Here is a 71,460-nt window from a genome sequence, read left to right on the forward strand (position 1 = left end):
TGTCAGGGCTGCTGTGACTGTCATCTCTGCTGTCCTTCCTACCTCTGTGCTGAGCCTCCTCCCAGGGCAGGAGCACTTTCCAAGATCACATGGTCCAGGGGTGGGGTCCCTGCTCAGGAGTCCTCTGTCCCCTCCCTTCTCATTCCTGCCTCTTTTGTCCCTCTTCCTCTTTCCCTTTTGTCTATATTCAGTTCCCAATACAAAGCTTTGTGTAGCAAGGCTGATGGACCCCTGTCCCCTGGGAGGACAACCAACCTTTCCCAGTGCTGACCTATGCTGTGTTCTGGCCTTGGGTCTGTCACACCAGGGGGATTATTTCCCTTGTGACAGAGAAACCCAGCTGGGCCTTGGGTTTCTGCTGGGATGTTGCCCAGCAGGAAGGTGACAGAGGTGGTTCTGGGGGATAGAAAGGGGCTCACTGGGGGATGACTGGGGAGGGAACAGCCCTCTGTCTCCAGTGTCACCAGCCTGGCCGCTGACCCAGGCACAGAAACCAAGGCCCAGGGGTCTCAGGAGGAGCTACAGCTCCTGGGTGTGGAGGGAGGTGTCTGGTGTGTCCTAGGAAGAGAGAGCTGTGGTGGAGGGAGGTGTGTGGCTCTGAGCTCTGCTGTCCTTGGGGAAGGCTTCAAGGAAACCCTCCCTCTCCCTGTCTTTTGGATGAGCTGTGGCTCAGGTCCTTTCCCTGTTCTACCTGACCTGGAAGCCTCTGTCTGGCTGCCGGCCCGGTGGTCACCCCGCCTTCCCCATGGGTGGTGCCAGGAGGGAATGGGGAGCTGCACAGAAACCCCTGGCAGAGCGGGGTCCTCAGAGACCCCAGGAAGGAAGAGGTGGGACACAGCAGGAACGCGGGAGAGACAAGAAGAGTCTGTTGGAGCAAGGAACGGAAACCAGGCTCCACCTTCACCTCCTTAGCAAGGCCAAGTTCATGTCCAGGGGAATTACAGCTGACCTTCAAACACACAGGTTTGAACTCTGTAGGTCCACTTATATGCAGATGTTTTTGTTTTTTTGTTTGTTTGAGTTTTGTTTTTTGTTTTTTGGTTTGGGTTTTGTTTGTTTGTTGCTTTTTTATCCCCCGAGACAGAGTCTCACTCTGTTGCCCAGGCTAGAGTGCAGTGGCGCGATCTCAGCTCACTACAACCTCCACCTCCTGGGTTCAAGCGATTCTCCTGCCTCAGCCTCCCCAGTAGCTGGGACTATAGGCACCCGCCACCACGCCTGGTTAATTTTTATATTTTTAGTAGAGGCAGGGTTTCCCCATGTTGGCCAGGCTGTTCTCAAACTCCTGACTTCAAATGATCCACCCACCTCGGCCTCCCAAAGTGCTGGGATTACAGGCATGAGCTGCTGCGCCCAGCCACATGCAGATGTTTTAAGATAAAAGTTGCACTGAGTGTGTCCCCTCCTCTTGCCTCCCCTCCACCTCTTCTGCCTCTGCCATCTCTGAGACAGCAAGACCACCCTCTCCTTTCCTCCTCCTCAGCCTGCTTAACCTGGAGACAAAAAAGGATAAAAGCCTTTACGATGATCCACTTTCACTTAATAGTAAATATGTTTTATCTTCCTTATGATTTTTGTAGTAGTATTTTATTTTCCCCAGCTTATGTTATTGTAAGAGTACAGTATATAATATATATAAGCATGCAAAATACATTGATTTACCGTTTATGTTATCAATAAGGCTTCTGGTCAAGAGTAGGGTTTTAGTAGTTAAATTGTTGGGAAGCCAAAAGCTATACAAAGATTTTCTATGGGGTACTCGGCACCCCTAGCCCCCGCCTTATTCAAGAATCAACTGCAATTTCCTGAGTGTTCTCTGTGTGCGATGTGCACCCCTGGAGGGCAAGAGATCTGTGGTCAAAGTCAGGGGCTGTTCCAGGGATGCTGAGCAGGGTCCACATGGTGTGACCTCCAAGCTACAGGATCATGTCACCCCAGGTCCTGCTCATGGAGAGTCCCAGGCTGCCCAACTCCATGCAGTGCAGGATGAGCTCAGGGAGAGGACAGGAGTTGTCCAGAAAACTGCAGGTCAAGATTTGGAGAACTGTCCACCAGGGGGATAGGCTGCCTCAGAAGGAGCCACCTGTCCCCAAGGTTTCAAAGGTAGGGCCCAGGGAGGTGTCTCTGGGGGCTTCAGAGAGAGGACGCCAGCCTGGGAGGTGGTCCCCAGAGTGCCCTGTGTTCCCCCATCACAGCAATGGGGGAGCTGCCTCCAGGTCATTTGTGTCCCTGTCTGTCATCTGCTCCAGGCCTCCTGGCAGGACCCAGGAGCTGGGGCATTTCCCACCTGGATACTCAGGCAGGGGGTTCCTGGCTCCTCTGTTATGGGAGGGGAGGCCCCATGACCCTCAGCTTCTCTGAGATGGAAACAAAGGCAGATCCTGGGTTATCCTGTCCCCTCCTGCAGGGGAAGTTCCCCTAGGTCCCCAGGGCTCCTTGGGCTGGTTAGAGGTCTCCAAAGACCACAGCCAGGAGTCCCCATCTCCAGGGAACCTCGGGGGTGGGATGTCATCACCCAACTTCCTTGTGATCAGGTTGGGCTCCGTCCTCCCCTGGTGGTCACTCCATCTGGGATGGAGTATCCAGAGTCTGCAGCAGGTCAGGTGTCTTTGTGAGAAGAGGAAGGACATAGGCTGCTGGCCCAGGCACCCTGGGAGTCGTGACATGACTCACAAGCCAGAGACGGGGAAGAGGTGTCACTGTTCCGGGACGAGTCAGATTCTGACCCCTCTCTCTTAGAAGGCCCTGTCCTCCCTCTTGAAGCTCTGAGGGTTTAGGCCCTGTCCCTGGGGCAGCCTCAGGTACTTGTTGGCCTCCTCTCGTGCTGGCACCAGTGCCTCTGTGTCCACAGAAAACAGACCCTGACTCTGGGGGTCACACAGGGGTGATGTGCTTCTGTTGTGTGACCACCCACGCATTTAACCAGTATTTGTTGAGCATCTGTTGTATGTCAGACACTGGACTGGGCCCTGGGATTCCACAAAGAGCAGGACAGACGTGGCCCCTGTGTTCACAGAGTTTCCCTGTAACAGGGAGACAGGTGCTCAGTGAACATCATGGGACTGAAGAGCTAATGATAATGAGAGAAGGTCTTGAATGGGCTCTGGGGATCACAGGGAGCTGCCCTGGGAGATGCCCTTTCAGCTGAGCCCCAGGGAGGAGGGGATGTGGGGGCAGGAGCTGCCCGCAGAAGTTGTGACTTGGTGGGCAGCCGCTGAACTGCAAGGAGGAGCTGACAGAGTGCGTCTGGGGAGCTTGGAGGGCGAGGAGGAGGTAGGTCGAGGTGATCCTGGTGAGGGTAGACCCTGAGGGGCTGTGGTCCAGCTGAGGGACGTCAGCGGACCCTGGGGAGGCTCCAGGCCGGGAGGGACTCTGCCGCCCTCTGGGGGACAATGAGGAAAGTGTAGACGGAAAAGTCAGGATAGGTTTAACTCAGCATCATTAAGCATTGATCACGTTTGCTCCATGCTTTAAATTCTAGATATCTCTCACGCAAGCTCTTCTCTAGTCTACCCCAAAAAAATCATCAAAATCAGATTTGTGGGCTTATGTCAGGCCAAGTTCTGTGAGCACTTAGGGGGATCCCGCACAGTATTCACACCTGAGGGCCGGCTGGAGCATGTGTGGGTAGGAGGGAGGATTCGTGTCCGTTTAACCTCACAAGAGCCAGGGTGTCCAGGTGGATAAGGCTCCACTTGACCCCAAAAGTCCTCAGAACAAGAGAGCAGAGCCTGATGAAATCAGAATCTAGGGGTGGGGCTGGGGCTCTGTGCCTCCTCCTCCTCCCTCCCTCTCTCTCTCTGGGGAGTTCCCCCTCCTCTCCCTCAGCAGAATTCTTGGGCCTCCTCATATGAAGAAACGTGGTGGGTGCTTACAGACCCACCCAGAGATTTTTTAGCAGAGACATCAGGTTTCAGTGTCAGGGGCACCTGTCATCCCTCAGGCCTCCCCACACCTCTCCTCAGAGACAGATATAAATATATCTATATATACCTTCAGTGTGTCAGTATCTATGAATAAGTAGAGTTTCTTGCAAGTAGCATATGCTTGGATCATGTTTTTTATCTGTTTCATATTTTTCAATCTGTTTCACCAATCCATATCATTTAAGTGGAGCATTTAATCCATTTACATTCAAGGTTCATATTGACATGTGAGGTTTTCTTTCTGTCATAATGATAATTGTCAGCTAGTTACTTTGTAGCTTGTTTCTTTTTTTAATTTATGGACCTTTCATTTCTGTTTAGAACTCCTTCGAGCATTTCTTAAATTCTCTCAGGATTTGCTTCTGGGAAATCTTTATTTCTCCATTTTGAAGCTTATTCTTGCAGGATAAAAAAAATCAAAGTTGATGTTTATTGTTGTTTTTTTCTTTAAGTACTTTGAAAATAGATTCTCAATCCCTTCTGGCTTGTAGGGATTCTGCAGAGAAGTCTACCGCTAGTCTGATGGAGTTTCCTTTATAGGTGATTAAACACTTTTCTCTTGCTGATTTTAGGATTTTTTTCCTTCGTGTTGACCTTAGACAGCCTGATAACTATAGTTGTGGTGAGGTCCTTCTTGCAATGTATCTGCCCGGTGTTATTTAAGCCTTTTCTATCTGAATGCCTAGATGTCTTGCTAGACTAGCTAAGTTTTCCTCGATAATTTCCTCAAATAGGTTGACCAAACTTTATAGTTTTTCTTCTCCCTCAGAAATACCTATAATTCCTAGGTTTGGATGTTTTACTTAGCCCCATGCCTCTCAAAGGTTTTGTTCCTTTTTAAATTTTTTTTCTTTATTTTTGTCTGACTGGATTAATTCTAAAGACCTGTCTTCAAGTTCTGAGATTCTTTATTCTGCTTGGTCTGGTCTGTTGTTAAAGCTTTCAACTGCATTTTGTAATTCCTTCAATTTTTTTTTATTTTCAGAAGTTCCATTTGTTTGTTTGTTTAATATCTATCTTTTTGGTAAATTTCTCATTCATATCCTGAATTGATTTTCTGATTTCTTTGCATTCGTTTTCATATTTATCTTGAATCTAATTGAGCTTCTAGAAAATCAAATTTTGAATCCTTTATCTGGTATCTTAAAGATTTTATTTTCATTAGAATCTATTGCTGGATAGTTAGTGTGATCTTTTTGGGGTGTTATCCTAGTTTTTCATGCTTCCAGAATTGTTACACTGGTTCCTTCTCATTTGTAGAAACAGTCACTTCTTTTTATTTTTGAATTTACTTTTGATGGAAAATTTTCTTGAAATTGCGATTATATTGCATGTTGAGTAGGGCCATTTGGCTTTCCTTCTGGGTGCTTTCAATGGCAGACACTCTATATGAATTCTTTGGTTATAGATAGCCTTAGTGTGGTGGCTTTTTCAAATGCCAGTGACTGTAGCAGTGTGTCAGGCATGTGAGCAAACTCATGGTCTCCTGCAGAACTAGAGTAGCAGAGATCTCAAGAACCTTATCTTGTTCCCAAGTTCCATGCACTTGATTGTCAAATTTTGCATCGGGTTTAGAAGATCAGCCTCCAAACCATTAGGTGTCATTTGGAGGTAAAGAGCCAGCTGCAGGCCAGGCTCAGTGGGTCACGCCTGTAATCCCAACACTTTGGGAGGCCAAGGTGAGCAGATCACCTGAGGTCAGGTTCGAGGCCAGCCTGGCCAACATGGTGAAACCCCATCTCTACTAAAAATACAAAAATTAGCCAGATGTGGTGGTCCGTGCCTGTAATCCCAGCTACTCGGGAGGCTGAAACAGGAGAATTTCTTGAACCCAGGGGACAGAGGTTGCAATGAGCTGAGATCACACCATTGCACTCCAGCCTGGGCAACAAAAGTGAAACTCCATCTCACAAAAAAAAGAGAGAGAGAGAGAGCCAACTGAAGTACTGCAGTGACAGCAGTGGGGTTTATGCTTTGTTTACCAGAAGAAGCTTTTTAGTGCTTTAGACAGTGAGCTGGTCCGTCTAACCCAAGTGACCTGGGCTCCATACTCAGCCCCAGAAGTGAAGGGTGAAGCTGGGTGGAGCCAAAGCAGGCAAGCCTACCCTCAGGCCTCCCAATGGCCTGAGAACCAATGGACCCAGGACCCATTACTTCTAGGGTAAGGAAGGTACAAACACCAGATCCAACCATGGTCTGGGGAACAGCTGTCAAATGCCTAAAAATATACCTGGGAGAGGAGCAGACAAACTATCACTGCCCCAGGTTCTCTGAACAGAAACAGAGGGGCAACCCAAAGTCCAAATCCAGGTGACCAGGTGCACCAAATGCCCAGAGATATGACCAGGCAAGAAGTGAAGGAACCAGTCCTGCACCAAATGTTTTGCATGGGAAGCAGAAGGGGGTTGCTCGTGCTCCCAATCCAGGAGAATGCATTTGAGATCTGCCTTCTTCTCACTCCTTGGTTATCAAGACTAAGCAACCAGGATTCTGGATTTGGGGAAAGACAAGTTTATTTGTGGAGGCCAGTGATGACAATCCCATTAGGGCCTAGGTGAAGAGGGCAGGAAGGCTCAGGACACTGGGGGCTGAGTGAAAACCACACCCATGATCTGCATCACCCATGGATGCTCCTTCATTGCTTACCTTTCTGTTGATATCAGATGGCCCCATTTTCTGTGCCTTCACAGAAGGACACAGGCTAGGAGCTGTGCATGGCCTTCATCCCCGGGGCCATGTGAGGACAGCAGGTGGGAAAGATCATCGGTCCTCCTGGGTCCTGCAGGACCACAACATTCATCACCCATACTGACCTCATAGATGGGAATGGCTGCCCTGGGGCTGGGCCAACGGGGCCTGGGCAGGGGAGAAAGGACGTCAGGGGACAGGGAGGAGGGGTCATTGAGACCCAGCCTGGAAGGTTCTCGTCTCTGACCATCCAGGACTTACTTCCCTGCATCTACCTTTGGTCATTTTCCCTCAGCAATGACCAGCTCTGCCTCCTGAGCTCAGCCTCCCAACCTGGACACAGCACCCCAGTCCCTGGCCCAGCTGCATCCACCCCACACCCTGACAACCCAGGACCCATTACTTCTAGGGTAAGGAGGGTCCAGGAGACAGAAACTGAGGAAAGGCCTGAAGAAGTCTCATCTGTCCTGGCCAGAGGGGAAAAACCATCAGATGCTGAACCAGGAGAATGTTGACCCAGGAAAGGGACCAAGGACCCAAGAAAGAAGTCAGACCACCAGGGTTTGCCTGAGAGGAAGGATCAAGGCCCCAGAGGGAAAGCAGGGCTGGCTGCATGCGCAGGACACTGGTGGAGCATATGTGTCTTAGATTCTCCCTGAACTCAGTGTCCCTGCCACGGCCAGACTCTCTACTCAGGCCAGGACATGCTGAAATAGGACAATGGCCTTGTCCTCTCTCCCCACCATTTGGCAAGAGACATAAAGGACATTCTAAGACATGCCTTCCTGGCAGGTCCAGGTTCTCTGTCTCACACCACAGGGACTGCAGTTACTGCATCAGCCATGGTAGGTGCTGATCTCACCCATCCTGTCCAGGCCCTTCCACTCTCCACTTTGTGACCATGTCCAGGACCACCCCTCAGATCCTGAGCCTGCAAATACCCCCTTGCTGGGTGGGTGGATTCAGTAAACAGTGAGCTCCTATCCAGCCCCCAGAGCCACCTCTGTCACCTTCCTGCTGGGCATCATCCCACCTTCCCAAGCACTAAAGAGCATGGGGAGACCTGGCCAGCTGGGTTTCTGCATCACAAAGAAAATAATTCCCCAGGTTTGGATTCCCAGGGCGCTGTGTGTGGAGCTGACAGACCTGAGGCCAGGAGATAGAAGAGGTCAGCCCTGGGGAGGGCGGGTCATCCACCCAGGGGACAGGGGTGCACCAGCCTTGCTACTGAAAGGGCCTCCCCAGGACAGCGCCATCAGCCCCACCTGAGAGCTTTGCTAAACAGCAGTCAGAGGAGGCCATGGCAGTGGCTGAGCTCCTGCTCCAGGCCCCAACAGACCAGACCAACAGCACAATGCAGTCCTTCCCCAATGTCACAGGTCAGCAGCCCCATTTCCCAAACAGGCCAGTTTCAATCCCATGACAATGACCTCTCTGCTCTCATCCTTCCCAAAATAGGATGCTGATTCTCCCCTATCATGGATTTCTCCCTTGTCCCTGGAGCCTTTCCTGCTCCCTATGATCTGGGCACTCCTGACACACACCTCCTCTCTGGTGACACATCAGGGTCCCTCACTGTCAAGCAGTCCAGAAAGGACAGAACCTTGGACAGCGCCCATCCCAGCTTCACCCTTCCTCCCTCACAGGGTTCAGGGCAAAGAATAAATGGCAGAGGCCAGTGAGTCCAGAGATGGTGACAGTCAGTGACCCACGGGCAGATGCCTGGAGCAGGAGCTGTAGGGGCCACAGGGAGAAGGTGATACAGGAAAGGAAACCCAGAAATGGGCAGGAAAGGAGGACACAGGCTCTGTGGGGCTGCAGCCCAGGGTGGGACTATGAGTGTGAAGCCATCTCAGCAAGTAAGGCCACGTCCCATGAATGAGAGTGGGAGCACGTGGCTTCCTGCTCTGTATATGGGGTGGGGGATTCCATGCCCCATAGAACCAGATGGCCGGGGTTCAGCTGGAGAAGGAGCAGGACAGGGGATCCCCAGGATAGGAGGACCCCAGTGTCCCCACCCAGGCAGGTGACTGATGAATGGGCATGCAGGGCCCTCCTGGACTGGGCTCTCCCTTTGTCCCTCAGGATTCCCTGAAGGAACATCTGGAATCCGACCACATCTACCTGGTGTGTTCTGGGGAGTCCATGTAAAGCCAGGAGCTTGTGTTGCTAGGAGGGGTCATGGCATGTGCTGGGGGCACCCAAGAGAGAAACCTGAGGGCAGGCAGGACCTGGTCTGAGGAGGCATAGGAGCCCAGATGGGGAGATAGATGTCAGGAGAGGCTGCCCCATCATGGAGGGTGATAGGAATGGGGGGTCTGTGGGAGTGGGCACGTGGGATTCCCTGGGCTCTGCCGAGTTCCCTCCCACAGTCACAACCTGGGGACACTGCCCAAGAAGGGGTGCCTTTGCCCAGCCAGATGCTGCTGGTTCTGCCCATCCCCTACCTTCTCTGCTCCAGGCACTCTGGGTCTTTCTCCAGATGCCCTGGACAGCCCTGGCCTAGACCTGTTCCCTGAGAGGTGTTGGGAGAAGCTGAGTCTCTGGGGACACTCTCATCAGAGTCTGAAAGGCACATCGGGAAACATCCCTGGTCTCCAGGACTGGGCAATGAGGAAGGGGCCCCAGCTCCTCCCTTTGAAACTGAGAGGATCGACCCTGGGTGGCCACAGTGACTTCTGCATCTGTCCCAGTCACCCTGAAACCACAACAAAACCCCAGCCCCAGACCCTGCAGGTACAATACATGTGGGGACAGTCTGTACCCAGGGGAGGCCAGTTCTCTCTTCCTAGGAGACCAGGCCTCAGGGCTGTGCCCGGGGCAGGCAGGGGAAGCACGTGCCTGTCCTTGAGAACTCAGGACCTTGAGGGTCTCTGCTTTGTGAGGCACAGCAAGGATCCTTCTGTCCAGAGATGAAAGCAGCTCCTGCCCCTCCTCTGACCTCCTCCTCCTTCCCAAATCTCAACCAACAAATAGGTGTTTCAAATCTCATCATCAAATCTTCATCCATCCACATGAGAAAGCTTAAAACGCAATGGATTGACAACAGCAAGAGTTGGAACAACTGGACACGGAGATGTTGCTTGTGGAAATTTAGATGTGTTCAGCTATCGGACAGGAGAATCTGTGTCAAATTCCAGCATGGTTCAGAAGAATCAAAAAGTGTCACAGTCCAAATGTGCAACAGTGCAGGGGATAAAACTGTGGTGCATTCAAACTGAGGGATATTTTGGAACATGAGAAAGGAAGGGATTGTTGCTGCACAGAACATGGATGATCTCACACATAGAGGTGAAAGAAAGGAGTCAATCACAGAACAGAAAATGATCACTAATTCCACCTCTATAAAGTTTCCAAGAGGAAAACTCAACTCTGCTGCTAGAGATCAGAATGGAGGTGACCTGTGCCTTGCAATGGCTGTGAGGGTCACGGGAGTGTCACTTAGTGCGGGCAATGTGCCATATCTTAATCTGGGCAGGGCTTTCATCAGCACATAGGAATGCAGACATTACTGCTGTGTTCATTTTACTTCACCGGAAAAGAAGAATAAAATCAGCTGGGTGCGGTGGCTCACGCCTGTAATCCCAGCACTTTAGAAGGCTGAGGTGGGCAGATCACTTGAGGTCAGGAGTTCGAGACCACCCTGGCCAACATGGTGAAACCCCGACTCTACTAAAAATACAAAAATTAGCTAGGCATGGTGGTGTGCACCTGTAATCCCAGCTACTCGGGAGGCTGAGGCTAGAGAATCGCTTGGACCCAGGAAGCAGAGGTTGCAGTGAGCCAAGATCGCGCCACTGCACTCCAGCTTGGGCAACAGAGCCAGACTCTGTAAAAAAAAAAAAAAAAAAAAGTATAAAATCTCTTTGGGTTAAACAAAAAAAGATCCACAAAACAAACACCAGCTCTTATCAAACTTACACAACTCTGCCAGAGAACAGGAAACACAAATACTCATTAACTCACTTTTGTGGCAGTAAAACCTTCATGTCAAAAGCAGACCAGGACACAATGAGGAAGTAAAATTGCAGGCCCTACTTGGGTGCAGAGAGGGAAAATCCACAAATAAAACATTACCAAAAGGAGCCAGGATTTACTGCATTGAGTTCATTCCCCAGGTATGCAAGGTGATTTTAACACCTGAAAATCAATCATTGCCTCTACTACATAGGCAGATTAGCTAGAAAAAAATTACAACTAGCAGAACAGAAGCAATTTGGCCTTGCCTAAAATTCCACATCATTCCATCATGATGGAGACAGTGCAGACGCCAATGACAATAAAAAGAGGGACCTCCATCACCTGGTAAACATGTCCACACAGCTCCAACAAGCACCCATCTTCCCAGTGAATCACTGTAACCTCCCCTTTAATCAGCCCCAGGCAAGGCTGCCTGCGATGGCCACACAGGCTCCAACCCATGGGCCTCAACCTCCCACAGAGGCTCTCCTTTGGCCACCCCATGGGGAGAGCATGAGGGCAGGGCAGAGCCCTCTGATGCCCACACATGGCAGGAGCTGAGGCCAGGGCCATGGGGGCTGGAGAGCAGAGCTGCTGGGATCAGAGCTTCCTGAGGACCCCCAGGCCTAAGGGAAGGCAGCTCCCTGGATGGGGGCAACCAGGCTCCAGGCTCCGACCTCAGAGCCTGCATGGGAGGAGCCGGCACTCTAGGCCTTTCCTAGGGTGGCTCTGAGGGGACCCTGACATGACAGGATCCCTGAATGCACCCGAGATGAAGGGGCCACCATGGGACCCTGTTCTCGTGGCAGACCAGGAGAGAGTGGGACACCATGCCAGGCCCCCATGGCATGGCTGCGACTGACCCAGACCACTCCCCTGCATGCATCAGCCTCGGTAAGTCACATGGCCAAGCCGAGGACCAATGTGGAAGGAGGGAAACAGCATCTCCTTTAGTGATGGAACCCAAGGTCAGTGCAAAGAGAGGCCATGAGCAGTTAGGAAGGGTGGTCCAACCTACAGCACAAACCATTGTCTATCATAAGTAGAAGCCCTGCTCCATGACCCCTGCATTTAAATAAATGTTTGTTAAATGAGTCAAATTCCCTCACCCTGAGAGCTCACCTGTGTGTAGGCCCATCACACACACAAACACACACACACACACAGGGAAAGTGCAGGATCCTGGACAGCACCAGGCAGGCTTCACAGGCAGAGCAAACAGCGTGAATGACTCATGCAGTGCCCTGGGCCCCATCAGCTCAGAGACCCTGTGAGGGCTGTGATGGGGCTAGGCAGGGGGGAGACTTAGAGAGGGTAGGGCCTCCAGGGATGGGGCTGCAGGGAGCTGGATACTGCCCTCCAGGGAGGGGGCTGCAGGGAGCTGGGTACTGCCCTCCAAGGAGGGGGCTGCAGGGAGCTGGGTACTGCCCTCCAGGGAGGCAAGAGCACTGTTCCCAACAGAAAGCACATCTTCCTGCAGCAGCTGCACAGACACAGGAGCCCTCATGCCTGCCCTGGGCCAGGGTGTGGATTCCAAATTTCATGCCCCAATGGGTGGGACTGAGGTTGACAGTGACATCCAAGGGGAATCTGTGATTCCAAACTTAAACTACTGTGCCTACAAAATAGGAAATAACCCTACTTTTTCTACTATCTAAAATTCTCTAAGCACAAGCTAGCACCCTCTAAATCAGGAAGTTCAGTCACTCCTGGGGTCCTCTCACACCCCCACTCTGACTTGCAGGTGCACAGGGTGGCTGACATCTGTCCTTGCCCCTCCCCTTGGCTCAAACTGCCGCCCCTCCTGGGGGTGACTGATGGTCAGGACAAGGGAGCCTAGAGCTGGCCCCATGACTGACAGGAAGGCAGGACTTGGCCTCCATTCTGAAGACTAGGGGTGTCAAGAGAGCTGGGCGTCCCAAAGAGCTGCACAAGATGATGGAGACAGAGGGTGACACAGGGCTCAGGGCTTCAGACGGGTCGGGAGGCTCAGCTGAGAGTTCAGGGACAGACCTGAGGAGCCTCAGTGGGAAAGAAGCACTGAAGTGGGAAGTTCTGGAATGTTCTGGACAAGGCTGAGTGCTCTAAGGAAATGCTCCCACCCCTGATGTAGCCTGCAGCACTGGACGGGCTGTGCACCTCCCTGCTGCCCATCGTCTCACAGCCCCCGCCTCTAGGGACACAACTCCTGCCCTAACGTGCATCCTTCCTGTCTCATTCCACACAAAAGGGCCTCTGGGGTCCCTCTTCTGCATTGCAAGGAGTAGAGGTAACGTTCCCACAGACCACCCAGCAACAGGGTCCTATGGAGGTGGAGTCGGGAGGATCACACGTCCCCCCATGCCCAGGGGACTGACTCTGGGGGTGATGGATTGGCCTGGAGGCCACTGGTCCCGTCTGTCCCTGAGGGGAACCTGCACCCTGGAGGCTGCCACATCCCTCCTGCTTCTTTCAGCTAAGAGCCCTTCTTGAAATCCCAGGGAGGACTCAAACCCCACTGGGAAAGGCCCAGTGTGGACAGTTCCACAGCAGCCCAGCTAAGGCCCTTGGACACAGATCCTGAGTAAGAGAAACTTTAGGGACACGGGCGCACGGCCATGTCCCCAGTGGCCACACAGAGCAGGGGCATCTGGACCCTGAGTGTGTAGCTCCCGCGACTGAACCCAGCCCCTCCTCAATGACGTGAGCCCTGGGGTGGCTCCAGGTCTCTAGTCCATGCCACCAAAATCTCCAGATTGAGGGTCCTCCCTTGAGTCCCAGATGCCTGTCCAGGAGCTGCCCCCTGAGCAAATCTAGAGTGCGGAGGGCTGGGATTGTGGCAGTAAAAACAGCCACATTTGTCTCAGGAAGGAAAGGGAGGTCATGAGCTCCAGGAAGGGCAATGGTGTCCTCTAGTGGGCACCTCCTGTTAATGAGCAAAAAGGGGCCAGGAGAGTTGAGAGATCAGGGCTGGCCTTGGACTAAGGCTCAGGTGGAGAGGACTGAGGTGCAAAGAGGGGGCTGAGGTAGGGGAGTGGTCGGGAGAGATGGGAGGAGCAGGTAAGGGGAAGCCCCAGGGAGGCCAGGGGAGGGTACAGCAGAGCTCTCCACTCCTCAGCATTGACATTTGGGGTGGTCGTGCTAGTGGGGTTCTGTAAGTTGTAGGGTGTTCAGCACCATCTGGGAACTCTACCCACTGAATGCCAGCAGGACTCCCTCCCCAAGCTCTAACAACCAACAATGTCTCCAGACTTTGCCAAATGTCCCCTGGAGAGCAAAATTGCTTCTGGCAGAATCACTGATCTACGTCAGTCTCTAAAAGTGACTCACCAGCGAAATCTTTCACCTCTTGGGAGAAGAATCACAAGTGTGAGGGGGGTAGGAACTGAGGACTTCAATATCTTTCCAAAAGAGTTTTACTTAATCAGCAGTTTGATGTCCCATGAGAAGATACATTTAGAGTGTTTAGAGTTGATGCCACATGGCTGCCTGTACCTCACAGCAGGAGCAGAGTGGGTTTTCCAAGGGCCTGTAACCACAACTGGAATGACACTCACTGGATTACATTACAAAGTGGGATGTGGGGAATTCTGTAGATTTTGGAAAGAGAAATGTATGACGTGAGCCCACAGCCTAAGGCAGTGGACAGTCCACTTTGACGCTCTCACCATCTAGGAGACATCTCAGCCATGAACATAGCCACATCTGTCATTAGAAAACATGTTTTATTAAGAGGAAAAATCTAGGCTAGAAATGTTTTATGCTCTTTTTTCTCTTTGTGTTCAAATTCATATAATTTTAGATCATTCCTTAAAGAAGAATCTATCCCCCTAAGTAAATGTTATCACTGACTGGATAGTGTTGGTGTCTCACTCCCAGCCCCTGTGTGGTGACAGTGCCCTGCTTCCCCAGCCCTGGGCCCTCTCTGATTCCTGAGAGCTTTGGGTGCTCCCTCATTAGGAGGAAGAGAGGAAGGGTGTTTTCAACATTCTCACCATTCACCCATCCACCTCTTAGACACTGGGAAGAATCAGTTGCCCACTCTTGGATTTGATCCTCGAATTACTGACCTCTATTTCTGTCCCTTATCCATTTCAACAATGTGACAGGCCTAAGAGGTGCCTTCTGCATGTGATTTTTGAGGAGAAGCTTCTCAAGATAAGTTTTCCTCACACCTCTTTGAATTACCTCCACCTGTGGCCCCATCACCATTCCCAGCAGCATTTGGACCCTTTTTCTGGTAGTCAGATGCTTTCCACCTCTTGCGGGTGTATACTGTATGCTCTCTATACAGGAATAAGCAGAGGAAATAGAAAAAGAGAAACTGCATTACTATTCAGAGGGAAGAAGACCTTTATGTGAATGAATGAGAGTCTAAAATCCTAAGAGAGCCCACATAAAATTATTACCAGTGCTAAAACTACAAAAGTTACATTAATAGTAAACTAGAATAATAAAACATGCATCACAGTTGCTGGCAAAGCTACATCAGATATTTTTTTCTTAGAAAAAGCATTCCATGTGTGTTGCAGTGATGACAGGAGTGCCCTTCAGTCAATATGCTGCCTGTAATTTTTGTTCCCTGGCAGAATGTATTGTCCTTTCTCCCTTTAAATCTTAAATGCAAAACTAAAGGCAGCTCCTGGGCCCCCTCCCCAAAGTTAGCTGTCTGTAACCAGCCCCACGAAGAGCAGAGGCCTGAGCTTCCCTGGTCAAAATAGGAGGCTAGGGAGCTTAACCTCGCTCCGTAGAGCTGTGTTCCCAGGATGTCGCTCCTGTTCCCAGGGGCACCAGCCTGGAGGGTGGTGAGCCTCACTGGTGCCCTGATGCTTACCTTGTGCCCTTACACCAGTGGTCACTGGAACCTTGAACACTTGGCTGTTGCCCAGATCTGCAGATGTCAGGAACTTCTGGAAGTCAAATTACTGCCCAATCCTCCAGGGCAGATATCTGTGAACATCCAAAACCATGCCACAGAACCCTGCCTGGGATCTACAACATGTATGGACTGTGAGTACCAGGTCCAGCCCTGAATCTGTGACCACCTGCCAAGATGCCTCTAACTGGGATCCACCAATCACTGCACATGGCAGGCAGCGAGGCTTGGAGGTGCTTTGCCACAAGGCAGCCCCAATTTGCTGGGAGTTTCTTGGCACCTGGTAGTGCTGAGGAGCCTTGGGACCCTCAGGATTACTCCCCCTAAGCATAGTGGGGACCCTTCTGCATCCCCAGCAGGTGCCCAGCTCTTCAGAGCCTCTCTCTCTGAAGCGTACCCAGACCCCTGCACCAGTGAGACCATGCTGAAGCCTCAGAGAGAGAGATAGAGCTTTGACCAGGAGCCGCTCTTCCTTGAGGGCCAGGGCAGGGAGAGCAGGAGGCAGCACCAGGAGCGGGAACACCAGTGTCTAAGCCCCTGATGAGAACAGGATGGTCTCTCCCATGTGCCCATACCGGGCCTGTGAACAGAATCCTCCTTCCGCAGTGACAATGCCTGAGAGGACGACATGTTTTCCAGCCTAATGTGCAGCCATGCCCATCTACCCCCTGCCTACTGCAGGACAGCACCAACCCAGGAGCTGGGAAGCTGGGAGAAGACATGGAATACTCATGGCTTCTCACCTTCCTCCAGTCCAGTGGGCACCATTTGTGCCTAGGACACCCACCTGCCGGCCCCAGGCTCTTAAGAGTTAGGTCACCTAGGTGCCTCTGGGAGGCCGAGGCAGGAGAATTGCTTGAACCCAGGAGGCAGAGGTTGCAGTGAGCCGAGATCACACCACTGCACTCCAGCCTGGGTGACAGAATGAGATTCTGTCTCCAAAAAAAAAAAAAAAAAAAGGAGAGAGAGAGCATCAGTGGCTACCAAGGGCTAGGGGCAGGGGAAGGTGGAGAGTTAATTATTAGTATGAAGTTTCTATGTGAGATGATGAAAATTTTCTGGAAAAAAAATATAGTGGTGAGGATGTAGAATATTGTGAATGTAATTAATGGCATTTAATTGTACACTTAACATGATTAATGTGGCATATTTTATCTTATGTATTTGACTACATCTAAGAAACACTGGGAGAGGGAAAGCCCACCATGTAAAACACACCCACCCTAATCAGGTAGTCCTCATTGTACCCATGTACAGGCCCCTCGTGACCTTCTGCACAGGAATAACCAAGGATTTAAGGACATGAGGATTCCCAGCCAACTGCAGGTGCACAACATAAATGTATCTGCAAAGAGACTGAGAGTTAAGCTGGGGGCACAAACCTCAGCACTGCCAGGACACACACCCTTCTCGTGGATTCTGACTTTATCTGACCCAGCCCACTGTCCAGATCTTGTTGTGGGATTGGGACAAGGGAGGTCATGAAGCCTGTCCCCGGGGCACTCTGTGTGAGCACACGAGACACCCCCCCCCAATTAGGTCTCCACACGTAGCTCTGACCATCAGGCATTGTGAGGAGGACTCTAGCGTGGGCTCAGGGATCACACCAGAGAATCAGCTACAGAGAGGAAGATGGGGCTGGAGGAGCTGATGGATGACACAGAGCAGGGTCCCTGCAGTCCACAGGTCCAGCTCACCCTGGCGTAGGTGCCCCCTCCCCCTGATCCAGGCATCCCTGACACAGCTCCCTCCCGGAGCCTCCTCCCTGGTGACACAGCAGGGTCCCTCACTCAAGCTGTCCAGAGAGGGCAGCACCTTGGACAGCGCCCACTCCACTTCACTCTTCCTCCCTCACAGGGCTCAGGGCTCAGGTCTCAGAACAAATGGCAGAGGCCAGTGAGCCCAGAGATGGTAACAGGGCAATGATCCAGGGGCAGCTGCCTGGAACGGGAGCAGTTGAAGCCACAGATGGGAGAAGATGGTGCAGGAAGAAAAACCCAGGAATGGGCAGGAGAAGAGAGGAGGACACAGGGCTCTCTGGGCTGCAGCCCAGGGTGGGACTAAGTGTGAAGACATCTCAGCAGGTGAGGCAGGTCCCATGAACAGGGAAGCAGCTCCCACCTCCCCTGATGCACGGACACACAGAGTGTGTGGTGCTGTGCCCCCAGTGTCGGGCTCTCCTGTTCTGGTTCCCAGGGAGTGAGAAATGAGGTTGACTTGTCCCTGCTCCTCTCTACTCCCCCAACATTCACCTTCTCCTCATGCCCCTCCCTCTCTAATATGATTTAGATCTATGTCCCCGCCCAAATCTCATGTCAAATTGTAAACCCCAATGTTGGAGGTGGGGCCTTGTGAGAAGTGATTGGATAATGCGGGTGGATTTTCTGCTTTGATGCTGTTTCTGTGATAGAGATCTCACATGATCTGGTTGTTTAAAAGCGTGTAGCGCCTCTCCCCTCTCTCTCTCTCACTCATGCTCTGCCATGTAAGACGTTCCTGTTTCCCCTTCACCGTCCAGAATGATTGAAACTTTCCTGAGGCCTCCCCAGGAGCAGAAGCCACTATGCTTCCTGTACAACTGCAGAATGATGAGTGAATTAAACCTCTTTTCTTTATAAATTACCCAGTCTCAGGTATTTCTTCATAGCAATGCGAGGACAGACTAATACAATCTTCTACTCCCAGATCCCCGCACAGCGCTCAGCCCCAGACATCACTGCCCCTGGGAGCATGCACAGTGCAGCCTCCTGCAGACAAAAACAAAGTCACAAAAGGTGACAAAAATCTGCATTTGGGGACATCTGTTTGTGAAAGAGGGAGGACAGTACACTTGGAGCCACGGAGACTAGGGGCTCACCGAGCTGAAATCTGGTAGCACTTTGGCATAACATGTGCATGACCCGTGTTCAATGTCTAGAGATCAGTGTTGAGTAAAACAGCCTGGTCTGGGGCTGCTGCTGTCCCCACTTCCCTCCCCGTCCACCAGAGGGCGGCAGAGTTCCTTCCACCCTGGAGCCTCCCCAGGGGCTGCTGACCTCCCTCAGCCGGGCCCACAGCCCGGCAGGGTCCACCCTCACACGGGTCACCACGGTCCACATCCTCCTCGCCCTCCGAGCTCCTCACACGGACTCTGTCAGCTCCTCCCTGCAGCCTGGCGGCCGCCCACCTGAAGCCTCTCCCTCTGCAGGCAGCTCCTGTCCCCCACACCCCCTCCTTCCCCAGGCTTGGCTGAAAGGGCGTCTCCCAGGGCAGCTCCCTGTGATCTCCAGGACAGCTCAGTCTCTCACAGGCTCCGAAGCCCCCTATGCTGTCACCTCACAGCCCTGTCATTACCATTAACTACTCAGTCCCACGAAGTTCACTGAGTGCCTGTCTCCCTGTTACAGGAAAACTCTGTGACAGGCCACGTCTGTCCTGCTCTCTGTGGAATCCCAGGGCCCAGCCCAGTGCCTGACATGGAACAGATGCTCCATAAATACTGGTTAAATGTGTGGGAGATCTCTAAAAAGAAGCATATCACCTCCGTGTGGCCCCCAGCAGTCAGAGTCTGTTCCATGTGGACACAGGGGCACTGGCACCAGCACGGGAGGAGGCCAGCAAGTGCCCGCAGCTGCCCCAGGAATGAGGCCTCAACCCCCAGAGCTTCAGAAGGGAGGACAGAGGCCTGCAGGGAATAGAACCTGGTCTGGCGCGACCCTGAAGCCTAATCCAGAGTTCAGGGTCAGCTCACATCACGTGGACCCTGGTCAGCATCCCTAGGGCAGCTCCAGACAAGGCCGGAGGTCTCCTCTTGCCCTCCAGGGGGTGACATTGCACACAGACATCACTCAGGAAATGGATTCCCCTGGACAGGAACCTGGCTTTGCTAAGGACGTGGAGGTGGAGCCTGGTTTCCATCCCTTGCTCCAACAGACCCTTCTGATCTCTCCCACATACATGCTCTGTTCCTTTCTGGGTCCTATGAGGACCCTGTTCTGCCAGGGGTCCCTGTGCAACTCCCAACTCCCTCCTGGTACCACCTTGGGGAAGGTGGGGTGATCACAGGTCAGCCTTGCAGAGGACAGAGACCACCCAGAACAGTCAGGGAGAACATGGACCGGCCCTGAGCCACAGCTCAGCCAACAGACACGGAGAAGGAGGGTCCCCCTGGAGCCTTCCCCAAGGACAGCAGAGCCCAGAGTCACCCACCTCCCTCCACCACAGTCCTCTCTTTCCAGGACACACAAGACACCTCCCCCTCCACATGCAGGATCTGGGGACTCCTGGGACCTCTGGGCCTGGGTCTCCATCCCTGGGTCAGTGGCAGGGTTGGTGGTACTGGAGACAGAGGGCTGGTCCCTCCACAGCCACCGCCCAGTGAGCTGTTTTCTAGCCCCCAGAGCCACCTCTGTCACCTTCCTGTTGGGCATCATCCCACCTTCCCAGAGTCCTGGAGACCATAGGGGGATCCGGGGCCCAGCTGGGTTTCTCTGTCACAAAGGAAAATAATCCCCCTGGTGTGACAGACCCAAGGACAGAACACAGCAGAGGTCAGCACTGGGGAAGACAGGTTGTCCTCCCAGGGGATGGGGGTCCATCCACCTTGCCGAAAAGATTTGTCTGGGGAACTGAAAATAGAAGGGAAAAAGGAGGAGGGACAAAAGAGGCAGAAATGAGAGGGGAGGGGACAGAGGACACCTGAATAAAGACCACACCCATGACCCACGTGATGCTGAGAAGTACTCCTGCCCTAGGAAGAGACTCAGGGCAGAGGGAGGAAGGACAGCAGACCAGACAGTCACAGCAGCCCTGACAAAAGCATTCCTGGAACTCAAGCTCTTCTCCACAGAGGAGGACAGAGCAGACAGCAGAGACCATGGAGTCTCCCTCGGCCCCTCCCCACAGATGGTGCATCCCCTGGCAGAGGCTCCTGCTCACAGGTGAGGGGAGGACAACCTGGGAGAGGGTGGGAGGAGGGAGCACAGAGACTGGCTGGGGTCTCCTGGGGAGCACAGGGCTCTGAGATGGACAGAGGGCTCCTGTTGGAGCCTGAATAGGGAAGAGAACATCAGAGAGGGACAGGAGTCACACCAGAAAAATCAAATTGAACTGGAATTGGAAAAGGGCAGGAAAACCTCAAGTGTTCTATTTTCCTAGTTAATTGTCACTGGCCACTACATTTTTAAAAATCATAATAACTGCATCAGATGACATTTTAAATTAAAACATAACCAGGGCATGAAACACTGTCTTCATCCGCCTACCGTGGACATTGGAAAATAAACCCCAGGCCGTGGAGGGCCCTGGGAACGCTCATGAACTCATCCACAGGAATCTGCAGCCTGTCCCAGGCACTGGGGTGCAACAAAGATCACACAAATCCCTGCCTTCATGAAGCTCATGCTCTCATGGGGAGGAAGACAGACACGCAAAGAGATCTAGAATGTGAGGTCAGGTGTTGACAAGAGCCCTGGAGGGAACAGAGCAGGGAAAGGTTAGAAAAGGAAGACCCAAGGTCTCTAGAGGACGTGTCAGGGGAGGGGTCTCCCAAGAATGCCCTGATGTGAGCAGGATCTGAGGGCAGTGGGGAGGGAGCCATGCAGACCCCTGGAAAAGCGGATTCCACACAGGGAAATGCCAAGGTCGGAGGTGCTAAGGAAATAGGAGTCACACTGCTGACCTTGACCTAGTAGGACACACACACACACACTCACTCCAGGGCTGGGGGATGAAGAGACCTGCTCAGGACCCAGGGTCCCATTTTTCCACCCTAATGCATAGGTCCCAATATTGACCGATGCTCTCTCCTCTCTCCTAGCCTCACTTCTAACCTTCTGGAACCCGCCCACCACTGCCCAGCTCACTACTGAATCCATGCCGTTCAGTGTTGCAGAGGGGAAGGAGGTTCTTCTACTCATCCACAATCTGCCCCAGAGTAGTATTGGCTACAACTGGTACAAAGGGGAAATGGTGGACGCCAACCATCGAATTATAGGATATGTAATATCAAATCAACTAACTACCCCAGGGCCTGCATACAGCAGTCGAGAGACAATATACCCCAATGCATCCCTGCTGATCCAGAACGTCATCCAGAATGACACAGGATTCTACACCCTACAAGTCATAAAGTCAGATCTTGTGAATGAAGAAGCAACTGGCCAGGTCCGGGTATACCGTGAGTGATTCCCCCATGACCTCTGGGTGTTGGGGGGTTAGTTCTACTTCCCACACATGGGATTATCAGGCCTGGGCTGTGCCTGTGGCCCCCTCTGCATTACACGCCGTGTTAGGGTTTGGGCATTTAGTGCAGGACACACACAGAAGAGACAAACTTCAACAGATCAGAATTCCTTTCCAGCATCCAGACCCTGCAGACACTCACTGCAGAGGAAGGACAGTCTGATGTGGGGGACTCAGCAGGGCGAGATCAGTCTCAGCCAAGCACCCCCTGCCCTCCCCGTAAATCTGACCCTGAGAAAGACCCTAGAGAACTGCATCAGGGCCTGGCCTGAGGGACACCTGGGACCTTCACAGAGAAGCTCAGCCCCAGGGCTCCTGGTTCCAGGTGACTCAGGGGAGCCTGTGCCAAGACTGTGTTGTGGCCTCCTGGGCAAGGCTAACTGGGAGCAAGGACTTAGCAGCTGTCCAAGGGTTGTGGCTCCTGGAGCTGGATTCTGGATGCAGAATCGGAGTTTCTGGCCACACCTGTTCCCTGTCCCCAGAGTCTCATTTGGACAAGGACAGAGCCTTGTCCTTTACTTGAGACTCAATGTGGGGAGGATAGATAGACAAGGTTATTAGGGTGTCAGTCCATTGCCCTGGGGACATAGGTGACTCCATGGGAAGCTCAGTGTCCCCAGGAGGAGGAACAGAGGAGAGAAGATGCTCCCGGCAGCTCCATGTCCACCAGGGATCAGGCCCAGGGCCTTCTCTATTGGAGGCAAATAAACATAAATGCAGTTCATTTGAGCAGCTCCTCTGTGCAGAGCTGAGATCAAGTAACTGTAAATATTTTGAGGTTAATTCACAAACAACCTCACAGCCAAATAGCACTTATCCTACTTATTGAAAGGAAATTGAGGGACAGGGAGACAGTCACTAACAAGGGTCACACAGGCCATAGGTGTCAGATTGAAGTCATGTGAGGTCTGTCTGTAGCCACAGCCCCCTCCTCTCCTCAACCAGGGGTGGGTGGGGCTGTTTGTTGTTAGGCATCTGCGTCTGAGACCAGTCATGGGCTTGCTTCCTTTTGTCTCGGGCATCCACAGCTCAGAAGTGGAGATTCTGGTCTGGAGAGTGAGAAGTAAATGGAGAACTAATCAGTTTTACTCTAGAACTAAATCACCTCAACAGTCAGGGTCAGTGCCGGGATTGTCCAGGCCTCTCCCTGAGGTCCACAGCCCCCTCACTGGACCTCAAATCCTGTGTTTCCCGAGAGTCAGTGTCACTCCCACGGGAGGATAAAGGAAAGGACTTGCTTTCTCTCCCCACTCACACCCTGTGCCAACAGAGGCCCAAAGTGAGACACACGCTTGCTCAGTAGCTCTCTCATGAAGGAGGGAATGAATGAAGGAATGATCCATAACCTCTATAGAGACTGGATCCTGGATGCAGAATCCTAGGAGGTTCTGACTACACCTGTTCCCTGTCCATCAGGGGCTGAGATCCATGTACCATTCCTCTGACCCCCTGTCCCGAAAGCCACCCTATCTCATGTGACTCTGGGGTTCCTTGGCCATGGGAGGGTTTTCAAGGCTCCCTAGTCCTGGTCGGGACAGCCAAGGGACTCCTGGTCCTGGGATCTCTGAGGTCACTATACCCTGCATGGCTCATTGCCATGGGCATTTCTGACTCTCTCCTGTTCCTCCATGTTCCTCGTCTTCCTCCCTCTTCATTCCAGCTGAGATGCCCATCCCTGAACATCTTCCTCCACTCTTAGGCCTTCCCCAGACACTCCCTTGAACAAGCCTGGCTGTCCTGTTTTCTTGCCACTCACACTGTGTCCTGGCCCACTTCCCAGGCAATAGGAAAGGCACAGAAATCATCTGGAGCAGCCGCCCCTGCCAGGCTCCATCACAAGCCAATGTCAACAGGTCACCAGGAGAATGAGCTTCCGCTGTGTCACCGCCCAGAGCTCTTTACCTCCATGAGGCCAACACACAGAACAGGCAGCAGGACAGGGATGAGCGACTCCTCCATCCACTCCCTACACTGACTCACCAGGGAGTCAGAGGCAGAAGGACAGGTCTGCAGTCTCCAAAGCCCACATGCTTATTTCACCCATTTCACTACCTACTCCATCTTCATCCTGGTGTGGAGCTCACATCCTCCAGTGGATCCTGGGACCTCCCCCAGGTAGAACTGGCCAGGCAGGTGCTGTCTGATGGGTTTGCTGCCCATTCCACATACACCTGTGTCCTCATGATGATGCCATTGTCATAAGGTGGAGTCCCTTGGACTGAGAAGTGAACCAGCCACTGGCATCTCACTTAGACTCTGCCCAGTTATACAAACTTAAACTCTAGTTGTGTTTTCTGAGGTTGATAGGAGAGGAAGAAAACCTTTCACATGCCTGTTTTGAGGCTTCTCCTCTTTTTGCCTAACTCTGCACAGGAACTAGGGGCAGGGAGCGCTCTCTAAATTTACTAACATCATACACATCGCTTCTCCTACTTTGGCATCATTTCTCCCTTTACGCAATTGACACACCTAAGAGTTCCTCTCTGACCGGTTCTGTCCTCTTAACAGGACTCACATCCCTCTCTCTATTCAGGGAGTCACTGATTTCAAACCACCTTCAGCATCTTCCTTTGAGCATAATGTGATCCCTCTGGAATTCAGAGCAGACCTAAACCTTAGTATAATATTAAAAGAAGTACTACTTCCAGCAATTAACCTTAGATCTTTAGGCCATTAATAAGAATTTCCACTTATGGAAAAAATTTAATGTTTCCCCCAAATGTCTTTCATTTTTTTAACTATAGTCAGAAAATAACATGAGATCTAAACTCCTGACAAATTTTTAAGCGCAAATTATAGTATTACAGATTGAGTATCCCAAATCCGAAAATCCAAAATCTGAAATGTTCCAAAATCCAACATTTTTTGACCACTGACATGATTCTCAAAAGAAATGCTCACTGAAGGCCGGGCGCAGTGGCTCACGCCTGTAATCCCAGCACTTCGGGAGGCCAAGGCAGGCGGATCGCGAAGTCAAGAGATCAAGACCATCCTGGCCAACATGGTGAAACCCCGTCTCTACTAAAAATACAAAAATTAGCTGGGCGTGGTGGCGCGCGCCTATAGTCTCAGCTACTTTGGAGGCTGAGGCAGGAGAATCGCTTGAACCCGGGAGGCGGAGGCTGCAGTGAGCCGAGATCATGCAACTGCACTCCAGCCTGGCAACAGAGCGAGATTCTATCTCAAAAAAAAGAAAAAGAAAGAAAAGAAAAAAAAAAAAGAAAGGCTCACTGGAGCACTTTGGATTCCATATTTTCAGATTTGGGGTGCTAAACTGGTAAGTATACTGCAAATATTCAAAACTCAAAAACAGTCAGAAATCCAAAACACTTTTAGTCCTAAGCCTTACGCATAAGAGATACTCAATCTGTATGAACTATAGGCACCAAGCTGAACAGCAGATCCCTAGAACCTCCTCATCCTGCATAACTGAAACTGCAGACCCATGAACAACTCTCCATTCCCCCAACTCCCGGGCCCTGACAACCACCATTCTACTCTCTGATTCCACAAGTGTGACTACTCTAGGGACCTCATGTAAGTGGAATCCTACAGTATCTGCCCTGTGAGTGGCTTATTTCATTTAGCGTAATGTCCAAAGGGAGAAAATAATTGCAAAACTTCTTCTCAAAGTTCTGTCTCATAGCTGTCAAACACACGTGGTCCTTGAGGGCCAGATTTCCAGCAGTTCATGCTCCCCCTTTTCCACCAGTCAGTTCTGCATTTGCAAATGTCCATATGTATTTATGGAGCGATCCACAGCATCCTCGCCTGCCCTCTGCGAGGGGAGAAGGGACATTAAAGACCAAAGACAGGCCGGGCACAGTGGCTTATGCCTGTAATCCCAGCACTTTGGGAGGCCGAGTTGGGCGGATCACCTGAGGTCAGAAGTTCAAGACCAGCCTGACCAATATGGTGAAACCCCATCTCTACTAAAAATACAAAATTTAGCTGGGCGTGGTGGTGGGTGCCTGTAGTCCCAGCTACTCGGGAGGCTGAGACAGCAGAATTGCTTGAACCCAGGAGGCAGAGGTTGCAGTGAGCCGAGATCGTGCCTGGCCAACACAGCAAGACTCCATCTCAAAAAACAAACAAACAAACAAACAAACAAAAAAGACCAAAGACAAAGAACATACATATGGTTCTGCTGTTAAATCCAGGCAGCTCCTGCCTGTCACCTGAAGCTCTAGATCATTCCCTGGACTCCACTCTATCTTTAGGGGGTCTCTGGCTCAAGTCAGTCATCATCAAACACCTGGGAAAAACTGCCCCACCTTGTGCCTCCACTGCCTAACGACAGAGCTGACCTCCAGGGTTGCCTCTGGTGTCCCCTGTGTTATTTCTGCTGAAACTTCCAGTCCCAGGCCAGGCTGCACAATATGTACAAGGTTTAAGGACAATGGGAAGACCCATCACTATCCATTTCTAGGATGTCCTTGCAAAGGGAAACCACAGAAAAAATATACCTAGGGAAACAAAGTAGGACTGAAGGTGGAAGGGACCCAGCACTTGAACGTTCCAGGTGAGGACCCCACGGTGGGCCAGTAGTCAGCTGGTCAGGGAGGGACCAGGAGAGGCACCAGGAGCTGTGACTCCCCCAGTCCTGTGTCTGTCCACAGCCCAGTGCTGCTGCTCAGTTCACACTTGAGAAAGTCTGTGCTTCTCCCACACTGAGCAGGCAGCCTCACAGTCTCTGAGCTCTCAGATCATCGTGCATCTGTCTGGTGACACGCACACCCATCGTGGGCTTTTAAGGGCTCAGATGGGCTGAGAGGTGGGAGGTGCCAACTCTGATTGAAAGATGCCTGTGAGACCAGTTAGAATGGCAATCATTAAAAAGTCAGGAAACAACAGGTGCTGGAGAGGATGTGGAGAAATAGGAACACTTTTACACTGTTGGTGGGACTGTAAACTAGTTCAACCATTGTGGAAGTCAGTGTGGTGATTCCTCAGGGATCTAGAACTAGAAATTCCATTTGACCCAGCCATCCCATTACTGGGTATATACCCAAAGGACTATAAATCATGCTGCTATAAAGACACATGCACACATATGTTTATTGCAGCATTATTCACAATAGCAAAGACTTGGAACCAACCCAAATGTCCAACAATGATAGACTGGATTAAGAAAATGTGGCACATATACACCATGGAATACTATGCAGCCATAAAAAATGATGAGTTCATGTCCTTTGTAGGGACATGGATGAAATTGGAAATCATAATTCTCAGTAAACTATCGCAAGAACGAAAAACCAAACACCGCATATTCTCACTCATAGGTGGGAATTGAACAATGAGAACACATGGACACAGGAAGGGGAACATCACACTTCGGGGACTGTTGTGGGGTGGGGGGAGGGGGGAGGGATAGCATTGGGAGATATACCTAATGCTAGATGACGAGTTGGTGGGTGCAGCGCACCAGCATGGCACATGTATACATATGTAACTTACCTGCACGTTGCACACATGTACCATAGAGCCTAAAGTATAATAATAATAATAATAATAATAAAAAGAAAAAAAAAAAAAGAAAGATGCCTGTGAGGAATCAAAGGTGCCACACAGGGCAATCTTCTCTCTGTTATCTGCACAGCGGAGCTGCCCAAGCCCTCCATCTCCAGCAACAACTCCAACCCCGTGGAGGACAAGGATGCTGTGGCCTTAACCTGTGAACCTGGGACTCAGGACACAACCTACCTGTGGTGGGTAAAAAATCAGAGCCTCCCGGTCAGTCCCAGGCTGGAGCTGTCCAATGACAACAGGACCCTCACTCTATTCAATGTCACAAGAAATGACAGAGCAATCTACGAATGTGAAACCCAGAACCCAGTGAGTGTCAGGCGCAGTGACCCAGTCATCCTGAATGTCCTCTGTGAGTATCTCTGCTCCTCTCTGGCCCAGGCTGCCGGCCCAAATCCACAGGGCCAGAGGCAGGATTTCTCAGTCCCTCTCAGGTTCAAGTACACAGACCTTCACCCCTGGACATCCAGACTGTCTGTGACTTTCTGCCCCAGAAAAACCTGGGCAGACCAAGTCTTGACCAAGAGTAGGAGGGGAGGGGCTGCTCCTGTCCTGGGAGGCTCGGGGTCCACACCCTGTGATGAGAGAAACAGGTGAATATCTCAGACTCAGCCTCAGTAGATACAAGAGGGGTTTGGTTGAGACTTTAGGATTGTGATTCAGCTTAGAGGGACACTGTGGTCCTTCCATAGACCAGGAACTTCCACTTCCCTCTGACAATATCACCTGTGGCTTTATTTTTTGTTTGCTCCAGATGGCCCGGATGCCCCCACCATTTCCCCTCTAAACACATCTTACAGATCAGGGGAAAATCTGAACCTCTCCTGCCACGCAGCCTCTAACCCACCTGCACAGTACTCTTGGTTTGTCAATGGGACGTTCCAGCAATCCACACAAGAGCTCTTTATCCCCAACATCACTGTGAATAATAGCGGATCCTATACGTGCCAAGCCCATAACTCAGACACTGGCCTCAATAGGACCACAGTCACGACGATCACAGTCTATGGTAAGTGGATCCACGAAGCACTGACATCACGTTTTGAGGTGGAGTCTGTCTGGTTTTCAGAGAAGAGCCAGGAAGAAATTTTCCATCCCAGCCTGTGTCCAGTGGACACAAGCAAATCCCAGATTCTCCCACTGAACCTCCCCAATGTGTCTCTACAGACTCTCTTCTCCTTGTTGTTCTGATTTCTCATGGCTGACCCCGGGTCCAGCCTGGAATGTGGGGAGGATGCTCCCTCAGCCCCAGAGCCCTGTGTAGTGGAGGAAGCTTCACAGAGCGGGAAGGAGCAAGGGTTCTCAAGGTCAAGTTGCTTCTCTCTGTCACCAATGTGTCCCTTTCTGTCACCTCTTTGTGTTCTTTTGCCTACTCCATGAGCTGCAAGGAACATTCAAGGCTTTGAAACAAGCTCATACTTTTTTCCCAAATGAGAGAAGGAAGCCCCTTGGGTGAGGGAGACACAGCTCAGACTGCTCGCTGCTCTGCTCTGGGATCCCCCGGGTGACTGGCCTTGCCTGACTCCACCTGGGGTGGGAACTGGGTGTGTGGAGAAGGAGCCCAGGTGGTCTGTCCTGAATTCGGCTAAATCAAGCTGCCAATCAACACCAAAGTCTCCCTTTGTCCCAGTCAGGTTGCAGGAAAATGGAAAGAGAGGGAGCCTCAGGGCAGACTCCTGAGCTGTGTCCTGGCTCTGATGTCACCAGCTATATGAGGCTGTGGGCACAGCACATGGGACACAGCACAGGGGACAGCAAGTGACCCACACTTGGAGAAATCAGGAGGTTCACCACAGTGGCTCTGCATGGCAGGGAACGGCAGTGTCAAAAATTGTGTATTTATACAGAAGGTAACAGTACATATCTAACATAGACTTACCATCTTAACTTTTCTACGTGTGCAGTTCAGTGGTATTAAATATATTCCCCTTGTTCTGCTACCATCACCACCATCTACCCACAGAACTCTTTTCTTCCTCCCAGAATGAAACTCTGTTCCCATCAAACTCCTGGGCAGAGCTGCCCCACCTGTGGCCCACAGTCTGATCCCTGACTTGTCACCTCTAGACGTGCTCCTAGTCTCCTGCGCTATTTCTGTTCAAACATCCATCCCCATCATCACCTATCTCTAGGATGTCCTTAAATAGCAAAGCCTCAGAGCAAACACACCTTGGCTGGGTGGTGTGGGACTGTGCAGCTGGAAGAAACTGAGCTCCTTCAAATTCCAGGTGAGGACCCCAAGGGGCCAGGCAGCCAGCCGGTCAGGAAAGGACCAGAAGTGCTGGGGGCTGTGACCCCCAGCCCTGTGTCTGTCCATAACCCAATGCTACTGCCCAATTCACACTTGAGAAAGTCTGTGCTTCTCCCACACAAAACAGCCGGCCTCATGGTCTCTGAGCCCTCAGATCATTGTGCATCTGTCTTGTGATGTACACACACCTGCCATGAGCTTTTAAGGACTCAGTTGGGCTGAGAGGTGGGAGATGCCAACTCTGATTGATAGATGCCCGTGGAGGAATCACAGGTGCCACACAGGGCAATCTTCTCTCTGTTATCTCCACAGCAGAGCCACCCAAACCCTTCATCACCAGCAACAACTCCAACCCCGTGGAGGATGAGGATGCTGTAGCCTTAACCTGTGAACCTGAGATTCAGAACACAACGTACCTGTGGTGGGTAAACAATCAGAGCCTCCCGGTCAGTCCCAGGCTGCAGCTGTCCAATGACAACAGGACCCTCACTCTACTCAGTGTCACAAGGAATGATGTAGGACCCTATAAGTGTGGAATCCAGAACGAATTAAGTGTTGACCACAGTGACCCGGTCATCCTGAATGTCCTCTGTGAGTATCTTCTGTTCCTCTGTGGCCCAGGCTGCCAGCCCAAATCCACACAGCCAAAGTCCAGGCCTCTCAGTCCCTCTCAGGCCCAAGAACAGAGACCTTTACCCCTGAACGTGCAGGCTGGCCCTACCCCCAGCAAATCCATGCAGGCCCGGTCCTGACCAAGAATAGGAGGGGAGGGTCTGCTCCTGTCCTGTAACACTCGGGATCCACAGCTGGTGATGGGAGAAACAGATGAATGTCTCAGACTCTGGCTAAGTGGATACAGTAGGGGTTTGGTTAGGACTTCAGGATTGTGACTTGGCTCAGGGGGACACTGTGGCCTTTTCACAGACCAGGAGCTTCCCCTTCGCTCTGATGACATTCACCTGTGGCTCTATTCTCTTTGCTCCAGATGGCCCAGACGACCCCACCATTTCCCCCTCATACACCTATTACCGTCCAGGGGTAAACCTCAGCCTCTCCTGCCATGCAGCCTCTAACCCACCTGCACAGTATTCTTGGCTGATTGATGGGAACATCCAGCAACACACACAAGAGCTCTTTATCTCCAACATCACTGAGAAGAATAGCGGACTCTATACCTGCCAGGCCAATAACTCAGCCAGTGGCCACAGCAGGACTACAGTCAAGACAATCAGAGTCTCTGGTAAGTGGATCCTTGGACCATTAGCAATATGTTCTGGAGTGGAATCTGTCTGGTTTTCAGAAAAGAGCCAGGAAGAAATTTTCTTTCCTAGTATGCATCCAATGGGCACAAGCAATCCCAAATTCAATCCTGAGCACTCCCAATTTGTCTCTACAGACACTCTTCCCCTTGTTTTTCTGATTTCTCATGGCTGACCTTGTGTCCACCCTGAGAAATGTGGGGAGGAGGCTTCATCATCCCCGAGCCCTATGTAGTGGAAGGGGCTTCACAGAGGGGGAAGCAAGAAGGGTCCTCAAGGTCAAGTTGCTCCTCTCTGTCACCAATATGTCCCTTTCTGACACCACTTTGTGTTCTTTTACCTAATCTATGAGCTACAAGGAACATCTGAGGCTTTGAAACAAGCTCACACTTTTTCCCCAAATGAGAGGAGGACGCCCCTTGGATGAGGGAGGAGCAGCTCAGACTCTGCTCCTGGCTCCTCTCCGGGCTCCCCCAGTGACTGGCCCTGCCCTGACTTCACCTGGGGTGGGACCTGGGCATGTGGAGAAGGTGCTCAGGTGGCCTGTCCTGAATCTGGCTATGTCAAGCTGCCAGTTGAAGCCAAGCCTTCCCAGGGTCAGGCTGCAGGGAAATAAGAAGAGAGAGAGCCTCAGGGAAGACTCCTGAGCTGTGTCCTTGAGTCTGAAGTCACCGGCTGTATGAGATTGTGGGCACAGCACATGGGATACAGCACAGAAGACAGTGAGTGGCACACACTTGGAGACACACAGAGATTCACCCATGGGGACTCCACATGGCAGGGAAGGGACAGTGCCAAAAAGTGTGTATTTATAGAGAGGGTAAGACTACCAGCCACTATATATTATATATCTAACATAAGACAACATTTTAACCTTCCTATGTGTGCAGTTTAGTAGTATTAAATATATTCCCATTGTTCTGCTACCATCATCACCATCCGCCCACAGAACTCTTTTCTTCTTCCTAAAATGAAACTCTGTTCCTATCAAACCCAGGTAGAGCTGCCCACCTGTGGCCCACAGCCTGACCCCTGAACTCACCTCTAGACTTGCTTCTGGTCTCCTGAGCTATTTCTGCTTAAACACCCATCCCCATCATCACCCATCTCCAGGATAGCCTTGAAACAAAAGGCTCAGAGAAAACACCCCACGGTTGGGTGGTGTGGGACTGTGCAGCTGAATGGGATTCAGCACCCACAAGTCCTAGGTTGGCCAGGCCATCAGCCATCAGGGAAGAACCAAAGGAGGTGCTGGGGGCTGTGACTCCCAGTCCTGGGTCTGTCCACAACCCAACGCTGCTGCCCAATTCACACTTGAGAAAGTCTGTGCTTCCCCTACACAAAGCAGCCGGCCTTACAGTCTCTGAGCCCTCAGATCATCGTGCATCTGTCTTGTGATACACACACCTGCCGTAGGCTTTTAAGGACTTGGGTGGGCTGAAGGGTGGGAGTTGCCAACTCTGATTGAAAGATGCCTGTGAGGAATCAAAAGTGCCACACAGGGCAATCTTCTCTCTGTTATCTGCACAGCGGAGCTGCCCAAGCCCTCCATCTCCAGCAACAACTCCAACCCCATAGAGGACAAGGATGCTGTAGTCTTAACCTGTGAACCTGAGGCTCAGGACACAACCTACCTGTGGTGGGTAAACAATCAGAGCCTCCCGGTCAGTCCCAGGCTGCAGCTGTCCAATGGCAACAGGACCCTCACTCTATTCAATGTCACAAGAAATGACACAGGAGCCTATGAATGTGGAATCCAGAACTCAGTGAGTGCAAACCACAGTGACCCAGTCACCCTGGATGTCTTCTGTGAGTATCTTCTGTTCCTCTGTGGCCCTGGTTTCCAACCCAAATCCACACAGCCAGAGGCCAGGACTCTCAGTTCTCCTCAGGTCCAAAGAGGCAGACTCCCACCCCTGGACACCCAAGCTGGCCATAACTTCCTGCCCCAGGAAAACTTAGGCAAGCTCAGCCTGGACCAAGAATAGGAGGGGAGGGGCTGCTCCTGTCCTGGGAGGCTCAGGGTCCACAGCCTATGATGGGAGAAACAGACGAATGTCTCAGACCCAGACTCAGTGGACATGAGGGTTATGGTTTGGACTTTTTTTTTTTTTTTTTTTTGAGACGGAGTCTTGCTCTGTCGCCCAGGCTGGACTGTAGTGGTGTGATCTCGGCTCACTGCAAGCTCCGCCTCCCAGGTTCGTGCCATTCTCCTGCCTCAGCCTCCTGAGTAACTGGGATTACAGACACGTGCCACCATGCCCAGCTAATTTTTTTTGTATTTTTAGTAGAGACGGGGTTTCACCATGTTGGTCAGGCTGGTCTCGAGCTGATCTGCCCGCCTCGGCCTCCCAAAGTGCTGGGATTACAGGCATGAGCCACCGCACCCGGCCAGTTTGGACTTTTTAACACAGGACTGGGACAGGATTCAGAGGGACACTGTGGCCCTTCTACAACCAGGAGCTTCCCCTTTCCTCTGATGACATCACCTGTGGCTTTGTTCTCTTTGTTCCAGATGGCCCGGACACCCCCATCATTTCCCCCTCAGACTCGTCTTACCATTCGGGAGAAAACCTCAGCCTCTCCTGCCACTCAGCCTCTAACCCATCCCCGCAGTATTCTTGGCGTATCAATGGGACACGGCAGCAACACACACAAGTTCTCTTTATCGCCAAAATCACGTCAAATAATAACGGGGCCTATGCCTGTTTTGTCTCTAACTTGGCTACTGGCCGCAATAATTCCATAGTCAAGAGCATCACAGTCTCTGGTAAGTGGCTCCCTGGAGCATCAGCATCATGTTCTGGGGTGGAGTCTATCTGGTTCTCACAAAAGAGCCAAGAAGACATTTTCTTTCCCATTCTGTGTTCCATGGGCACAAGGAAATCCCAAATTATATCCTGAGCCCCCTCACTCCATCTCGGCCAACTCTCTCCTCCCCGGCTTCTCTGATATCTCGTGGCTGACCTCAGGTCCAGCCTGGAATGTGGGGAGGGGGCTCCCTTAGCCCCAGAAGGCCCCCTATAGTGAAAGGGACTTCATAGTCCAGGAGAAAGAAGGGTCCTTAAGGTCGAGTTGCTCTTCTCTGTCACCAACATGTCCCTTTCTGTCACCTCTTTGTGTTTTTTCACCTACTCTATGAGCTACAAGGAACAAGGAGGCTTTGAAACCAGCCCACACTTTTTCCCCAAATGAGAGGAGGAAGCCCCTTAGATGAGGGAGGAGCAGCTCAGACTCTGCTCCCTGCTGTGTGCCCGGCTCACCCAGTGACTGGCTCTGCCCTGGCTCCACTTGGGGTGGGACCGGGGCATGTGGAGAAGGTGTCCAGGTAGCCTGTTCTGAATCTGGCTAAATCAAGCTGCCAATCCACAGCAGAGCCTCCCTCGGGTCAGGTTGCAGGGAAATGGGAAAAGAGGGAGCCTCGGGGCAGACTCCTGAGCTGTGTCCTGGCTCTGAAGTCACTGGCTGTATGAGGCTGTGGACACAGCACATAGGACACAGCAGAGGAAAGTGAGTGACACACACTTGGAGAAATAGGGAGATTCAGCCACAGGAGCTCTGCATGGGAGGGAACAGGCAGTGCCAAAAAGCATGTGTTTATAGAGAGGGTAAGACTACCAGCCACTATATATATCTAACATAAAACTTACCATTAACCATATCTAAGTGTACAATTAAGTGACACAGCATAAATATCAATCAAGTATATTGCCTGCTGTGGTGGCTCATGCCTGTAATCCCAGCACTTTGGGAGGCCAAGGCGAGTGGATCACCTGAGGTCAGGAGTTCAAGATACAGAAAAAAAAAATAGCTAGACATGGTGGTGGGTGCCTGTAATCCCAGCTACTCAGGAGGCTGAGGCAGGAGAATTGCTCGAATCTGGGTGGCGGAGGTTGCAGTGAGCCGAGACTGCACCACTGCACTCCAGCCTGGGTGACAGAGTGAGACTATGTCACAAAAAAAAAAAGGAAAAAATAAATCACGTCTCTTTATACTCTTGTCTAACCACCACATCACACTATCCATTTCCAGAACTTTTTCATCTGTACCCAATAAACCTCTGTACCCAGTAAACAGTAACTCCTTCTCCCCCTTAACTCTGGTAACCTCCATTCTAGTTTCTGTCTCTAGGTAATCAACTATTCTAACGATCTTACATAAATGGAATTATATAATAGTTGTCCTTTTGTGTCTGCCCTATTTCACTTAGCATAATGTATTCAAGGTTCATCCATTTTGCACCATGTATCATAATTTTCTTCCTTGTTAAGATTGAATAACTTTCCATTGTATGGATACATCTCATTTTTCTATCCACTTATCTTTCAATGGACTTTTCAGTTGTTTCCACATTTTGGCTTTTGTGAGTAATGCTGCTGTGAACATCAGTGTACAAATATCTGTTCAAATCGCTGCCTTCAATTCTTTTTGGTGTATGTCCAGAAATGGAATTGGTAGATCAAATGTTAATTCTTTTTTTTTTTTTTTTTTTTTTGAGATGGAGTGTCAGTCTGTCGACCAGGCTGGAGTGCAGTGGTGCGATCTCAGCTTACTGCAAGCTCCGCCTCCTGTGTTCACGCCATTCTCCTGCCTCAGCCTCCGGAGTAGCTGGAACTACAGGCGCCTGCCACCACACCCGGCTAATTTTTTTTTTAATTTTTAGTAGAGACGGGGTTTCACAGTGTTAGCCAGGATGGTCTCGATCTCCTGACCTCGTGATCCGCCCACCTTGACTTCCCAAAGTGCTGGGATTACAGGCATGAGCCACCGCGCCCGGCCCCAAATGTTAATTATTTATTTAATTTTTTGAGGAACCACCATACCACTTTCCACAGTAGCTAATATTTCACATTTCTGTCAGCAATGTGCTAGAGTTCCAATTTTTCCACCTCCTTGAAAACACTTATTGTTTTGTGGCCATCCTGACGTGTGTGAGGTGGAGTATCATTGTGGCTTTGATTTGCATATCTCTAAGTGTTAGTGATGTTGAGCATATTTGCATGTGCTTGTTGGCCATTTGTATATCTTCCTAGGAGAAATCTCTACTTTAGTCCTTTGTCCATTTATTAATTGGGATTTTGGATTTTTGTGGTTGTTGATTTGTAATAGTTCTTCATATATTCTGGAAATTAATCCCTTATCAGATACATGATTTGCAAATATTTTTCCCATTTCATAGGTTGCCTTTTCACTTTCTCGACAATGTTCTTTAATATATAAAAGTTTTTAATTTTCGAGGCCCCGGGCGGTGGCCACGCCTGTAACCCCAGCACTTTGGGAGGCCAAGGCAGGTGGATCACAATGTCAGGAGATCAAGACCATCCTGGCTAACACAGTGAAACCCCGTCTCTACTAAAAATACAAAAAAAAATTAGCCGGGCACAGTGGTGGGTGCCTGTAGTCCCAGCTACTCGGGAGGCTGAGGCAGGAGAATGGCATGAACCCGAGAGGCAGAGCTTGCAGTGAGCTGAGATCGCACCACTGCACTCCAGCCTGGTCGACAGACTGAGACTCCATCAAAAAAAACAAAAAAAAAGTTTCTAATTTTCATGAAGTCCAGTTTATCCATTTTTTCTTTTGTTGCCTATTTGTTGTTATAACCAAGAAATCACTGTGAAATTAAATGTCATTAAGCACTTTTCCCCTATGTTTTCTTCTCAGAGTTTTATACTTTTCACTCTTACATTTAGGTCTTTGATCCATTTTAGGTTAATTTTCATATATGGTGTCAGGCAAAGATTCAACTTGTTCTTGTGCATGGATATTCAGCTTTCCCCATATCATTTGTTGAAAAGACAGTCCTTTCCCCATTAAATGGTCTTGGCACCCTTATCAAAAATCATTTGGCTATATATGCAAGCATTTCTTTCTGGGCTCTATATTCTATTCCTTTGGTTTCAATATCTTCCTTTATGCCAGTACCACACTGTATTGGTTACTGTGGCTTTATAGCAAATGCTGAAATCAGGAAGTGTGAGTCCTCCAGCTTCATTCTTTATTTTCCAGGTTGTTTGGCTATTTAGAGTCCTGAGATTCCATATGAATTTCAGGAAATGTTTTTCTATTTCTGCAAAAAATGTCCCTGGGACTCTGGTACGAATTGCATTGAACCTGTAGCTCACTTTGGGTAGTATTGTCCTCCTAACAATATTGAGTCTTCCCATCCATGAAAAAAAAATGTCTTTCCATCTATTGATGTTGTCTTTAATTTCCTTCAGCAGTGTTTTATAGTTTTCAGGGTACAATCCTTTCACCTCCTTGGTTAAACTTATTTCTAACTATTTTATACTATTTTATGTTAATGTGAATTGGAAATTTTTTCTTAATTTCCTTTTAGATTGTTCATTGTTAATGTGTAGAAGTACAACTGACGTTTGCGTGTTGATTTTGTATCCTGCAACATCACTGAATTTATTTATTAACTCTAACAAGTTTTTTTAATCTTCAGGGTTTTCTACATATAAGTCCAAGTTATCTGAGAACACAGATCATTTTACTTCTTCTTTCCAATTTGGATGTCTTTTTTTTTCTTGCCTAATTTCTCTGGCTAGGACTTCTAATACTATGTTGAATAGACGTGGCAAAAGCAGGCATTCTTGTCATTCTTGTCTTGTTCCTGGTCTTACAGGGAAAGCTTTCAGTCTTTCTCCATTGAGTATCATGTTAGCGTTGGGCTTTTCACACATTGCCTTTATTATGCTGAGGTGGTTTCCTTCCATTCATAATTAGAGTGTTTTTGTTGTGAAAGAATGGTGAATTTTGTCAAATGCTTTTATTGGTTCTATCTAATTATAGGCCTATTAAATTTTTTTGTGTTTCCAGGAATTTGTCCATTTCATCTAGGTTATTCAACAGTTTGTTGGCATACAATTATTCATAGCATTCTTGTAGTCCCTAATATTTCTGTAGAATTTGTAGCATTGGTAGCAATATCTCCATTTTCTTTTTGTTTTCTTTTTTTTTTAAGAGACAGGGTCTCACTCTGTAGCCCAGCGCAAGCTAGAGTGCAGTGGTGCCATCATAGCTTACTGCAGCCTCAACCTCCAAGGCTCAAGTGATCTTCTACCCCAGCCTCTTGAGAAGCTGGGACTACAGACATGTGCCACCATGCCTGGATAGTTTTTTTAAGAAATTTTGTAGACACTGTGTCTCCCTGTGTTGCCTAGGCTAGTCTTGACCTCCTGACCTCAAGCAATCCTCTTGCTTGAGTCTCCCAAGGTGCTGGGATTAAATGTGTGAGCCACCATACCTCCATTTTCATTTCTGATTTTAGTAATTTGAATCTTCTCTCTTTTTTCTTAGTCAATCTAATAAATGACTGTCAATTTTGTTGATCTTTTTTGAAGAACCAACTTTTGGTTTCATTGATTCCTTCTATTGTTTTTCAATTTTCCATTTTTATTTATTTCAACTCTAATCCTTATTATTTCCGTCATGTACTATCTGTGGTTTGAGGTGGTTCTTTTTCTATATCCTGAAGTTGTAAAGTTAGGTTGTTGATTTGAGATCTCTCTTTATTTTTAATGTATTTACCATTTTAAATTTCTCACACAAGATTCTTAACTTCTCTGAGCCTTCAATTCTTCAAATGAAAATTGTAATAATTCTCATCACCAGGAAATGGAGGGAAAAATGAAAATTGCAATAAGAGTGACTGTTTAACAGTATTGTTTTAAAGATTTAATGTAATATTCGATTAAGCCTTCAGCAAAATGCCACATACAGAGGGAAACTTCATAAATATTAGCTGCTATTATCACTACTGTTATTATTAGCTTGAAGTTATGCAGTTCTAGAGCCAGATCCTAGACCAACTTCTCACTAATTATATGACTTTGGATAAGTTTTTTCACCACTCCAAGCCTCTGTCATTTCATCTATGAGATGGAAATCATGCCTACCCAACAGGGTTATTGTATGGATCAAATGAGATGCCAGAAAAGCATTTACAGTAGCTAACATAGCATTAATCATCAGCCTGAGTTGACTGGTGAGAGCTAAGCCCCAAATGAAAACCCACTAGGACATGGTTACTGGCTAAAAATGGGGGAGAGAAAAAAAAGTTAAGTACAAAGAATCAAGCCTGGTATGTTAGTTTTCATCCACTGAGATTCAGCCAAGATGGAATTAGAGGTGCGAGATAATTTACTGGGGAAAACCACCACGAGGAAAAGTGGAGTAGAAGTGGGAGGAGCCTTAGAGAGCCCTCAGACCACAATGCAGATCTGATTCTGAGAAGGAGAAAGAGGAGAGAGTTTTAGATAGTGATGCAGTTCTCAGAGTTTCCACAAGGCTGGTGGGGCGTCCTCAAGCCCCTCACCCATGAGAGAGAAGCAGAGTCCCCCAGAACTGGGCTTTTTATTCCCCTGCTGGGAGCCCATGAGAAGCGAGTTCTCTACGCAACGGACTTAGTAAATACAGAATGCACTAGCCTGGGCCTTCTGCCAATCAAGTCCCTGCCGTAGAGACCCAACAGACTCTTATTTATGCCTACCACAACTGAGACACTGAGAAAAAGATGCAACCACGAAAAGATAGAAAGTTCTAATGACACACAAAAATAGCAATCAGACTTTCTCAAATTTCAAAGCCTTCAGAAATATCTGAGTGCAGACAGGCCAGGGTGGAATTGACAGAAGACTGATCACCAACTAGAAACACAGTGAGAGAGAAAAAATTGCAACCTTCCCACAAAACTAATGCATTCCTTGAAGGAACAAGTAGAGATTACTTCATGCTGAGAGCTGGAACCTGGGGCACCCCACTGTAAAATAACATCACATTCACTCATTCTCTTTTCTTTCCACAACAGAAGATTCACCACCTGGAAGTTCTGCTGGTGTCTCAGCTGGGGCCACTGTCGGCATCATGATTGGAGTGCTGCTTGGGGTTGCTCTGACATAGCAGCCCTGGTGTAGTTTCCGCATTTCAGGAAGACTGGTAGGTATAACGGCCTTTCCTTTTGTTCTGTTTCCTGCAGTGCTGACGGCCATGCTTGGGAGAGGGAAAGGACTTCTTCACCTGTATCTGGTACTGGATCTCCTCCTCCTACCCCCAAACTCCTGCTTCTCAGCACTAATTCCTGCAGGTCTCTTCTTCCCTGGTCTTCATGCTCCCTGTACGCCACTGTCTCTTAGATATAATTATCTCCAGCCTCTGCTCATTTGTTTCCCAGATTCAATACTTGTCAAAGCCTCTTGGTCCTTTTTTAACATCTCTCACTTGTGTCACTCTCTCCATTCCCATAAACCTCAACAACTGCTCAAAGTCCTGCTTGACCCCTTGTTGCCAGTCTTTGAAATCTTTCTTGCATATGACTGCCTCATTACCTTCCTAAAATCTAGTTCACTCACCTACTCAAGAAAACACAGGGGCCTACTGTGGCCTATTAGATAAGTTCATATTTCTTCTCTTTACTAATCTTTTTCACTTCCTTTACCACCACTCCCTTATATAATTCCATCATCCTAATAGATCTGTCTCCCTACACATCCCTGCCTCTCCACCCCACATGTACATAGAATTCTTAGTTCCAGTGTTACACCTAAAAACATGTCAAACAGGGGGTGACCTCCTTCCACCATCTACACTGTGGAGTTACCCACACCCTTCAGCACAAGCAACTTCTAACCTCATGAAGAGCAAAGACTGTAGCATTAACATGTGAGTCTTAAGCTCAGGACACAACCTGCCTGTGGCTGAGAACCTTTTCCTGATAACCAATTCATGTGTTCATAACAGATACAGAAATGAAGAAGGCAAGGTCCTTAATTCTATGACAGGAGACAAAACCTGAAAAATAATCATAATACCAAAATAGAAAGGAGTGAACATCACAAGACATCACAGAAATCTGATGGAAAATATAGCTACACATTGGAATCACTCAGAAACATTTTATAAAATGGATGCTTAAGTCCCACCCATAAATTCTGATTTACTGGTCTGGAGTGGGATCCAGGCATTCATAATTTTTAAGCCTCCCCAGATGCTACTAATGTGTAGCCAGGATGGAGAAACCCTGTTCTAAATAGGTAGGACTTGGGGCTAAACCCACGACTTTCAGCTAGGAGTATTAGAATTGCCTATGGAGTTTTTCTGGCCTGGCATGGTGGCTCACGCCTATAATCCCAGCACTTTGGGAGGCCAAGGCGTGCGGATCAGGAGTTCGAGACCAGCCTGACCAACATGGTGAAACCGCCTCTCTACTAAAAATACAAAAAAATCAGCTCGGCATGCTGGCACGTGCCTGTAATTCCAGCTACTCTGAAGGCTGAGGCAGGAGAATCGCTTGAACCCGGGAGGCAGAGATTGCAGTGAGCCGAGATCATGCCACTGCACTCCAGCCTGGGTGACAGAGCAAGACTCTATCTCAAAAAAAAAAAAAAAAAAAAAGAATTGCCTATGGAGTTTTTCAACATATGTAAGCCTATACTTTGTTGGCCCTGTTCATTAATGGGCTCCACCAGGAACTTAGGAATCTAGTTGAGAAACAGAAGCTAAATGGAAAGGCCACCTTATTTGATATGTTAAATTATATGGGAAGCATTGTCAAATCATTAGTGATGTTAAACCTTCTCTAAGTTGTATTTATGAGTATGCTATTTATGTGTTCCAAAAGTTATATAAGAAACTCTAGAAATCTAATAGGTGATCAGCCATAATGTCATATGCCACAGAAGTAACTAAATTTCTACGTGAGTTGTGTTCTTATTGTAATAAATTATCATCAGATTTTTAACCATACTCATTTTAAATCTTTGTCATTCACACACAGCTGTTTTGATTCTTCCTTAAAGCATTTGCAACAGCTACAGTCTAAAATTGCTTCTTTACCAAGGATATTTATAGAAAAGACTGACCAGAGATTGAGACCATCCTAGCCAACATCGTGAAACCCCATCTCTACTAAAAATACAAAAATGAGCTGGGCTTGGTGGCACACACCTGTAGTCCCAGTTACTCAGGAGGCTGAGGCAGGAGAATCGCTTGAACCCGGGAGGCGGAGATTGCAGTGAGCCCAGATCGCACCACTGCACTCCAGCCTGGCAACAGAGCAAGACTCCATCTCAAAAAAAAAAGAAAAGACAAGACTCCGACCTGTACTCTTGAATACAAGTTTCTGATACCACTGCACTGTCTGAGAATTTCCAAAACTTTAATGAACAAACTAACAGCTTCATGAAACTGTCCACCAAGGTCAAGCAGAGAAAATAATTAATTTCATGGGACTAAATGAACTAATGAGGATAATATTTTCATAATTTTTTATTTGAAATTTTGCTGATTCTTTAAATGTCTTGTTTCCCAGATTTCAGGAAACTTTTTTTGTTTTAAGCTATCCACAGCTTACAGCAATTTGATAAAATATATTTTTGTGAACAAAAATTGAGATATTTACATTTTCTCCCTATGTGATCGCTCTAGACTTGGGAAACTATTCATGAATATTTATATTGTATGGTAATATAGTTATTGCACAAGTTCAATAAAAATCTGCTCTTTGTATAACAGAATACGTTTGAAAACATTGGTTATATTACCAAGACTTTGACTAGAATGTCATATTTGAGGATATAAACCCACAGGTAATAAACCCATAGGTACTACAAAGTCTGAAGCCAGCCTTGGTTTGGCTTCCTAGTGTCAATTAAACTTCTAAAAGTTTAATCTGAGATTCCTTATAAAAACTTCCAGCAAAGCAACTTTTAAAAAGTCTGTGTGGGCCTGGCGCGGTGGCTCACCACCTGTAATCCCAGCACTTTGAGAGGCTGAGGCGGGCGGATCACGAGGTCAGGAGATCGAGATCATCCTGGCTAACACAGTGAGACCCCGTCTCTACTAAAAATACAAAAAAGTTAGCCAGGCGTGGTGGTGGGCGCCTGTAGTCCCAGCTACTTGGGAGGCTGAGGCAGGAGAATGGCATGAACCCAGGAGGCAGAGCTTGCAGTGAGCCAAGATCATGCCGCTGCACTCCAGCCTGGGCGACAAAGCGAGACTCCGTCAAAAAAAAAAAAAAAAAAAAGTCTGTGTGGTCAGTCACTACTCTTGCTGCAGTTATGAAAAGAATGAGGCCAAGTCTGATGAAAATAAACTCATTTTGAAGACAAATTTGTTTTATTGGGATTATCTTTGGTAGAAATAGAGATGCCTATGGAGATAAATTATGTTGAAAAAAAAAAACTATAGTACACCTGTTATGAGACTGTCACTTTGTACATTGTTATTGAGTTTTTATTATCCACCTGTAGACTAGAGTGGACCACGAATTCTTCCACTTTCTTCAATCCCATTTTCTACCATGGAATCACTAAGAACAAAGTCTGCTCTGTTCCTGCTCTATAAGCTACAGATGGATAACTCAATGTAAATTTCATGGGAAAACACTCATGCTTAAGGTGTGGGCCACTCAGAGCTCACCAGTATGTTCAACACTATAACTAGAGACACTGAAACTGCAAACCAGGACAAGAGATTGACAACTTCACACTGCAGACAGCTTTTCCCGAGGTGTCAGAACAAGACTTCCCACCATGATGAGGCTCCTACCCCTCTTAATCTGTCCTAGCTTGTGCCTGCCTCTTTCGCTTGGCAGGATAATGTTGTAATTACAATTTCACAGGAAGCATCTTCTGAGGGTAGCTTAACAGAGTGTCACTACCAAAATTTTTGATATCACTACCAAATTTTTACATAAGAGATCCTTTAGTCCACTCAACGGCTGACATTAGCAGCATCTTTAATACAACCGTTTGTTCAAATGTACGGTGATCCCTTTTAAAGTTACACTTCTAGACTCACCTGCTCTCGCTCCCTGTTTTAATGTGACCCAGCCATGAGATGCCAGATAACAGAATTGCTACCTACTAGCTGAACAGGAAGGAACCTGTGCTGTTTCTGACACTTCTTGTTGCACATAGATAAATACAATGGGTATTATAGAGACTCAGTTGCAGAAATTAACAAATATGCTGCTTGGTTAAAATGGGTAGACTCATCTGGCTCATTCTTTATTCCATTTTAGTTGGTTTGCATGTTGCCTAAGGTGCATACTCCAAACTCTTGGTATTTTTCTCCTGACAGTCACACTAGTAGTCTCCCTGGTGTGCTGTAATCTCTAAAAGCTTTAAATGTTTGCATGCAGCTATCCATCGAATGTCAAATGGTCTCTCTTTGGCTGGAATGACAAAACTCAAAGGAATGTGTGATCAGGAGGACATCATAACCTATGAATAATGGAAGCCCAAAATGATGGTAGCTAAGAGTAATATCAGTGCTTTAAGTTTTGGCCACGCTCTCACCTAAGTGAGAGCATAGAGCCTCCAAATAGGGCCACTGATGCTAAATGTTACATACTCCAACTGAAATTTTAAGAAAGCAGATAGATCCCAAAACAGACCAATTTAAAAAAATAAAAATAAAAAATAAAATAAATGTTTTTAAAAAAGGCCAGACACGGTGGCTAATGCCTATAATCCCAGCACTTTAGAAGGGCGAGGCAGGCGGATCACGAGGTCAGGAGTTTGAGACCAGCCTGACCAACATGATGAAACCCCGTCTCTACTAAAAATACAAAAATTAGCTGGGTGTGGTGGCACATGGCCTGTAATCCCAGCTACTCAGGAGACTGAGGCAGGAGAATCACTTGAACTTGGGAGGTGAAGGTTGCAGTGAGCTGAGATACACCACTGCACTACACCCTGGATGACAGAGTGAGACTCCACCTCAAAAAAAAAAAAAAAAAAAAAAAAAGGAGATTCCAATCTCTACTTGAATTAACACAATAAGGAGGTCCCCTTCGCTTTAACTTTTATAAAAAAGTAACCTGAATTAACCTGATGTTAACCAATATATTTATTTCTACTGCTCTCTTTTCTCGTTCAAATTTGACAAAACCCACTGTTCTGTTATTGTATTGCCAAAGGGAAGCTATCACCGTATTTGTAAAGTGGGACCTGCCCCAAATTATAAATCCCAAATAAAAGCCAATTAGATTTATAACTAAAGCTGTTGTAATTTTGTCTTTTGATATGGGTTCACAGCCAGTGATGGCTGGTGGAGTCTCTCAGCCTGCATCATTCTCATCCTGACCCTGCTACCTTCCTCTTTCACTTACAAGGACCCTTCTGATTACACTGAGCCCACCCAGATAATCCAGAATAACCTCATCATCTCAAGATTCTTAACCTCATCACATCTGGAAAGTCTTTTTGCCAAATAAAAGTGTTATACACTGGCTCTAGGGACTAGGATGTGGACATTTTTAGGAGGCCATTATTCTGCCCAACACAGGTAACTTTTATAAACTTCACCCACAACAAAAATTTGCTTTGCCTGCCTTCTGTGTCTCACTTTTCTGTCTGTGCACAAAGTTTAAGGTGAAACACATCAGCTCTGCTGTGAACTGGCTGGGTGACCCTGGACCACTCACTTCACCTCCCTCAGCCTCTTCTCATCTGAAGCACAAGGGTGATTCTTACTGCATCGGAAAATTTACATGAAAGGGTAAATTAAGACGTGTAAGGCATTAGACACAGAGCCTGGTACCTGATGAGCTCTTGGTAAACATTCCTTTCAGTCCTTTCCTTTCACCATCCTATTTCTATCACTGTCATCCATCTGCTCCTTCATCTCCTTTCTCTTCAGTGACTTACTCAGTCTAAGCTGCCAGTTAGCAAAGAAGCTACACTTCCCATTCTGTCATGATTCTGCTGGAATGTTCTTGCGATGAAGTCTGTTATCCACACGAGACAGCCCACATTATTTATATGGAGAGGTCTAGTTAAAACAAGTCCTTTTTATGTTCATGTAAAACCTATACATGTTTCCTCTTAATTTACACATACCAGTCCCAATTCTGCCCTGTTAATTTATACATGCACTTTTTTATTTCACTCTTCTTCAGTATTTCTCTTTATACTTTATAAATTTGGATAGTACAGAAACAAAAATAATGAGCTGGGCCAAAAGAGAGGATTCCTTTAGCAAGATGAATGCTTTCCTTTAAAAAGATGAATGCTTTCTTTTGGCATAATGAATGCTAATTTGCAAGGCACTCCTGAAACCTGTTTCTAGGCTTGGCTTTCAGAGAAATCATTTGACTCTGGCTGGGCGCGGTGGCTCACGCCTGTAATCCCAGTACTTTGGGAGGCTGAGGCGGGCGGATCATGAGGTCAGGAGATCGAGACCATCCTGGCTAACACAGTGAAACCCCGTCTCTATTAAAAATACAAAAAATTAGCCAGGCGTGGTGGCGGGCGCCTGTCCCAGCTACTCAGGAGGCTGGGGCAGGAGAATGGCGTGAACCCAGGAGACAGAGCTTGCAGTGAGCCGAGATTGCGCCACTGCACTCCAGCCTGGGCTACAGAGCGAGACTCCATCTCAAAAAACAAAAAAAGAAAAAGAAAAATCATTTGGCTGTAGGACACATTCTAGACCCCAGGAGGTAATAACTGACAGAAGCCACATCCACTCTGAGTATGCCTGCTGCATTTTCACAAAACGTTGTGTGTGAATTACTGTCCCCCAATCCTTGCACTCCCGGAGTTTAAGCCTCCCCCTTCACCATCTTCATCTCCAGCTGGCCTGCCAGGACTATGGCTGGGAAATACCTCCCCACCTTCCATGCCCAGGGTGGCACCTTTGCCTATTCCCATAATTATAATAGCTCATACTGATGCAGCACTCACTGTGCACCAGGCACTATCCTAAGAGCTTTCTAGCTAGCTACAGTCCTCGCCAAAAACTCCTGAGTGTTATCATCCCCATTTTTACAGATTTAAAAAAACTGAGGCAGAGATGTGAAGTAATGTACCCAGTGTCACCCAACTCATTTAACCTCATCCTTCACTTTATCTGGGAAGAGGACACCCTAAGATTTCCAAGGTGTCCTGAATAACATCCACCTTCCAGAATAGTTTTTGACCCCTCTACTCTCATGATTTGACAAACAGCCAGCATTTTGTTTTCTATCTCACCCTTCACTTATGCACCTGTTCCCTAACGACACACTCACAACTGCACAGCCCTGCATAAAACTGGTGGGTGCAGCGCACCAGCATGGCACATGTATACCTATGTAACTTACCTGCACATTGCGCACATGTACCATAAAACCTAAAGTATAATAATAATAATAATAATAAAAGAAAAAAAAACTAGCTTTTATGAACCTCAATCTCTTTGGGAAAAAAACAGGGCCAGGTTCCCAGTCATCATAAAAAGTCATTTTATGTACTCTATTGTCAACTATTTGCACAGCCATTCCCTGGCCATAAACGAGGTATACTACCAACAGTAAGTGTAACGAGAAGAAAGTAGGAAAAGCATGAGTTCCTGGAATGGTCACAAAGAGGAGAAGATTTCAAATCCAGAAACAGTCACAAAACACACTCAGAGTGTGAGGCCTCTGAGCAATGACAGCCCCACCTGCCTATTTCCATGGCTGGTGGCCTCTGACTTCCTTCTCAACCTGCCCCACCCTGCCTTGCTTTATTAAACCAATACTAATAGCTTGGAATTGGGGCCAGACCAGTGCACACAGCACTGAGTGGTGGGGTGGAGGAGCTGAAAAGGGAGAAGAGTGTTTGACTTATGGAGACCTGACTCACCTAGGTACACATCACCTGGGCAGGAAATGGTTTAGTGAAGGGCTGTGCAAAACTCATGGTGGTTATCCAAAATGAGTGACTGAGGCAAGTGTCTAAATTAATTGTTTATTGAGCCAGACCTTGAGGGTACGCCCTAAGAAAACACAAGTCACAGAAAACCTCTGTGGCTTGTGTTCTCTCTGAAGAGGTTTTCAGGAGGCCTTAAAGTGGGGAAGGCAGGTAGGAAGAGGCGGGTAGGTGGAAGAATGATTGTTCTTGTCTTTGTTCTGTGCCTAGAAAGATAAGCATTATCAGCCTGAAATCCTAAGGACTAAGACTAAAGCCTTAGGAACCAGACTTAGATTTCAGAACTGAGGATACAATCGACACGTCCTTGTTATATGGGAGGATATACATCTTAAAAGTTTTAAGGCCAGCAAAGAACAATTTGTGAGGGCAATCATCCAGAAATACCTAAGGCCTTTTGCCTTCCTATAGAGGTCTGGTTAATGTACAATGTTTTGACACAAGGTTTTATAGTAACAGCGATCCATCTGGGGAAACGATGATGATGTTGCATGACTCAGTCTCAAAGCTTAACTTTCCTTTTGACCTAAAGAGGGTCCTGAAGTTTTTCTTTCCCTTTACATTTATCGCTACCTGACCTGCTATTCTCTCTCTCTCTCTCTTTTTTTTTTTTTTTTTTTTTTCTTTTTTGAGGCAGGGTCTCACTGTCACCCAGGCTGGAGTGCAGTGGTATGATCATGGCTCACTGCAACCTCCACGTCCCAGGCTCAAGCAATCTTCCTACCTCAGCCTCCCAAGTAGTATCTGGGACTACAGGCCCACGCCACCACACTCAGCTAATTTGTGTCTGTGTGTGTGTGTGTGTGTGTGTGTGTTTGTGTGTGTGTGTATCTTTTTGTAGAGACAGGGTTTCACCATGTTGCCCAGGCTGGTCTCGAACTCCTGAGCTCAAGTGATCCACCCACTGCAGCCTCCCAAAGTGCTAGGATTACAGGCATGAGTCGCTGCACCTGGCCAACCCCTATTCCTCAAAACCTTTCAGAGAAAGCGTTATAGAATATATGAGTTTGTGATTGTATGTTTCAGCTGATCCTACATCACCAGGAAAGCTCATTCTTAGGAAGTTGTGTCTCATGGAGAAGGGAGTGAAGTTGCATCAGAAAAGGACCAAAGCCAAGTTACAGGAACAAAAGGAAAGTAATTGTGGAGGCCTATTTGGGCTACACAGCTGCCTCTTCAATTAAAGCAATTCTTTGAGCAATCATCACCCTAACCATTTCAGTTGTATGTTGGCTCGATCGTAATATCTGGAGCAGTCTATAGACTAGTTTTTCTAGAGCCTCTGAAGCACCTTGAGATTGCAGTGGCAGATTTCTCTGGATTGTAGTTTGAATTAGGTATTCAAGTGAACCTTTTGAGTAGTCCATATATCACCAAGCACAAAGGTTGTTGATATACAAGTTGTAATTTCTCCTGAAATTCACTTAAGTTGTCTAGCTTCAGGTTGCAGGGCTTTAGGAAAAAGCACAGTTTTAATTTCTAACGATTCCAAGTCAGAAAAATGGAAGAAAAATTTGAAAATGTTATTTTCAAGACTTGTAGCCAGGAAAGAATTCAGGATTCAGTACAAATTGTAAGGAAATAACAAAACTCAAAAACAGTGAGCAACACCAGAATTTAATAACAGCTCTACTGTAGTTTCTTCTGAAACACAATGTTTTCTGTCCCCAGTTCTCCATTTTTACAAAAGCCAAATTATAGTAGGACCCAAATTATTTGCAAAATAAGTTTTAGTCTTATACTTGGCCTGAAATTTTGATTTTGGAAAGTTTGTCAAATATCAAAGGTTTAAGACACTTGTTCAGAATTGGTCATAGGTCACTGTAAATATTAATTTAGCCAAAGTGATAATTCAAAAATTTTAACAAGGAAAAATCTTCATTTTTTTCATTTATTTATTTATTTATTGAGTCAGGGTCTCGCTCTGTCACCCAGGCTGGAGTGCAGTGGCACCATCATACCTCACTGCAGCCTTGCCCGTCAGGGCTTATGCAATTCTCCCAACCCAGCCACCTGAGTAGATGGGACTACAGATGCATGCCACCACACCTTGCTAATTTTGTTATTGTTGTTGTTTTTCATAGAGACAGAGTCTCTATTTGTGGCCCAGGCTGATCTTAAACTCCTGTACTGCCGCCACCTCCCTGCCTCGGCCTCCCAAAGTGCTAGGATTATAAACATGAACCACCATGCCTGGTCAGCAAAAATTTTCATTCTTTGACAAAAATGTACTCTGAAAGAGATTTTATTTCCCAAATAATCATAAGGCTTAATAAAAACATCATGAGGCAAACTGAATCTGTCTCTCTCTCCCCCTGCTTTTTTCTCAAAAGGTAAACAAAAAAATTTTACTATCTCCTATTAATGCTACACGAAAATCTTGTTCAAAAGAAAAAAAACAAATGTTACCTTTGTTTTAATGTATTATTAATGCTGAAGCTAATTTTAATAAAACCTTATAAACAAATCTGTTTAATTTGTATCCGTTTTGACTACAATGTAAGATTTCCATAAGAAATTTTATAACCTTTTATAATTTTGTTCATTCTCTTTCTTTCTGCAACTTTCTGACTCCATTCAGTATTACCCATCATTCTTTTTATTCCTTCAATTTAAAATAATCCTTAAAAAGCTCTAAACTAGACAAAATTACTATTCCTTTAACAAATATTATATTTTTATCACTTCTTATACATTTAGTTTGACCAAAAACACATCCTAACTTTCCTTATACACTTTGCTATAGAATTGTTTCTCTTATATCTAGCAGTCTTAAATACCTACATTAATTACATTGTTAACACTTAGACACCCTTATTTTCAGTGAAAAACATAGGAAGTAAGCAATTTTAACTATGTACCAGATGTAGAATGAATGCAGGACAAATGACACAGCTGTGATGATCATGCCTGGAGGGCCTAATCTCTCTCAGAATGGGCAAGAGTCACAGCTGGGAGATAGGCCAGGTATTTCCTGCAGGCCTCATCATCATCCTTTGTATCCAAAGACATAAACTCACAGACAAATTAAGCAATTTATTATATAAATATGTAATATATATAACTTGCTTAATTTATATATAATTGTTGTTTTATATATATTGTACATATTTTGTGTATATAATATATACAATAGAAGCAACAATTTTATGACTTTAAAACATCTATTAGAGACAGTATAAGCCTGTCTGTCCAATAGACCCAGGCAAAAATGTCTACATTAAATTCTGAAGACATTTCTACTTTCTTTTACCAACAATTCTGAAACTATTCTTGTTTACCAAAGATTGCAAAAATCACATGAACTTGAAAAGCATTTAGGCTTACTTGTTTAATTTATGAGTTCTCATTTGTCTTTATATTAATTTGATACCATGTGTAGACAATATACAAACATATGTACAGACATATACATATCTTGACACAACATTTAACATACACATATACACATAAAGATAGAGACACACAAAGACTTTAGAGTTTTGATTTTAAAACTTTAGCCATGGGACCAGTAGAACTCACTAGTTTAAAAGAGCAGTTGGATTCAAATTGTACCTTTGGAAATGGAAATGGTTAACATTTATCTGGAGAAGTCCTCACCAAGTTTTAAGATAAAATGGGTAACAAATTTACACCTCAAACCACTGAGAGAGAGAGAATTTAAGCCTTTTTGAGGAATGTAGGTGTGTTCAAGGAACATTAAAAATAGATGCCATATACACATATACACCATGGAATACTATGCAGTCATAAAAAAGGATGAGTTCATGTCCTTTGTAGGGACATGGATGAAGCTGGAAACCATCATTCTGAGAAAACTACCACAAGGATAGACAACCAAACGCCACATGTTCTCACTCATAGGTGGGAATTGAACAATGAGAACACTTGGAAGCAGGGTGGGGAACATCACACACCGGAGCCTGTCACGAGGTGGGGGGAGGGGGGAGGGATAGCATTAGGAGATATACCTAATGTAAATGACAAGTTAACGGGTGCAGCACAACAACATGGCACATGTATACATATGTAACAAACCTGCACGTTGTGCACATGTACCCTAGAACTTAAAGTATAATTTTTAAAAAAGGAAAAAAATAGATGCCACCTGTGTTAATTAGCTTAGGAAAAAAATAGACATCAAGGTAACACAACATGATAGATGTTTACCTTAGGATTTTATGAGGAGATTTATTTTCTTTAGATAGGTCACTTTTGATTTAGGGTGTGTTTTCCAACTGGACCGCTGAGCTCAAGATGGAGCCCAGCAGGGCCAACAAAGTATTTGCAGTTTGTGGGCCCTAATAATTTAAATATGGGAAAAGCGGGCACAGTTGGAAAGCAGAGCATTTAGATCTTTAAACATTAAGGATTCCACTGAAACCCAGGTTCCCCAAAAAAAGGAAAATGCAAAAAGGACCATGCCTGTACAACCCTTCCACAATGAACTTTGCTACAAAGGCATTTTTCTAATTGTCTAAACCGTGTCTTTCTTATCTAAACATGCAAAGAAATGAGTAGCCTTCTGAAGTAATAATTATTTATTGTAACCACTGTCAGTCATCTCCAAAACTGTAGCTCTCACCCCGACCCAGCAGCCATCACTCACACAAGGCCGAGTATTTTTACAGTACAATGTAATCTCTGATGCCTCCAGAAGCCAAAAACATCAGATAACACAACAGAAAAGAGCAGAGTGTTAGACCTGAGAGAAATCTGGTCACTTAAAATTCCTGAGGCTCCATGAGGGAAAACAGAGGTTTTAAAAAAAAAAAAAAATTCTTTTAGGTTCCTTGATATCAGATTTTAGCTGGGACAAACAACTGCTATTTCGGTTTTTGAATTTTTTTTTAACCAAAGGTGCCCTCTCAATTAAAACTAATAAGGCTTAACCAGGGTTGTGACTTAACCAAGGATGTACAAGGCATATCCAAATAGATGAATGAGCTGGGCGCAGTGGCTCACGCCTGTAATCCCAGCACTTTGGGAGGCCGAGGCGGGCGGATCACAAGGTCAGGAGATGGAGACCATCCTGACTAACACGGTGAAACCCTGTCTCTACTAAAAATACAAAAAATTAGCCGAGAGTGGTGGTGGGCGCCTGTAGTCCCAGCTATTCGGGGGGCTGAGGCAGGAGAATGGTGTGAACCCGGGAGGCAGAGCTTGCAGTGAGCCGAGATCTTGCCACTGCACTCCAGCCTGGGCGACAGAGCGAGACTCCGCCTCAAAAAAAAAGAAAAAAAATGAATGAGTACTCCCCAAAAAAAGTCCAAAATCACAGAAATATAAAACCAAAATGGACTAGTTTCCTGACTAGAATTAAACCCAGGCTGCAGTAGTTAAAGCACAGAATTTTTAACTATTAGAAGAGAAGGTGAAGTGCCTTTTATTTGTATTTTCTCAGGAGATTTACAGCAAGCAGTTTGAGCTTACAAAAGATTTTAACTTTGTTTTAGGTCAATTTTTTGTAATTTACTCAAGAGAATTTTTAAAGCTAGCCACAACACTATAATGCATCTTTTTCTTTTAATTTTATCTTTCCATCACCTGTTTAAAATAAAAGATCTCCAAAATCTTTTTTTAACGTAGGAGTCCAATTTAAAGGATCCATCTTCTGGCCATTAGCAATTAGAATTTCCAATGGTGTACTGATCCCAATAATGACTCAACCCAGCAGTTTCTTCAGTGATGAAGCAATCCCAAAGATCTGTCCCCCCAACAAAATAAAATATTCACTCCCAGGAATAGAACAGGACAGCAAAAGACTTTTGTTTCCATAGCAATAACCAGGCAACAATGGTTGGGACAACAAAAACCCCTTATAGATGGGACTTCTTATAACAAATCCTCCTGGGAGTTCAACTCATTTGGAACAAACAAAGCAAAACAAAAAAATCTCAGGTCCCAGTCATTCTCAGGCTGATCACCTGATGTGACTCGAAAATCACACCTCCAGATGGTGGGGACCAAGAGCAAGTGCTCCCACTTGGTCACAAATCAAGCCTTCAAGGACATAAAACAAGATGAGAGGGAATTTTATTTGGTACCCTTCTTTATAAACAACACAGAATGAAAGAGACAGAGGAAAAGACTATTTCTGGAAGGAAAGGGATTAAATAATATAAATATTCATATGGAAAAATGCACCAAATACTACACCACAACCTCTACACCCAGGCTAGTCATACACAAATCTTCTCCCATTAACCAAAATTTTGCAGAGAAAACTGATTTTTCCTGTCTGCTTGACCAGATTGCACAGGGAGAAGCCAGGAGCTTCGCTGATAATAAAGTCTACCCTTTTGGTGGTTGATCATTTTCCTGGATTCCTGCATGGCCAAAAACAGGTTATGGGGGTAAATCAGGTTTAAGTAGCAAGACAGGTTATGGGAGGGAGAAAGGAGGAAGTTTGGCTAACAAAGATGATCTTGTTATATAGATGAAACCTCACAGGTAGCAGCCCTCAGAGAGAATAGACGGTAAATATTTCATTCAGGTCTTCAAGGTATCAGGCTCAGTTCATTTTTCCCAGATCCAGACAAGAGAAAGCCTGTCTGTATTAATGGGGATTCTCTACAGATACCAATTTTTCACATGAAAGACAGCTTTGCAGGCCACTTCTGCCTGCTGGCCCTCTGACAGACATCTCAAAATATGTCAAAAAATATATTTTGGGGTACAATATTCTTATTTCCTTCAACTGACAGGTGATTCTTAGAGGTAGAACGTGATGTTCTGCAGTTGCAGGGGTTTTAGCCAATTTTGAGGCCAGCTCACCATAATGTAGAGCTCCTGCTGGATTTGACCAAGTTGGAAGGTGTTTTGGACACTAGACAGGGCCAAGAGTTGGACAAACTCAAAGGAAGAATGACAAAAACCAAAAACACAAAAAGTGATTGCACTTTACATATTACATACTGTTGAACACAGTAAGCATGAGGAGAGATTAAAGCCAACTAGCAATAAACTTTAACCTGCAGCTACCACATTTTAAAACAAAACCCCAACCCAGCTCTTTATCTCAGAGGGGATCAAGCTGAAGGCTGCTCTCCATTGTCACAAGAGAAGGCAACTCACCTTCCTTATGGGAAGTGAGCACAGCTACATGAGTAGAGGAGTTCCATGGCAAAACAAAACTCGGATCTCAAACAAAAAATTGTAGGGAGCAGGGACCTCAAGAGGGAGTAGGATCCAGTCCTTGGAAAGTCACACATTTGGTCAGAGCTAAAGCTCGGTAGTTAGTACTGAGCGTCAACAGGAGAATCGCTGCAGGCCTAAGGGGCTAAGCTCCACTCAGAGGATCCCTTCATGGTCACCAAAATTTTAACCAAAATGATTGACTGAGGCAAGCAAGTGTCTTAGTCCATTGAGGTTTACTGAGCCAGAGCTTGAGGGTGCACCCTGGAAAAACATAAGTCATAGAAACCATCTGTGGCTTGTGTTGTCTTTGAAGAGGTTTTCAGGAGGCCTGGTATTTATACTTCTCCTTAAAGTGGGGAAGGCAGGTAGGAAGATACAAGTAGAGGAAAGAATGATTGGTCTCAACTTGTCTTTCTTCTTGGATAGATAAGCATTATCACATTATCAGTGTGAAATCTTAGATTGCAAACCTAAAGTTATTATTGACATGTCCTTGTTTTGTGGAAGGATATACATCTTGAAAGGTTTCAAGGCCAGCAAAGAACAATTTGTGAAGGCAGTCATCTAGAGATGCCTGAGGCCTTTTCACCTTCTTGTGGGGGGTCTGGCTAATGTACAATGCTTTGACACAAGGTTGTGTAGTAACAGTTGTTCATCTGGAAAAAAGATGGTGGCATTATGTGACTCAGTCTTCAGACTGAACTATCCCTTTGGTGTAATGAGTGTGACGGTCCTGAGATTTTTATTTTCCCTTACATAATTTTAGGAGTTGTACTTCCTCGATGCTGTCTGACTGAGGTCAAAAGGATGGGTGTGGAAGGCATCACACCTTTCTCCCATTTAGAAATTCATTGTCCCTTCCTTCTCCCCTATTGGGTTACATTCCTCTGTCCATAGATCACATATTTACTGAGTTGTTTTCCAGGGGAAAAAAAAATTTCAATTGAACTCTTTAAAGCCCCAAGCATTCAATTCAGTTCAAGAGTGTCTCTCATTTTAATGATGACCAGGCACAAATATTTTTAAAACGCTCTCCAGAAAATTGTGATAAGAGCCTCTGCACAACCCACAGTAGCTTTGGGGAGCACTGAGCTACAAAAGTGATGGAGAAAGAACCTGCTACATGCTGGGACCTTTATATTTCCACCTTATCTAATGTCCCCAATGATGCTTTAAGCAGGCACTATTATCCCCCTATCCCAAGACATCAATTAACTTGTCCTTTACCTCAGAATTGGTCAAAGGTGGAACCAGGATTCCGACTCACATATTTCTGAATCTAAAGGTCATGTTTCACTGCAGAGCAATTGAGCCTACATGAACTTAAAGAAAGACAGGATGACTGATTCTAACAGAAATAACCACACAGGCTTCAATGAAGAGTCAGGGTCTGAAACGGGCCTTAGGACAAAGAACAGCTCAGGAGGCTGAGAAGACAGTTGAAGGTATTGTGGGAAGGAGTGAAAGAATTAGAATAAGTTCAGACATGAAAACATAAAATGTGGGTCAAGTCTTTCTGCACAGACCAAGGGAGTAGACTGGGGCTGTGTTATGGGGGCTTTGAATGGCAGCCTAAGGAATTGGAACTTCATCCTATGGATGGTAGGAGTCACTGGAAAGCTTTGAGAAGGTCAGAGACATGACAAACAGCATTTCCAGGAAGATTACTCTGACAGTGTAACCAAAAAGCAGATTAGTTGCAGGCTCCATGTAGAGTCCCATTAACAAAAGCAAGATCTGGGCCAGGCACGGTGGCTCACGCCTGTAATCCCAGCACTTTGGGAGGCCGAGGCGGGTGGATCACGAGGTCAGGAGATCGAGACCATCCTGGCTAACAAGGTAAAACCCCGTCTCTACTAAAAAATACAAAAAAATTAGCCGGGAGTGGTGGCAGGCGCCTGTAGTCCCAGCTACTCGGGAGGCTGAGGCAGGAGAATGGCGTGAACCCGGGAGGCGGAGCTTGCAGTGAGCCGAAATCGCGCCACTGCACTCCAGCCTGGGCGACAGCAAGACTCCGTCTCAAAAAAAAAAAAAAAAAAAAGCAAGGTCTGATACAAAAAAGTAACTTTATTCCAAAGCTAGCTTTGAGGAAGGGGCACAAAGCATTCTGCCTTTAAATGTGCTGCTTCACCTTTGGAGCAAAAAGCAGGTATTTTTATAAGGTAAGAGAGGAAATGAGCAAGAATGACCAACAAATGAGCAAAAGAGAAAATGAGAAGTAGATAACTGTCCAGTCCTCCTGCTACCGGGCAGGTGTCTCCTGGGCAGCAGAGTTGGCACTTTCCTGGACAGAAGTAAGTTATAAAAACAGTCAACTGGATATGCTTCCGACACGCCCTCCGAAAGTGTGTGAGTTCGAGGTGGCCCAGGATGAAAGTTCTAAGGCAATCCCCTAAAGATGAAAGGTCCATGGCAGGTATGCTATGGTCTGCTGATCAACTGTCAACTCTTGAGGAGAAACCTATCATGGAGCACCTATCTAGAAGAACTTGCCCCTTATGGAGTGTCTGGTGATGGGGGAGGTGAAAGGTTATATATACATTTCTGAAGGACTAAGTAGGAAAGGGGTGCTGGAAAAAATGAGAAAAAGAGAGGGAAATAATTAAACCATCTCTAGAAAAATAGAGGTGCTCAGTTACAGTTTTCCACTGCCAAGCTTTATTTTATCTTTACGGGATATGGGTGGCACATATGTTCTGCCTGCTTTTTGCTGAAAGGGGACATAGTCATTGGACAGTGGAATGGAACCAATTTACTTGGAGTTAAAAATATTTATGAGTACCCAGGCTTATAGATGATATAGGTTGGAGCATTATGATGTGAGGTCTAGAAGGTCTCTGGGAAAGCCTGCCTTGTATTTTTATATAGAGGATGTAAAAGCAGGAAGCTCCAAAACAGAGGTATATTCCTATCCCTGCAAGCAGGACCTAGTGGCAGCTTTTGCCACTAGGATGGTTCTGACCCAAATCAGGACACACTACCCATTGGTGTAGCAACAATGTGGGGCTGTGAGAAATAAAATAATTATTTCTGTTCAAATAATTTTAAAAATTAGGCCACCTCTAGAAAAATAGGGGTACTCGGTTACAACAGTCTTAGGCAAGATAACTTAGAGAAGTGGTTCTGAACTCTGGCAATTTAATAGAATTATCTGGAAGCTTTCATCTTTTTTTTTTCTTTTTTTTAACTTCTCATTTTGAAATAATTTCAGACTTTCAAAAATGTTCCAAAAATAGAGTTCCCGTATACTTTTCACTCAACTTCCCCAAATATTGTTTTAGATAACCACAGTGCAAACATTAAAATCAATAAATGATCACTGACATTGTACAGTAAATAAATTGCAGACCTTATTTAAATCCCTTTTATCTTCCCAGTGATGTCCTCTTTCTAGACCAGGATCCAATCCAGGATCACACATTGCATCTCATTGTTCTGTCTTCTCAGTCTCCCTTAATCTGGGACTGTTCCTCAGAATTTCTTTTGCCTTCATGACCTTAACATTTATGGAGAGTATTGGAGTTATTTTGTAGCATGGCCCTCAGTTTGGGTTTTTCTAATATTTTCTCCTGATTAAACTCAGATTATGCACTTTGGGCAAGAACAGCATAGATGTGATGCTGCGCCTTCTCCATGCATCGTATTAAGATGCCCTAAGATGCAGATATCTCTGATTACTGGAGATGTTAACTTTGAGCCCTGGGCTGGGCTAAAGTTCCTCCAGTGTAAAATGGCTATTTTCTTTGGAAGCATTTTTAAGTGACCAGTACCCCAGGCCACACTATGGACCAATCAAATCAGACACTCCTGGGAAAACGCACAGGCACTGGTAGGTTTTAAATGCCCTACAGGTGACTGTAACCAGCATCCAGGATTGGAAACCCACAGCTTAGACAGTGAAGATTAGAATCCTGGAAATCAGTCAGGAAGCCATTCCTCAGGCCTAACATCCAGTTCCAGACACAATATTTGGCATGGGTCCATGGTAGGGGAAAGGAAGGCCAAAAATCTCCTGATTGGGAAAATGATGGGTGAGTAGACTGCTGTCCAATAAAAAGAGAAGGCAGGGCCAGGTGCGGTGGCTCATGACTGTAATCCCAGCACTTTGAGAGATCAAGGCAGCCAGATAACTTGAGCTCAGGCATTCAAGACCAGCCTGGGCAACATGGTGAAATCCCATTTCTACAAAAAAAAATAATAGCCAGGCATAGGTAATATGTGCCTGTACTTCCAGTTATTTGGGAGGCTGGGGTGGGAAGATTGCTTGGGTCCAGCAGGTTGAGGCTGCAGTGAGCCATGATTGCACCACTGTGTTCCAGCCTGGGCAACAGAGCAAAACCCTGTCTCAAAAAAAAAAAAGAGAGAGAGAGAAGGCAAAATGCTAAGTAAGGTGTCCAGCCCTTCTGGAGTATTTTCTCTCCAGACTATAGAGAAACCTGTATTGTAGAGAAAGCACACACCATAAAATTTTACTATCATAAGCCTGATGTGAACTCCTAATTGCCACTAAGAAAAAGGAAATTATAAATCATGTGATAGAAATATATGGCCACATATGCAGAGACGCACACTTCCAGGTACAGTTGAATGAAAAATTCACAGAATCCATGTCAGAGGTACAAGACCTCCCCTAAACCACCCTGCCCTCCCCACTTGGTCCTTTGTCCTCAATCTCTTCTGAAGTAAGAGAACAAAGACTTTTGTAAATTTCACAAAATAGGAAAGTGTACAAATCTTCTGTCACCTGGCTGTTTAAGCAAGAGGACACTGTGCTCAACTTCCCTAGAGTTATTATCTCGGGTTCTCCATAAAGGAATACCATCAATCGTCTCTTCAGAGGAACCATCTAATAACATGCAAAAGGAAATGCCAATTTCACCAAAACCCAGAGGCAGGAAGGACCCTGACAAGTACAATCCCTAAGGTATTCACTTGCCTGCCAGGGTCTGGTGCAGCTGGTGCAGGAAGAACTGCTGCTGGCAATAGCTGAAAAAAAAAAAAGGGACGGCAGCTCTAACACTCAGGGGGTAGTAAGAAAAGAACTCACTCAATTCACCTTCAATTCTCATACAGCCAACACCCTTCCAGCCTCCCTGTGGGGCCTCACTGGGAGGACTGGCACATAATTAAATGCCAATACATGGGTAAAATAATTTACAGAAGGGTGGGATCAACTGGGTCAGAAATGGTTGAAGATTTCACAAAACAGGAAGGATTTGGGTTAGGCCCTGAAAGACTCAGCCTTAAGAAAGCAGAGACAAAGAGAAACAGAAGCCTAAGAAAAGCATCTACCCTTCCTGGTCAATTTTCTATTCAAACTTCAGACAGACCTTTATCATAGTGAAAGCAAATGTCATATAAATTTACTATCCGAAGCCTGACATGAGCTCCTAATTGCTACAGATGGGACGGAAATTATGAATCGTGTGATAGAAATACACAACGCACGCAAAGATGCACACTTTGCACCACTCCAAATGCACAAAGACGCACACAGGCCCCACTGGAGATGCTAGTTTTGAAGAGGGTCCCAGGAAGAACAGTGGGTTTGCAGATGTTATTTTATTTACTCTTCTCAAACACCATATGGGGATATTTCACAAGGAGGATTCTCGTCCTCAGAAAGGGGAAGTAACTTGCCAAGGTTGTTGGCGGATGTGGGATTAGAACCTCAGTGAGTCTAACACCGGAGCCCATGCCACCACCACTACCACCGAGAGCCCTGAACAGGGTATGTGTAGGGAACAGGTAGGAGCAGAGAGAGTTAAGGCAGAAAGAAACCATTTTAAAACAGGGAAGTTAGGTAAGCTTGCTAAACGGGGATCATATGTTGCAGAGGCATGAACACTAGATAGATGTGTGAACTTGATCTTCTGATTACAGAAAAAACAAGACAGTCTACAGCCATACCACCCTGAACGCGCCCGATCTCGTCTGATCTCGGAAGCTAAGCAGGGTCGGGCCTGGTTAGTACTTGGATGGGAGAAAAGACAAGACAAAAGAGGGTGTGAAAATGGGGTTCTGGGTTCCTAAGCTAAAGAGATGCCACCAACAACAGTGAAGAAGCCATGAGATGTGTGGAGAAAGAACTGGATGGAGAAGCTGAAGCCCTGGGTTTAAATGGAGAAAGTCATAAAGTAAGGGCATGGCTATGGAGGGCAAGTTATATTCTCTCTCTGCAGTTTGGTCTCTTTTCATCTATAAATCACATGGAGTGAGAATTAATCTCTAAATGACCTTCAAGCCTTGCTACTCAAAGTGTGGCCCACCAACCAGCAGCAACAACATGTCCAAAAGCTCCTTAGAAATGCAGAATCTCAGACCCCACCAGAAGGATAAGAATCTGTATTTTAACAAGAACTTGGGGGAACCTGTGAGCACATTAAAGATTGTGAAGCAGTTCTCTGAAATGTCTTCCAGTTCTAAAATGCAATGATTTCACACTCATCTGAACTTTGTCACTTCACAGGAGAGAGAAGGAAAATGGCATTTACATTTTACCTCGTTCGTGACCTTTTCTTAATCCTAACAGCCTCTTAAGACTCGCCCACATCCGGGTAGAGGTTTTAGAAAACACCAGAGAGGCAGTGCTGCCACCTTGTGACTATCATCGGGAAATGCACTTAACTCTTAACCGGTCTCACCAGTCAAGGACGGGATGGGGCTGGAACAGAGAGGGTGTACCGGATGAACTCCAAGTCACAGATGAGATAAGAGAGTTACAAACACCCACAAAGACCGGAAGTAACTGTCAGAGGGGGCTCAGCCTGCATCATAAAGCAATGTCCCATTGCAAAGGACAGTTTTTATAATACTTACTATGTGATATCAGTAGGAAATGGTTCCAGGCCAAGCTCTGCCCTTATAACCTTAAAACTTACTCTAACAGGTATCTTCAACATCAGCCTCAGCCTGAACTCTGCCAGTAAACTTGTAATTTTCCAAGGAAACTTACTCTACTGTGACAGTTCTTTTTCATCCTGAGACAAAATGTGTCTGATTCACAGTCACCAATCCTCATCCTACTCTCTGTAGGCTGAATAAGTCTAACAGCTTTTCATACAACTGACCGTCAAATATAGGTTAAAAAAAAAAAAAACCACCATGTGCCGCCCATACCACCATTCCTTGACCGTTTCCTACGTGGGGTCACCTGAAGCCCCATACCCTCTGATCACATTCCCATGGGCAAGTGAAGTGCAGTAACAACAACAGACACTCTGAATCCTAGGAGTGTCCCCAGAGCAGCAGAGCCACAGGACCCCCGTCCCCGTTCTGGCACCTCACCGCTACCTAGAAGCCAAATGCCACATCAGCTGATCTGGGGACGCTGACTTTTCCTGCTTCTGCTGCTGCTCAGTCATCCCACACCTGTGCAGGTGTCTACTTTTTATTCAGTTTTATTTGTAAGAAATATTTATCTGAGGCTGGTCACAGTGGCTCACTCCTGTAATCCCAGCACTTTGGGAGGCTGAGGCAGGTGGATCACGAGGTCAAGAGATCAAGACCATCCTGGCCAATATGGTGAAACCCCGTCTTTACTAAAAATACAAAAATTAGCTGGGCTTGGTGGCGTGCGCCTGTAGTCCCAGCTACTCGGGAGGCTGAGGCAGGAGAATCACTTGAACTGGGGAGGCAGAAGTTGCAGTGAGCCAAGATCGCGCCACTGCACTCCAGCCAGGTGACAGAGCAAGATTCCATCAAAAAAGAAAGAGAGAAAGAAAAAGAAAGAAAGAAAGAAAGGAAAGAAAAGAAAGAAAGAAGGAAAGAAAGAGAAAGAGAGAGAGAGGGAGGGAGGGAGAAAGGAAGAGAGGGAGGGAGGAAGCAAGGAAGGAAGGAAGGGAGGAAGAAAGGAAGGAAGGGAGGAAGAAAGGAAGGAAGGAAGGAAGGAAGGAAAGAAAGATTGATTTATTGGAGCCTGCTGTGTACTGTCACTGGAGAGACAAAGGTGAATCACACCCGGTCCCTGCCTTGCAGAGCTCCAGGCTATGGCTAGAACCCACTCAAAGTCAGACCATTACTATTCAGTGAGAAACACTGTGACAGACATCAGAAAAGGGTTTTCTGACCCATCTCACCAATGCCCTGTGAAATCTGCTGTTGGTTTTCTGGGCTCAGTTTTTCTCATGTCAAGTTCAGAATGAAAAAGAGAATGTAAATGTCCCTGACGGTCCTTTGTGTGGTCACAGCTGGACCCGGCATGTCCTCCTGGTTAATCCAGGGTGCTCAGGGTTCCCACTTCACTCTGAACATCCTCTCTCCTATCGGAGCTCACCACGTCTGCACCTGCAGCAGCCAGGTGGCTGTACACTAACAGAAAATCCAGCAAGTCAGGAAACTGGATTTACTCCTGTAACTTTGAGGCCAGTGACCTTGTGACATTGAACTACTCCTATAACTTACCTGCACTTTAATTCCCACGTCTGTAAAGTGGGGCAGGTGGATTCGGTCACCCTAGGTGCAGCTATATAGTGAGAGCTCCTCAGAGACAGCAGCACATCTGATCTTCTCAGCATCCACCATCTAGCAAATACCAGGCACACACTAGGCGCTCAAAGCCTCACTGAATGTGTGTGTGTGAATAAATGACTCTATGAGAGCCATGTGGATCATGGACAAAGTCAACAAATATTTTTGAACGTCTACCAAGTACACCGTAGAATAGGGAAATAAGTAACCCAGGCAGGGCGGTGTTTTCTCCTAACTTCCCCTGACCTCCTTCCTGGAGGTGGGAGGGCCTCTGTACATCAGGGAGACTCTTGATACAAATAATGTTCTTGAGATGCGTTGTAAGAAGTCGTGTTAACAAGAGGAAAGTCCATTTGTCTTGGAAGTGTTTTAGTCAATGGATCTGAAGGACCCGAAGCCCCCCCGATGAGACACAGGATGCGACATCCACCCCAAGTGCATGGAGGGGAAACCAGATGGAGTGAACTGACAAGTAGCGGGACCTGGGAGAACAGAGGGGTAAAGAGACTGAGGCACCTGGAGGAAGGTCTGAGAAGGAGCTCCCGGCCCCTGCCGTGGCCTCGGTGTGGACTGATGGAGAACTCAGCAGCATAAGTAAAGTGGCCAACCAGGTTCTATGCATACATGGGATCATTTTTCAGTAAGATTTTCTTTCTGCTAATGGGCTTCACTTTTGCACACTTTCTAACACATCAGGACAAGTTAACAGGTTACAAACCATCATTCCATTCAACAGTCATTTATAGAATACTCCCAAAGTGCCAGGCCCTGTGTGAGTCAGGCAATACAAAAATGAACATAAAAACTCCTGTCCTCTAAGATCCCCATCCAATGAGCTCCAGGGGGCACCTCTCCTAAAACACGCCCCTGCTCTGCACGGCCCTCCTTTCTGCCCTCCACCAACCCAAATCCTCCCCCAACTCCAGCTCAAGTTCCACCCGACCAAGTCCCTCTCAGTTCCCCTGCACTCCTGTCACTTTGAGAGATTACTGCACTCATGTCTCTAGGTTTTATGAAGTGGATGTCATCTCCCTGGTTAGACTTGAGCCTCCTGAAGGCAGAGACCATTTTTAGAATTTTCCAAAAAAAAAAGCCACATCAGTAATTTGCATCAGAACAAGCCTGGACTCTGCTTGAGCCTTCATCTTAGATAGAGACTCCACTGCCTAGCACAGTCCCTGGCCCCTGCAGTGCTTTATAAACCCTGCAGTAGCAAAGTCCACAATCAACTCCTGTGTCAGTCAACAGGCCGGGATAATTTGAAAATGCAGAGAGAGAAGAACAGTCAAACAAAAATCAAAGGGTTTTGACTCATGCCTTGCCTCTTCCCTTTTCTCAGGGAAACAAAGTCATGCCACCTGCTCTCACTTCTGCCTGGAGGCTTCCAAAAAAGGGCTCCCTTGTTAGCCTTCCCTTCAGCCCACATGAATATCACCCAGCATTCAAGCCCAGCCTCTCCTCTCCCTTTGAGCACATTTCCTAAAGTCTCAAAGAAATGTCAAGTTTAGTGAGTGCTGATATTCTATGCCCCTAATGTTTACTTCAAGTATTATTACCTTTCTTCTTTTGCCCGGGGCCATTTCCAAACAAGGGCTGGAGCCAGGCGCCCCAGCAGCTGGGCAAACACACTTCAGGGCTCCTTCCCTCCTGCGGCTCCTGTTTCTCAAACCCTCTGGGACCTGCAGCTCTGGGGGTCTCTTCCCCCAACCCAGTTCCCTCCCCTTTAGACCAGAACAACTAAGCCATGGCCACCTTCCCGATGGACACACAAGGAGGCCTGGTGTCACCCACTGCTCCAGGGGCGGTGTTCTGGGCAGGGGAGCTGCCTCTTGTCCTGGATCCTGCTCTGCTGCCATCTTATGTGGCTGCAGAATTGGAGGGAATTGTGAACAGAGAGAGGACAGGGCAACTTCCCTGGCAACAACACTACTATTGCCGATATTTTGCAAAGGATGGGAGCAGGAGCACAGAGGGGAAACAGACCTTGTCAATGTCTCCTCCACCAACACATAACACCCACTTTGCTGCCAAATACTCAGATAGAGAAGGTCACTGAAAGGTACAAGAAAATTCAAATGAGAAAAAAGACTTGAGGAAGAAACCATGAGGCATTGGGGTGTGGGGAGGTAGGAAGGAGTATAGGAGAGAACTGGCACGGCTGCCAAGTTGTCAGTCACCTTCTTATGTTCTTAAGAATGCTGCATTTCTTTTGTTTGACCAGTTTCACTTCCCAGATTCCCATAAAGCACATGGTCTAATCTGTTACCTAACAGCAGGAAAGCATGATCTCACCTGTTCTTGCCCTCAAATAAGAACACTGCCCTGGGACTATACCACAGACCACCAGGCTGAGCCATCCCCAGAGGTCAGGAGCTCCAACTGGGAACCTTTCATACATTCTTCAAGCAACATACAGCTCCACCGACAGTCACAATAAAAATTCTAATCTCTTCCCTCCTCCTGTTGCTGCCACCAATGCTGATGTCCATGGTCTCTAGGAGCCCGAATCCACATAAATAAGACTGTCTATGAAGGGGAAAACGGGGGGAGGAAATGGAGCAAAACAGGCCACAGGTGCATCAAAATGTAGCCCTTTCAGCTGCAGGGATTGGGAGCAAGTAAGCCTTTCTCAGTGCCAGTTTCCTCATTTACTGAAAGGAGCAAACTGTACTTACATCTAGTGTTGTGAGGGTTAAATGAGATATTGTATGTGAAAGTGTCTGCAACTACAGCTGGCAGATATATACATATGTACATATTGGTTCAACAAATATTTGCTCCCATGCCTTCACCCCCAAGCCTTTTCCAGAAGAGTAATGCATTTCCCCAGGGTCAAACTTGGTGGCAGTAGTGGGAGGGTATTGAAGGCAACCATATATTCATAAAAGATAAGGAACCCTTTGCTTGTATTCTTTTTTTTTTTAAGACAGGATCTTACGCTGTCGCCAAAGCTTGGAGTACAATGGTGCAATCATAGCTCATTACAGCTCAAACTCCTAGGCTCAAGCAGTCTTCCTGCCTCAGTCTTCCAAGTAAGTAGGGCTAAAAGTATGCACCACTCTGCCTGCCTAGTTTTTCCTTTTTTTTTTTTTTTAGAGTCAAAGTCTCACTATGTTGCTCAGTCAGATCTCAAACTTTGCTTGTATTGTTTATATTCTTTAGAGTGCACCAAGCATGACATATTTTAATGCTATTCAATGGTAGCTAATAAACAGAAGAAAATCCTATCACCAGGTAGTGTCCATATTTGAAGCTTTAGCCACACCAAGCCCTGCTGCAACAGTGCACCATTTGGGTAGCAGACCTTTGGCTAAGGCTTTCTAATCTGCTCCAGTTTTCACTACAACCAAAGTGGCCAAGCCCTTTGCAAAGAGATCATGCAGAAGACAGCTTAGCCCCATGTATATTTCCACTTGGGAGCACCATCTCCCCAAGGGCCACTTTGAGGTGAAACAGCTTTGTTACATACTCAGCATCAACTTGGTCCTAAAATCAGGAGATGTTCAGCCTTCTCCACTCCAATTTCCAATGTTCCTTGCTTTGTAGAGAGAGCACTCTGGAAGCGGCTGAGCCCCATAGCCCTGGGGCCTAAACACCATTCAGGAAGGGAAGGTTTTTCCATCACTGTGACAGACACCCAGGCTAGAGTCCTCAGCCTAGACTAAAAGCTCTAGCCCCAACCTCCGTTTCCAGTGCAACCCCCTCCACTCACTAAAAATTACTCTCTCTCCACCCAAACTAGACTGTTTGCCCTTCCCTGAACAGGGCTTGTGTTTTCCCACCAGTTCAACTTTGCTGATACACTCAACTCAAAAACCATCTTCCCACAGGCCAGACAAGTGCTCAGCTCCTCCCACACCCAGACAATCGCTGTCCGTCCTGAGAGCTGGCTTAGCCCTGCTGGACTCTCTCTTCTTGCACTTATCTGCTGCCTTATATTGAAGACCTTCCTGTGTCTCTCCCGCCTCCACCCACTGCCCTTCGAGGCTGCAGCCTCCTTGGCAGCACAGGCTGGTGCACTGTTTCCATATCCCTCATGCTATCCAGCTCAGCACTCAGCAAACATTAGCTAACTGCACAAACGCGTCCTCAGGTTTCTAAATCAAACCAGGGCTTCAGAGCAGCTCTACTGACAACTGGGCTGACCGATTCCTTGTGGTGAGGGCTGTTCTGTGCATTGTGAGATGTTCAGCAGCATCCACATGCCGTCTCTCCACTACATGCCAATAGCAGCCTTCCCCCTCCCCCAAGCACCCTCTTCCTTCATGAAAGCAAAAAATATTTCTAGATATTGCCAAATGTCTCCTTGAGGGAAACCACCCCCAGTCGACAACCATTGCTTTATACCGATAGTTCCCCACCTGGTCACACATTTACACTCATCTAGGCATTTACCCTCAGCCTGGAAGTCAGGGGGGCCTAGATCCAAATCCTGGTTCTGTCACTCCCTTTGCAACCCTGGACAAGTCGCTTCACTTTATTCAGCCTTTTTATCGTCTTAAGATGAATAAATACCACTGTTCACACAGACTTGTTGTGAAGATTAGATGAACTGCAGTGTGACCTAGAAAGGGTTCAATAAATGGACTGAGTGGAATTTCTAAAGTCGCTCCTAAAGCACTAGGGTGAGGAACTGGGGAAGCTCGCTGCGCCGCCAGAGGGCACCATCACAAACCACCTCGGTGGGTGGCGCCGGGCTCGGGCTTTGTTTCCCAGTCAAGTAAAGTTTGTAATGCGGCCTGAGTCTGAGCTACTTAGTGGCTGGAAGAAATAATAGCTCCTCCATTCCCAAAATAAATCTCAAAATAAAATCTAATCTTATTTTATATCCCTTTTTTTTTTTATGAGCTGGAGTCTTGCTCTGTTGCCCAGGCTAGAGTGCAGTGGTGCGATTTCGGCTCACTGCAACCTCCACCTCCTGGATTCAAGCTACTCTCCTGCCTCAGCCTCCCTAGTAGCTGGAACTATTGGTCCCTGCCACCACACCCAGCTAATTTTCATGTTTTGAATAGAGACGTGGTTTCGCCATGTTGGCCAGGCTGGTCTCGAACTCCTGACCTCAAGTGATCCGTCCATCTCGGCCTGCCAAAGCGCCAAAGCGTAAACCACTGCCCCCAGTGGCTGGCATTATTTATTATGTCGCTGATATTGTCCAAAATTTGGCCATTGGGAGCTCCTTCTAGTTGGTTTCTGTGACTTTTGACACAACCCCATCATTTTTCAAGCAGTTCCTTACTTCTGGCCCCATAAAATGTTTACTTCTGGCCCCACAAAGCTCCTCTTGTGCTTTCTTGCCCAGCCCTGGATCAGCTATTTCTCCGGGGACCCCTGGTTCCTTTCATGGGAAAATGATGTTTGCAGACCATGGGCACCCATATGCCCATTGCTAGTAGGTGACGGTGCTTCTGTGCCCTCTAGTGGTCGGAGCTGGGAAATAACACACGCACACTAGTGTACTGTTACCCACATTTCACAAATTAGGTAAATGAGGCACAGAAAAGTTAGACAACTTGACCAACATCACAGAGAAAATAGCTAGTAGAACTGGAAAACAAAAATAATGACAGATGCACAAGTCCTAACAAGCGAAAGTAACTTCTTCACACATGCATGTTAGCAGAAAGCCACAAGCCCAATATTCCAGCATAGACACTCTCTTTGGAAAATAACCAGAATTCCACAGCAATAACCACAGTGATAACCATCATGTACTCAACACCCGCCTGGGCACTGGGCTCCCACAGCAGCTCACTTATTCCCAACAACTCTGCAAGGAGGATTTTACCATCCTCCTTTTACAAATCAGGGAATCAAGGATCATAGGAGCCAAGTGACTTGTCCAAGTCGACATAGTTAAGTGGCAGAGCCAGTAGCTGACCCCAAGCCTGTCTGGATATAAATTCTATGCTTGTGCCACTATATAAGTGTTTCCCAAAACTGATTTTAGGTGAAACATGAATAAACTTTGTTTAAGTTTAACTGTGTTTATTTTAATGCATGACAGGGAAAAAATTAAGCACACATCAAATCTCTGATTTCATGGACAATATTGCATAAGACAAAAATATTTTGTCTTCAGATCCTGGCCTCAAGCCTTCCTCTCACCTCAACCTCTTGAGTAGCTGAGATCACAGGTGTGAGCCACCTGCTAAGATAAGGATGTTTTGTAAACTAAATTTAATACAAAAAAATATGAAGTAAATAATAATAAAGGTGGTAAAGCTGTAGAGAAAATCATAAAGTTGGCCTAGAAACGTCTGGGGTCTGGATGACATAATACTACAGCACCATGCAGCTTCATTCTCAGTTACTCCCAGGGAATTAGAGTCACATAGCGCTGCAGAAAGAACAACTCAGAATCTTAGACCCGGGCTTTAGCCCTAGATGTGTCCACTCCTAGCACCCCAAACATCTCTGTGACCTCCTTGCTGGGAGTAAACCCAACCTTCCCAGACGTGTGAGAACACTAGGAACATCCTGCACACATAGACGGGTTTCTCTGTCACAGAGAAAATAACATCAGGTTTGAGGACCCCAGGGACTCTCTGTGTGGTGCTGACAGACCCAAGGCCCAGACACAGCAGAGGTCCATGCTGGGGAGGGCGGGTCGTCCTGTTATGGAACAGGGGTCCAAACAAGCTTGCTTCTCAGAGCGTCTTCTGGGGAACTGAATATAAACAGAAGGGGAAGAGGAGCAGGGACAAAAGAGACAGAAATGAGAGGGGAGGGGATAGAGGATTCCTGAACAGAGACCGCACCCATGACCCACGTGACCCTGGGAAATGCTCCTGCCCTGAGAGGAGGCTCAGCACAGAAGGAGGAAGGACAGCAGGGCCAACAGTCACAGCAGCCCTGACCAGAGCATTCCTGGAGCTCAAGCTCCTCTACACAGAGGAGGACAGAGAAGACAGCAGAGACCATGGGGTCCCCCTCAGCCCCTCCCTGCAAACTGCATGTCCCCTGGAAGGAGGTCCTGCTCACAGGTGAGGGGAGGACTCCCTGGGAGTGGATGGGAGGAGGGAGCACAGAGACTGGCTAGGGTCTCCTGGGGAGGACAAGGCTCTGAGAGGGGACAGAGGGCTTCTATTGAAGCCTGAGGAAACAGAACACCAGAGAGGGACAGGGGGTCACAACAGGAAAGTCAGACTAAACTGGGATTGATAAAAAGGGAGGAAAATCAATTGATCATGTTTTCCAAGTTAATCATCATTTGTCACTACAATTTGAAAAAAAAGAAAAATGATAGAAATCAGAACTGCATCAGGGTGACAGTCCAAATAAAAATATAACCAGGGCACTAAATGCTGCCCTTACTCACCAATCAGAAGTTGAAAAATAACCACCAGGTACACTCATTAACTCATCCACAAGTATTTGCAATCAATTTTAGTCAATGGCATACAACAAGCATCAGACAAGTCTCAGTCATCACAGAGTTCATGCTGTCATGAAGAGGAAAACACACACGCAAAGAGATATAGAATGTGAGGTCAGGTGTTGACAAGAGCCCTGGAAGGAACAGAGCAGGAAAAGGTCAGAAAGAAAAGACCCAGGGTCTGTAGAGGGGGTGTCAAGGAAGGGATCTCCCAAGAATGCCCTGATGTGAGCAGGACCTGAGGCCAGTGGAGAGGGAGCCATGCAGACCCCTGGGGAAGAGCATTCCACACATGGAAATGCCAAGGTCAAAGGTGCTGAAGGAATGGGGGTGTCACACTGCTGACTTTGACTCAGTAGGACAGACACACACACACACACACACATGCTCCAAGGTGGAGGGGTGAAGAGACCTGCTCAGGACCCAGGGCCCCATTTTTCTACCCTAACGCATAGGTCCCAATATTGACCGATGCTCTCTCCTCTCTCCTAGCCTCACTTCTAACCTTCTGGAACCCGCCCACCACTGCCCAACTCACTATTGAATCCACGCCGTTCAATGTCGCAGAGGGGAAGGAGGTACTTCTACTCGCCCACAATCTGTCCCAGAATCGTATTGGCTACATCTGGTACAAAGGGGAAAGAGTGGATGCCAACCGTCTAATTGTAGCATATAAAATAGAAACTCAACAAACTACCCCAGGGCCTGCATACAGTGGTCGAGAGACAATATACCCCAATGCATCCCTGCTGATCCAGAACGTCACCCAGAATGACACAGGATTCTACACCCTACAAGTCATAAAGTCAGATCTTGTGAATGAAGAAGCAACTGGACAGTTCCATGTATACCGTGAGTATTTCCCCATGACCTCTGGGTGTTGGGGGTTAGTTCTACTTCCCACATACGGGATTGTCAGGCGTGGGCTGTGCCTGTGGCCCTCTCTGCATTACATCCTGTATTAGGGTTTGGACATTTAGTGCAGGACACACACGGGGGAGACAAACTTCCACAGATCAGAATTCCTTTCCTGGATCCAGACCCTGCAGACACTCGCTGCAGAGGAAGGACAGTCTTATGGCGGGACTCAGCAGGGCGAGGTCAGTGTCA

At 47.1% G+C, this 71,460-nt stretch overlaps 3 protein-coding genes across 6 annotated transcripts in view; 2 read left to right on the top strand and 1 right to left on the bottom strand.

Annotated features, from left to right (window-relative positions):
* The window catches only part of CEACAM7 (CEA cell adhesion molecule 7), a 22,042-nt gene extending 21,994 nt beyond the window's left edge, over positions 1-48 (bottom strand). For both annotated transcript variants that reach the window (XM_054540491.2, XM_054540490.2), the window contains exon 1: positions 1-48. This exon is cut by the window's left edge and continues 121 nt beyond it. In XM_054540491.2, the coding sequence (XP_054396466.2) occupies positions 1-24 (24 nt within the window). In that variant the 5' untranslated portion in view covers positions 25-48.
* Positions 49-20,284: 20,236 nt separating this feature from the next.
* Positions 20,285-39,630, top strand: CEACAM5 (CEA cell adhesion molecule 5). The gene is made up of 9 exons (XM_009232642.4): positions 20,285-20,348; positions 21,227-21,586; positions 27,254-27,532; positions 27,935-28,189; positions 29,744-30,022; positions 30,417-30,671; positions 32,221-32,499; positions 33,206-33,460; positions 39,503-39,630. The coding sequence occupies exons 1-9, from the start codon at positions 20,285-20,287 to the stop codon at positions 39,592-39,594; spliced, it is 2,118 nt and encodes a 705-aa protein (XP_009230917.4). The 3' UTR covers positions 39,595-39,630.
* A 30,155-nt stretch (positions 39,631-69,785) lies between these two features.
* LOC103888610 (CEA cell adhesion molecule 6) overlaps positions 69,786-71,460 on the top strand; it is a 913,736-nt gene continuing 912,061 nt past the window's right edge. For 2 of the 3 annotated variants that reach the window (XM_054540533.2, XM_024237153.2), the window contains exons 1-2: positions 69,895-69,958; positions 70,843-71,202. In XM_054540533.2, the coding sequence (XP_054396508.1) occupies positions 69,895-69,958; positions 70,843-71,202 (424 nt within the window). Of the gene's footprint in view, positions 69,959-70,842; positions 71,203-71,460 lie in introns of all 3 variants that reach the window. The other variant, XM_009232646.4, reaches the window with a different exon arrangement.

Source organism: Pongo abelii, chromosome 20 (assembly GCF_028885655.2).
Source record: "Pongo abelii isolate AG06213 chromosome 20, NHGRI_mPonAbe1-v2.0_pri, whole genome shotgun sequence".
Taxonomy (NCBI): Eukaryota; Metazoa; Chordata; class Mammalia; order Primates; family Hominidae; genus Pongo; species Pongo abelii.

Bases quoted from the DNA above. Each gene is read 5' to 3' on its own strand.
- CEACAM5 (XM_009232642.4), top strand. From the start codon at position 20,285: ATGGAGTCTCCCTCGGCCCCTCCCCACAGATGGTGCATCCCCTGGCAG. The intron at 27,533-27,934 runs GTGAGTATCTCT...TGTTTGCTCCAG, and splicing joins AGTCATCCTGAATGTCCTCT to ATGGCCCGGATGCCCCCACC. The intron at 30,672-32,220 runs GTAAGTGGATCC...TTATCTGCACAG, and splicing joins CAAGACAATCAGAGTCTCTG to CGGAGCTGCCCAAGCCCTCC.